This window comes from Pleurodeles waltl, chromosome 9 (genome assembly GCF_031143425.1).
Source record: "Pleurodeles waltl isolate 20211129_DDA chromosome 9, aPleWal1.hap1.20221129, whole genome shotgun sequence".
Lineage (NCBI taxonomy): Eukaryota > Metazoa > Chordata > Amphibia > Caudata > Salamandridae > Pleurodeles > Pleurodeles waltl.
In genome coordinates, this window is record NC_090448.1 from 280,302,360 (window position 1) to 280,374,448 (window position 72,089).

The following is a 72,089-nucleotide window of genomic DNA, read 5'->3' on the forward strand; positions in this document are numbered from 1 at the left end:
GTGCAGCCTTGTTACATATAAGATGGATTCAGAACTCTGCAACCAGACCACTCCTACATTTAAAGCCACAAGACCACATCTCCACTGGCTTGAGAGCCTTACCAGTTGACAGAAGAGCCACCTTCAAGCTGCTTTTTGATCACTCACAAAGCAATATATGGAACAGGATTGCTGTTCATCAGGAATAAAATCACACAATACATTCAACAAAGTAACTTTCACTCGAGATTGGCACCTCGCCTCAAAACCTCACCATACAAGAAAAAAAACATAGGTGGTACATCTTTCTCTGATCAAGCAGCCAAATGATGGAATTCATTACCCTTAAACATGAGATCCACGGATAGCTATCTAATCTTCCGAAAACTACTCAAGATTTAGCTCTTTACTACATAACCACCATACTCAAACACTAATGTACAGCTTAGCCCTGTGCATGTAAACATTTATAATTTGATTACATTCATGTATCTAGATATATGTATTTGTTTGTACAAACATGTATAATAACTATGCATTTTAAAATAAATAGATATTCTTTAGGGCTTCTCAACAAATGTATATATATAAATATATATATATATATATATATGATGTATAAATCCTGTAAATACCACAGTGATTCGCTCACATCTGGAACCTCTGTGTCCTCATTCTAGTCCAGTCTAGAAGAACAACCAGATAACGTCTTGCCAATTGAAGTTTCACTAATAAAACTTCACTTGGTAATATGCTATGTGCCATGGCTGTTCCTCTAGAATGAATGGACCGGGACCATATTGAGGACACAAAGGTTCCAGACATGAGCAAATGATTGTGAAAAAAAATAATATATATATATATGTGTATATATATATATATATATATATATATATATACACATTTATATATATATACAAGATGAGAAGAGGAGTAGAAATATTAAAACATATGACACTGCCACAGGCAAGGCTATGAGGATAAACACATTTATCACTTGCAGGTCTGATTATTGTGTTTATATTTTACAGTGTCCATGTGGGCATCAATATGTTGGCTGCACCAATGGCCAGACCAAAAAGAGAGCTCTTGAACATTACAAAAATGTTGATATACCTTATCCCATTGCCAGGCATTGGGCTAAAGTAGATAACCAGAATGCTGATCTTTTGATGCTTTTTGGTATTGATAGGATTGAAAAGAGTGTACGTGGTGGAGACAGAGAAAGGAAACTCAGAATTAAGAATTGGAGTATATCATTTTGCTTGGTAGCAAATCCCGGGGAGGAATAAACGAGGATGAAGAACTTCATGTGCACATCAGCTGAAGTGGTATTATCAGTTTGGCTGCAGCTATCCCAGTTTTGAGAACTGTTAGAAATGGGGTCTTTGGTTGGAAGTCAGGTTACCCCCTGTCCAAGCCAGGAGCCTCATTCTAGTCAGGGTAAAAGAGAATCGCCCTCAGGTAACCCCTGCTTACCCCCATGGTAGCTTGGCATGAGCAGTAGGCTTAACTTCAAAGTGCTAGGTGTAAAGTATTTGTACCAACACACACAATAACTTAGTGAAAAGCCTACAAAATGACACAACACAGATTTAGAGAAATAGAAAATATTTATCTAAACAAACAAGACCAAAACTACAAAAATCCACAATACACAAGTCAAGTTATCACTAAAAATGCGAAAAGAGTCTCCATGTAATTTTAAACACACACTAACACTGTTAGCGTGAAAATGTACCTTGGGCGCGTCAAAAATAAGCCGCTCAGGTGAATATGCATTAAAAAGGGCTTGCGATGCGTCGATTTGACTCACGAGCGAGATCTTGCATCGTTTCTCCTTTCATCATGTCGGCTTGTGCCATTTCTTCTCTCCCCAGGAGAGCAATGCGTTGATCTGGTCAGCACTCTCAGATCCGGGCAGGCCTTGCTTCATTTTTACATGCCTAGCGGTGTTTGCGTCGGAAATGCAGCCACACGATGATCCGAAAACCACTCAGCGCAGGTTGCGATCTTACCAGCCTCTGTCAGCAATGCTGTGCATCGTTTCTCCAGCCCCAGGCATTGCTCTTCGGGTCGTGTTGCAGGCGAGCGTTGATTTTCTGCCGTGAATCCGACGGCGCGTCGATGTTTCAGCCAAAGATCGGAGTCACTTCGATCTTTTCCCCGCATGGCGGTCGGTGCGTGGATTTCTCCCTCTTAGGCTTCCAGCTTCTCCTTTCAGGGTCCCAGGAACTGGATGGGCGCCACTTGGCAGAGTAGGAGTCTCTCCAGAGACTCCAGGTGCTGGCAGAGAGAAGCCTTTGCTGTCCCTGAGACTTCAAACAACAGGAGGCAAGCTCTAAATCAAGCCTTTGGAGAGTTCTTCACAAGACAGAAGGCAACACAAAGTCCAGTCTTTGTCCTCTAGCACAGGCAGAAGCAGCAACTGCAGGATATCTCCACAAAGCACAGTCACAGGCAGGGCAGCTCTTCTTTCTCAGCTCTTCTCAAGGCAAAGGCTCCTCTTGGTTTACAGAAGTGTTTTAATGACTGTCTGTGGTTTTGGGTGCCCTTCTTATACCCATTTTCTCCTTTGAAGTAGGCCTACTTCAAAACAAAGTCTTTCTTGATTGTGAAATCCTGCCTTGCCCAGGCCAGGCCCCAGACACTCACCAGGGGGTTGGAGACTGCATTATGTGAGGGCAGGCACAGCCCTTTCAGGTGTGAGTGACCACTCCTCCCCTCCCTCCTGGCACAGATGGCTCATCAGGAAATGCAGATTACACCCTAGCTCCATTTGTGCCACTTTCTAGTGTGAAGTCAAACTGACCCAGACAGGGTATCCACAAACAGGCAGAGTCACAGAAATGGTTTAGGCAAGAAAATGCTCACTTTCTAAAAGTAGCATTTTCAAACACACAATCTTAAAACCAACTTTACCAAAAGATGTATTTTCAAATTGTGACCTCAGGGACCCCAAACTCCACATGTCTATGAGCTCCCAAAGGGAATCTACACTTTAATCATATTTAAAGGTAGCTCCCATGTTAACCTGTGAGAGTGACAGGCCTTGCAACAGTGAAAAACGAATTTAGCAGTATTTCACTGTCAGGACATATAAAACACATTACTGTATGTCCTACCTTAACCATACACTGCACCCTGCCCTTGGGGATACCTAGGGCCTACCTTAGGGGTGTCTTACATGTAAGAAAAGGGAAGGTTTAGGCCTGGCAAATGGGTACACTTGCCAAGTCGACTTTGCAGTTTAAAACTGCACACACAGACACTGCAGTGACAGGTCTGAGACATGATTTCAGAACTACTAATGTGGGTGGCACAACCAGTGTTGCAGGCCCACTAGTAGCATTTGGTTTACAGGCTCTGGGCACCCCTAGTCCACTGTACTAGGGACTTACTAGTAAATCAAATATGCCAATCATGGATGAACTAAATACACACATTTTGTATAGGAGCACTTGCACTTTAGCACTGGTTAGCAGTGGTAAAGTGCCCAGAGTAACAAAAACAACAAAATCAGAGTCCAGCACACATCAACAACCTGGGAAACAGAGGCAAAAAAGTTAAGGGGGACCACGCCAAGGATGAAAAGTCTAACAGGAACCTTCTCTCCTCCAATTTCCTTCAATTTCTTCTTTGCCTCTATTTTTCCCCCTCTTTCTCCCTCTTTGTGTTTCTCCTCCACTTTTACATTAATTTGATTTTTGGGCAGTCTTTTGATGCTTCACCCGAGTCTTCAGTTTTGAAGAGATTGTTATGTGGGCTTAATGGGGAACACACTCGGGTTCCAATGGGGAGATGTGGATTTTAATGTAGTTTGTTATACAAACCTATTGTGGTGAAATATATTTTGATATTCTAAGAAAGTTGATTTAGGTCAGAAAGATGACTACTGTTATTTCTGCAATAGTTTCCCTCCAGGCCACTTGAACCTCTTTGACATGATTTGCATGAACGTTATAGCTCAAATCTTTGTTTGTGCTTCTAGTTTAGTATAGTCATGTTCAATTTGTTTGTCTGGCCACTAGGTCTTAATTTGGGGTTGGTGTAGAAAATATTGTTCCCAATATACAACTATATACACTTATGTCTTTGAACAACATGCAATGGTTATCATTTTAGTCCCATATTTATACTTTTTTAGCGCCACATTTGCGTTGTTTTTTTATGCAAAATCGGCACAAATGTTCAAAATACGATTGTATTTTGTAAGTTTGAAGTGCTTTTGCGTAAAACAATGACGCAAATAAGGTGCTAAAAAAGTATAAATATGGGCCTTAGTGTTTATATACCAAACTTTTCATTCATAAGAGAATATAAGCACGTGAGAAGTATGTTTTTTAGAGACCACCGTTAATCCTCTTTTTACTTTGAAATGAAATGAATATTGACGCTAGGTTTGTAATTACATGAATTACTGATTCTGAAGGGAACTTGTGAAAAGTTTATTTTCTATGTTTCTTGGTTTTGTATATTTTCATGGTGAGGTTAGGCACAATTTCACAATTTTCTATCAAGGCCATGACGAACACCCTTTGTGGGTTGAAATGCATAGCCAAATAAATTACTTAAAGATGCTAAGGGACTTTTCTTCATATATATATATATATATATATATATATATATATATATATATATATATATATATATATATATATATATATATATGTATATATATATATATATATATATATATATATATATATATATATGTATATATATATATATATAATCCTATCATGCTTCACATGTTTATGCGTTGTTTTTACATGTTGTCTGATTGGATGCTTATGGGTCTATGTTTTATTTATCTATCAAAATATGTAAATATTATCATAACTATTTTATCTGCAGGTACTTCATTATTAAAATATTGAGGAATATTGAGGAAAACAAAATTAAAAAAGCAAGTTAATAAAAATACACAAATAAATTAACTTTGACTACAGCTATAGTTTCAAGTCAGGGTTTATATAATACAACTTTAAATCTCAATCTATTAGCTTCTTTATACATATATTCCCTTTCTATGTAGTCATGTGCTTTTATATTTATTAATTTACTCCTACTGTAAGAATGAGAAAATAAAAAATATAACTTTCACTCTCTCCAATGTACCACTCTTTCTCATCCTATACCTCTCTCAATATATCCTCTACCTCTACTCTCAGACTTATCCCAAACCTCATTCTATCACGATGATCTCCACAATAACTGTTTCTAAGCTCTTCCCGCCTGTATTCTTCTGGGCTCAACCCAAAACCCAGTTTATTACTATGATTTCCCAAACAACCCTCCCTAAATTCTTCCCTCATGTGTCCCTTCTTTGACTCATCCCAAACCATATTTTACTACTATGATCTCCCAATTAACACTTTATAAACTCTTCCCTCTTCTATCCAACAGTATCCTATTTAATCCAACTAACAGACTCACATGTCTACCACTCATATTAACTCTTATTTCTCTACACTAATCCACCACTAATCCTTTTGGGTTCCGGAGTAGCGTGCTCCTTGCCGAAAAGCACTTCGACCTCTCGTCTGCAGTAGTAAGCGCTATATAAATACAATAACAGTTATAATAATGGAGCTGTAATCATTAAAAATGAGGGAAAGGTCAAACGTTTTAGGAAAAGGTCATCTTTAGGGGAGAGGGACAGGTTTGCTTTTATTTGTTAGTACAGTGTTAGCCACACATACACTGTGTGGCTGAAATTAAGGGGGATGTATTGTGAGTTCTGCTTGCTTACAAGTAATGTGTTTTTTCCCACAATGTACTGGAGCGGTGGGAGTAGTAATTTGCCAAATGATGCTGCAAACCTTAAACAAACTTGAGAAGAGGACACAGCCATGTCCCATGTCCCACAAGTTGTAAAATATCTGGAATATTTATTTATTTATTCATAAGGGCCGCTTTTTTAAACATTGTCAATGTTTTAAAGTCGCCACACTATTATTTTGTTGTAATCACTCTCAGGTCTTTGATTATGTCAGACAAGCAAAACAATGAATGACCTAGGGCTGTCAGTATTCTATTGAAAAGAGGCGAACTGTCATTGTGGGTGCAGGGGCTCGCTCCCAATCCAACACGTGTTTCAAAGCATGATGAATGTCAAGTTGAGGTAAAGATCAATTTGAACGATTCACACTGTGACAGGGTCAGTCACTGAGGCACTTTACATGTGATATTTCACATGTGCTAGAAGCCTCAGCCAAATTTTGCAGGGCTAAAAATCTCACATCCCTGAGGTCTGTGTAAGTGTATCAGTCCAGCAAAGCCCTACAAGAGTCCACCCTCTATTGACGGGGGAGAGTGTCAATGATGGAATCAGCCCTGGATGCTTCAAGTCTAAGCACTGGAGAGCCCAGGGTTGTCTTTCAGTGATGCCTCACATCTAACTCACCCCTAACTAATCATAGAGTGGGGTGGGATCAGCAGGTCTCACTGACCCCACTTCACTCTGTGACAAATTAGGGAAGGCCCTTCTCTCATTTGCTAGCCTTTGCCAAGGTTAGACAATGAGAGGAGGCTGTTACTTGGTTTTCTTCTTGAATCCTCCAGCTCCTCATTGGCTTCTGGCTTCTCCATCCCTCCACCAGCCACTCCTCTCATCACTGCCCAGACATGATAAGTGCCTTATTGAATGTTAGGGTGTGTGTGCTTGAATGAATGCATGTGTACTTGCTTGTGTGTGCTCTGAGTAGATGAGTGCAAGGGTGTGTGTGTATGTGCTTGCGAATGAGTAGGTGTGAGTGTATGTGCTTGTGTGAGTTTGTGAGTGGATGGGTGTGAGTGTGTGCGTGTGTACTTCTGAATGGACGAGTGTCACTGTGTGTGTGGAAGTGATTGTGCGCGTTTGTGCCCGCCCTACTGCAGGTTACTAGTTCCCACCGCTTTTGACTGTGGCACCCATTGATATGCATGTATGAAGATATAAACGCGATCCTAAAATCAGTTACTTGCTTCTATTTTATCTCTCTTCCATCATTTTGGTGTGTTGTCAAGTTTATCGCAAGGTATTTAGGGCCAGATGTAGCAAACGTTTGCGACTCGCAAACGGGCAGAATCGCAATTTGCGACAGTGCAAAATCAGAAATAGGATGCAAAAAGCCCATTTCCGACTCGCAAAAAGCGATGGGACCCGTTTGCGAGTCGCATCCCGTGCGACCCCATTTTGCGACCCGCAAATAGCAAGTCGCAATTTGCGAGTCGCAAACCTTATGCAATTGCAACTCGCAAATTGCGACTAGTCGCAAAAAGCCCAGTTTGCATGTCCCATTTACCACTAACTCAGAGCAGGTGGTAACCATTACCAAAGTATAAAAGGGGACCCAGAAGCCATCTGGGTTACTCAAGATGGCGGAGATATACCTGATAGCAGTGAGGAGGAGAGTCTACGCAGCCCAGCAGAGGAGGAGGAGGGGCCACAGACAGGAGAAGATATATAGAACCAGGCAGACTCTTTTTCAGCAAACTGAAGAGGAGATCTATGACAAATACCGCCTTAGCAGCGCAGCCATCCTAGAATTAATTGATTTACTGAAACCACAGCTAGTACACCAGACACCTACGCATGTGCAAGTACTATGCTCACTGCTCCTCTTGGCCTCAGGGAGCTATCAGGGGGTCATTGCTGTGGCAGGTGAGGTATCCCAAAGTGCAGCTTCAAGGTTCCTCAGGGCCTTCCTAGATGCCTTAGTCACGCACATGTCTCACTTCATATACTTACCAAGGAATGAGGCAGAAATCAACAGCACCAAGCTGGACTTTTACCGCATTGCCCACTTTCCCCATGTCATAGGGTGTGTAGATGGGACACACATTCAAATATGCCCCCCTGCTAATCTGGAACACATTTTCCGCAACAGAAAGAGTACCCACTCACTCAACATACAGGTCGTTTGTGATGCCCATTATGTCATCACGTACATCGTAGCTAAGTTTCCAGGCAGTACCCATGACTCATACATTTTTAGGCATAGTGGGATACATCAACGCCTGGAACGTGGGGAACTCGGAGACGGTTACCTCCTAGGTAGAGCCACAGACACTTGCAGACATACACACAGGTCACTGTGCACGACAATCTGGACTTCCTAACAGTGTACTTTTTGTGCCCAACAGGTGACAGTGCATATGCTCTTAGGCCTTGGATCATGACTCCGTTTTTGACACCCAGAACTGAATCTGAGAGGCAATACAACAGTGCGCATAAGAGGACCAGGAACCTTATAGAGCGCACCTTTGGACTCCTGAAGGCAAGATTCAGATGCCTCCACCGCAGTGGAGGTGCACTCCAATACACCCCCATTACTGCATTCAAAATTGTGGTCGCATGCGCCATCCTCCACAACATAGCCACCCGACGTGGGCTACCTCTCACCCCTGCAGACCCAGATCCTGATGATGAAGAGCAAGAACAACCACATCGCCATCATGGGGATAGGAGTCTAGCTAATCAAGGCAGACTGAGACGGGAACACATTGCAACACAATATTTTGGACGGTACGTGTCAACTCCCACCATACTCACCTATTAACCAAAACCTCAATTTATTAAGTGGAACAAAAATAACTGTTTTATTACTGTAATTGAGAAACTATATACAAGTTGAAATTGTCCATGGGCAGGGAAATGCCAACCAGTCATGTGGCACATTAACACCATGTGCCACATTTATTGGTCCTGGGTGTCATCTATGTTCTCCTGCCCCTCCTGCCAGCCTGGCTGGTCCCTGCTGCGTCCGTGGTGCTGTGCCTACCACTCCTCAGCACCCTGCTGTCAGTGGCAGATACACTGCTCACTGTTGAGCCCTCCTCACTGTCCTGGGGTGTTTCCCCGGTGGCCCTTGACATTTCCTGTGTCTCCATAAGTTCAATTATGTGGGTGAGACGTCCCAGGCCCCTGGCAACATCCCCAGCAAAATGGCCCATCTCTATTTGCAGGCCAACTGTCCTCCTCGACAGGCCTGTTGTATTAATGGCTAGCCTGCCGATCGATGTGGCCATCCTGTCCAGTCGTTGCATTGTCTGGCGATCTCTGCGCCGCCCAGCCTCTGCCTGGCTCAGCAGTCCGCCCGCCAGTTCCCTAATGGCAAGGGCAATGTCCCCAGTGTTCTGGCACATCATGTCCATGCGTCTGTTGAGGTGCTGCATGCTTGCATGGTTGTGTCTAACAAAGCGGTGCAGCACACCACTAATCCTGCCCAATATTCTGTTCTGCAGGCGCTGACCCCGCAGCAGATGTGCCTCACTGCTGGTTGGATGAAGTATCCCGGATCCAGATGGTCTTGCCCTGCGATGCCTGCGCAGCGGTGACTGCCCTGTGCTCCCACCTGTATCCTCCCTGCCTGTTGCTGAGGCAGCTTCTAATGCAGGAATGCTGCTGACTGTGCAGGTGGGGGTGCTGGCGGGTCCTGGGGTGTCCTCCTGGGCCTGGGTGGTTGGGGTGTTAGGGGTGTCTTGCTGGAGACCTGTGGAACATGGGGAACACACTGTCAGTGTCTAGTATCTATTGCACAATTCCTAATAAACATTTGCCTATGAACTGCCTATTTGACTACATTTCCCATAATGCATCATTCAGGCTTTTTCTACCCTGTAATGGAGCTATCTTGGTTGTGCATGCACCTGGTACATGGTGGGTGGGGTATAACATTGATAGGGGTACAGGCTTATCACATGGCACTCACTGGTTGATGTACTGGGCTCTGAGGTGTCCAGGTCCCCAAATCCACACACTGCCTCCTGCTCCAATGTTTCCTCCACCCTTTCTTCCAGGGGTGTGGGTGGTGGCACAGATGATGGTCCCCCTCCAGTGCCTCTCATCTCCCGGAGCCTTTCTGCCACCCTCTGCTTGGTCCGGGAGCGGAGGTCATACCACCTCTTCTTTATGTCCTCAATTGTCCTGTGGCTCACACCCAGGGAATTAATTTTTTCTTGAATGTCCTGCCAGAGTTTCTTTTTGGTGGCCTCAGGAACAGTGAGGGCTGCTCTCCCAAAAAGCACATCATGGTGCTGACAGCATTCCTCTGTCAGCACCTCCAGCTCCCTCTCAGAAAATTTGAGTTTTCTTCTTCGTGGGGTTCCCTCCATGGCTGCTGCTGCTTGTTCAGTCTGAAGACTGACAGTTATAAAAGGGTGTGGTCCAGCCTCCTCCCAGGTGTATTTGTTAACTTCCTGGCTGTGATGTCATCATCATGTGCCAGGAAGTGTTTACAGAGTGTTCTGGTGTGCTTTCTGGAGTGTTCTGCTGCACCTGTAAGCAATTTTGAAGGTAGTCGCAATTTGCGACACCTACTCGCTAATTGCGAGTTCGTTTTTTGCACACTCGCAAACAGCGACCTCACAATCTGCGGACTCGCACACAGCGTTGCGAGTCCGGCTGCGAGTCGCAAAATCGGATCGTTTTTTTTTCTGGCATTCCAAATTGCGACTCGCATTTTGCGAGTCGCATCAACTTGCAAAATGCGAGTCGCAATTTTTATTTTTGCTACATCTGGCCCTTAATGTGATACTCTCCAATTCTGACTCCGATTTGGTACTTTTAATTCCTTTTACGTGAACAAGTTCTCTGTAGAGTCTCACGGACGGTTAGATGGCATAAAACTCAAGAAATGCTGCAAGGTAGGTTTCGTTGTTGAAGGTAGCTGCTCCAAAATGACATATGTGAACATGACGCCCTCGAAGTGCTAAAACCGTATTTTTTCTCACAATCATAAATACGTTGACCTGCATTGAAAGGTGTATTAGTCTATTGTTCTAAAAACCTAATTAGCGAAATATAAAAAGTGTGCCCAATAATGCCCCTGTAAAAAGAAGTCAAGTGTTCCATTCATAAATCTCACAGCACTCTAGTCCCGTATGGAGCTATAGCCGGATACTGTAGGAAAGCTTTTAAAAGTAGGCAGTCTAATTTCACATTAAAGTCTAGTGGTGAGTCCAGCAACCAATGATAGTGAATGTACGGTTACACTAGACTATTATTATTTTTTTCTCCCTTTCTTTTCAACCCTCCTGCTAATATTTCTCAGTCAATAAATGTAATTATTGGTGATTGTGTGCGTGTTAGTCTTCCTCAGTCCTTTCCTCTTAACCTGACACCTTTTCTATTGCACTCTGTTCCTGTGGTCACTGCTTACTTTGAAAATGATAAGATTTGATTAAAGGCCAGTTGTTACATCATATGTAAATATATTTTGGTAGATTACATCATTGTGGTAATCAGATTGTGAATACTTTTACACTGTGACGTTTAACATTAATTGCTCAAAAACTACTGAATGCACTTACACCAACTCACAAAAAGCACTCTGTTCGACCAAGCTCTAGCTTTCTGCCAAATTTGGTGTACAGTTGTTCAGTGGTTTGGTCTATAGCTGTGTCTAAAGTTACTGTTGGAAACATGAATTGGGGAATTGTGTTTTGTGCCCTCCCCGTTTTCTCATCCCAGTTGGACAGACCCCACCCCCCACGAAACTTTCCATTTAGGAGATGAAGTAGAAAAAAAATGGGAATGTTTCATGATTCGTCAAATGGTGCAAAAGATATAAGCAAACCAAAAAATGAATTTCCTATGGAAACACTTTCCTCTATATAAATACCCAGTGGTGACCACTACTGGGTAGTAAACACACAAACGCACACACAGATGCACATAAATCTAAGGTTATGTCACCTAAAATCATTAAACATACCTACCCTGACCCTCAAAGTACTTGGCTAAGATGTAAAAACTCTGATGTAATTACCTATGATGTAATTACCCGCCATATAAAGGGAGAATACTATTTGGTTTATGTGGATGCTCATTTCCAAAGAGATTCAATAAACAAACTCTCTCATTCCTAAGTAGTTGACAAGTTGCAGAAATTGTTCAGAAATAACTGCCTGAGAGAAGGAACTCCTGTAGCTGTGACCACTTGAGAAACTATAAATATGCATGTATTCGCTGGTTCACCTTATGACAGTCCATGAGAGCCTGGTGTACCAGCTTCTGTTCTTGATTAGGAAACGTACATAAATACATCCATAACTAGCACAAAGAGGGCATTGACAGGAAAGGGCAGGTGGTGAAGCACTCGAACACCACAAACGGACCACAGCGTTGACTGCAGTTAAAATGCCTGGGATTTATGTAGCACAGCTGAATTTGGAAACTATTTTATACACGTTTTAAAGTCAGCTGGTGAGTTGTTTCAAAGTTGCTGGAGCTTTTGACCAACAGTTTTTCATTGTTGACTTAAAATGAATTATTGATATAAGCAAAAAGTAAGTGCAATGTACATGTTTTTTTCTCCCACTATGGTGCTACATCTGCATCAGGCCAAATAAGGAAACAGTGGCCAGACTGGGCACTGTTACACCCAGTGCGTTTCTGTATCAGCATTTGCACTGATCTGTCGGCGCAAAATATGTGAAAAAAGATAATTATTGCTCTGATCCGTGAGCGTAACTGGTTTTCACTTGTTTATGAAAATGCTGTGTTTGCACTGCTCGATCGGTGCAAATGCATTACAACGTTTCATTGCTCTGGTGCAAAGTTAGTGTAAGGTGTTCATTATTAGATATAGCCCGCATATCCCGGAGGGAACTCACTGAACGCAGTTGATGGTTTTAGTCTTATGTTTTTTAATTGTGATCTTTGCTGGCATGGCCACTTCTATCAGCACAGAGCTCATTGGGGCAAAGTTTCGTTTGCATGATAATTGTGGTCCCACGACTTTCACCACTCAGAAAACCTATCTCGGGGGTAAATATCCTAATTAGAAATGGTGATACAGTGGCTTTAACATGAAAAAAGCATGCAGCCACTAGAAAGGTAAAGATGCGTGGCTTCAGCAATCATCATCTTCGAATACCAGTATAGTTCTAGGGGGGTTGCCTACCAGAAAATGAGATGAAATAAAAACGTGCACATTAAAAGAATGCAATCCAAGAAACCTGATTTAAAACTCAATCAATCAATCAATCTGTTTTTGTAGAGTGCAGCTACTTATCCATGAGGGTCTCAAGGCGCTGGGGGGAGGTGGGGGGCCTCATCCAAAGAGCCACGTCTTGAGGTTCTTCCTGAAGATGGTGAGCAATGAGCTTTGTCTGAGGTGCAGGGGGAGGTTGTTCCAGCTGTTTGCTGCAATGCAGGTGAAGGATCATCCTCCAGCAGTGGTTTTGCGGATGCGAGGTATGGTGGCCAGGGCCATTGGTGAAGCGGAGTAATCTGGCGGGTGTGGAAGGAGATGCAGTGGTTCAGGTAGTCTGGTCCTGCATTGTTTAAGACCTTGTACGTGTGGGTTAGTAGCCTGAAAGTGATTCGCTTCTCGACCCGTAGCCAGTGGAGGGTCCTCAGGAGTTGGGAGATGGGTTTTCAGTGAGGGTGGTCCAGAATGAGTCTGGTGGTGGCGTTCTGGATGAGCTGTAGTTTTTAGATGTTTCTAGTTGAGGTGCCGATGTAGAGGGTGTTGTGTAGTCGAGCTTGTTTCTAACTAACAGGTGGGTGACTGTCCTGCAACAGTCTGCTGGTATCCATCTGAAGATCTTCTGAAATTTGCGGAGTGTGTGCCAGGAGGAGGTGACTGAGTCTACCTGGCGGGTCATGGATAGGGAGGAGTCGAGGATGATTCCTAGGTTGCGGGGTGCTCAATCGGTGCAGGGGTTCTTTCTTTAGTTCTGATGGGTTGACTGAAGTATTTTTTAGGAGAGAGAGTATTTTGGCATGTTTCCAGTCCTCGGGGAAGGTGTCAGTGTTGATGGAGCAGTTGATTGTGTTCTGGAGCTCGGGCGATGGATGCGCTGGCTCTAATGTGTATGTGGTGCGGCAGGGGTCCGTGGGAGCTCTGGATTGGGTGCTGTTCATGATGCTGACTGTTTCCTCTGTGGTGAGCCTGGACCAGCTGTGGATGGTGTGGGTGGGTTCTGGGGAGGGGTTGGGTCCATCACAGGTTCCGGTGCCAGATAAAACTGAATAAATCCAAAGATATGCTAGCATAAATAGAAGTGATGAAGCACACTACTACATTAGCACAATGATGTCTTGGAAACTCCATAATGTGACATTGTTTCTGTGTTCGATGCAAACAAATACATTGTGCCTGATTCTCAAAGCTAAAAAAGCCTGTTTTTCTATGCATGCCCTGCACCTGGTATGTGCACCTTGCATAACATTTTCCGTTTCACATGTGCCCATTGACAAGCGCACACACACATGCTTCCATAGTACCTTGCACTTCATTGAATGCCCTGCTTGTGTTATAGAAAGTGGGAATATCTGATAGGTGGGACCAAATAAAAGGGGTCACTGCATGAACATGAGTGTCATGCCAGAAATCAAGGAGTCGTTCGAGGACTGTATGCAAATCGCTAGACTTATACAAAAGGGGAAAGGACGTTAGCCAGGAACAATGTTGATTCACAAAGAAGTAGGACAGGTCAGTTGGGGCTCTAGATTGTCAGTTCACTTGTCCTGTGATGAGCACCAAGTGACCAGCTATTTGTTTCCTGGTTTGACACCATGCCTTTAGATTGGCTGTAGGTGTTTGATCCCTTGCATCATGAAAAAAAGCCTCTAGTGATACTGGGATTGTGTTTAGATGTAACATTCTCGCTGTGCAATGTGTCATGGCCTATCTTGCTCCTGCATAGGTGTAGTTGGTGTTATAATACAAAATTGTGATCAACATACCAACATGCCTAAAGAAAATTCCACAATATTGGCCCATGCCTCATTGCCAAGGTAAATTTTATGTGGCATTATGAATAGTAAATCTATATTTACTTCTGCATGACGTATGATTCTCGTACAACCTATCGGTAGATGTGTCTCATATTGGAGGATGTGGCTTCTTTATTAACTAACATTCTGCATCCTGAATGCTTGGGCTAAAGCACAAACAGCCTGATTTAGATCTTGGTGGTATTACCGCCAATCCGCCGCCACAGCGGACCCAAAAACACAGTGAAGTCGACGGTGTTCTGCCCACCACATTTAGATGTACTGCAGCTGAGCCACAGACTGCCACAACGGAGTGCTCTTCTTAAGCGCCCATATTCAGATGTTACAATCCTGCAGGTGGTGTACTGGGAGTGGTTTGCTGACGGAGGAAGCCTGTTGCTGGACCCAATGGACATCATACAGTGGAAGTGACAATGGAGTAGAGGTAAGTCACGCACACACACACTGTACCTTAGCCATATGTGTTCCCCTGCACCGCACCCTACACAACACACCACATACACACAATAACCGATTGCCATTCCAGCACCACATAACATGTGCATGCTGACAACACATTGCCATACATCTATGACACAACATACACACCTATTGACACTGCACCCACACACTACACAAATACAACAACCAACACAAATACACACTCAGCTACACAAACACACTCACGCATGCACAACTGCACAAATCCCAGCAATGTTAAACACAGCACAACAACACACACCCAAACATACACAACAACATTGAAACCACATGCACATGGCCCACATACAGACACAACCACATCACCCACTTCGGCTGCCTCCACCTCGACCAATCTAATCTCACCTACACATACATGTACTGTCTCACATACACAACTGGACTTACAATACCACAGGTACAGGTTTACTAGCAATGTACACACATAGACATGGTGACAAGCCATTGTTATTGTGATGCCAGCATTCATTTGGCAATGAATGCTAACACTACATTAACAACTGTGTATAGGTGTGATATGTGCCCTGTACCAATGTGTACCTATCAATCTCTCACACAAATGTGCTCCTGACATATGCATGTCAGAGGTATTTAAAAAGATACCTGTGGCAAGTATATTTCTGCAGAGGTCCTGAACTCATGTGCAGTGCGCACACAACGTACACAGTACATGCAGTACCCCTACCTTCGAGTCCAGAATGGCAGCATCGTGTGTCCTCCATGGTCCAGTGGCAACAATGACGGCAGGTGATGTCCAGATAGGTCCAGTCCAAAACGGAAGTGGAAATGTGAAAAAAGGTAGGTTTTGTGCCCCTTCCCTCTTAAATCCACCAACTCAGGGGTGGAGGTCGGACCGCCACAGTTGGCTTGGTGGTAAGGGACATCCAAGTCTGCTTAGTGGTAAAGGTGGCTGGAGTCTCATCATAAGCCCCTTTTCCCAATGCTGCCCTTGACTCGGCAGGAGATTCTTGGTGGAATTGGCAGGACTCTGAGTATTTTTCACCTATGGCCCCAGCAACAACTAAATTGGACAGGTGGAACGCCAAGGCGAAGGACCGGTTGTCTGACAGAATACCAGAGGCGGGACAGTTACTGCCAAGATCTAAATAAGGCCCTAAGGGTGTTTCAACTCAACACCGAATAATCAGTATTATCCTGAAGGAGTATTGGATCTGTCAGACCCCTTTCAGAGGGTCACAGGGCACAGGGGCTACTGGGTCCAAATGTGGAAGATGAGGCGTTTTACTTCTAATGTACTGGGGTCTACACTACTGTAGGTCTTGAGAAACTGGGCCAAGTACCTCCTTTGCACTTGACTCTCTGGGTATGTGTTGCCCAAGCAGTCCAAGGCTCCATCGGGAGGGAGATGTGGGTAGAGATTATTTAACATGGGCTCACAACTCACAATGCATGCAGCAATAACTCATTGGCCAGCCAAATAATCACTTTTATAACAAAAGAGAAATATTTCATTTTTCCTGATTGCCACACAAAGGAAGAGTATGGCATTCACTCAAAAAATTGACAGATATTGGGGCTCCAGAGTCTCTTTGGTGATCCCCTGTCCCACTCAATCCTTGAGTTAGCAATCATTGTTAATTTCCAGTCATTATTGCTACCATCCAGGGTATGCCCCACTTGTAGTCTTAGTCTCAAGCATCCACTAAGACTCTGATTTAAAATCAATAGTGTTCCAGTGCACTCAAGCTTAATATAGCAGTAAGTTCCCCCATGGCCGTTAAGCCTGAAACACATTTTATATTCACAAAAGGAGGGGAAGAAGATCTAGCTTCAAGCACAGCCTCCTATGCTAATCATGAATTTATAATGGGTGCTTGAATCTATGAAGTCAAATCTACATGACCCTATGTAATAGTTGCTATCACAAGGAGGTATCAAAAAGATATTGGAGAAGGCGCCTCACCTACAACTTGCTGTGGCATCATACGCATCCTCACCGCACTGGAGTAGGTGAGTACTACCCCAACAGACTCAACCAAAAGGGGAGTTCTTATATAATAATTGTTCTGAACATAAGGAGTGCATGCAATAGACAGGCAGGAAAAAGATAGACCCTGAAGAAGACCGTGGACCCTTTGGGCATGTACATTTTATGGAAACATGCTGGCAAATGTATAGATTAATCATTACACCTCATCCAGAATCCACTTATGACTTTCTTTTAATCATACCAAGGTTACTTGCTAATAAAATGAATTCTTGGGTTTACCCTTAGGTATTGTTATTACTGGATCCCTCCTCATGTCCAGAACAATAATTATATAAAAACTCTCAATTTGGTTGAGTCTGCCGGGGCGTATTCACCTACTCCATTTCAGTGAGGACCCCTATGATGAAGCACGCCATGTTTAGTTGTGGGTGAGGCATCTTCTCCAATATATTTTGGATACCTCAGTGTGACAGAAAATATTAAATAGGGTCATGTAGAATCCACTGACTCAAACACCCATTATGAATTCATCCGAAACCAATGTTACCTGCTCAGGCAGAAGTAAAGTGTTCGGAGTCCTGGAATCCACCACGCCCATCCCTGTTCTTGGTCCTGTTCTTGGTCCCACTTTGGTGATGGTGCTCCCATGGCATCTTCACTCACCCAAGCAGTCCATGTTGCTTCTGTTGATCTACGTGTCATCACTGCTCGCTATCCACAGGCTCTGGCCTGGGCCGCACAGCATAATTATCCATGGGACCACCTTCTCGAATAAAGGGTTGCTACACCACTGCTGGACAAGGCTGTACCCCTTTCTGCACAGCAGTCTTTACCACAGCTATCTTCACTGTGACCTTCTCCTGGTAAATGGGGGTGTTGACTCAGTCATCCACATGGGCAAAGACCCTATTGGTGCAGGAGCCCTTTCTTTCCACCTCACACAGGGGGTCCACTCAACAGGACTCCCCACTGGACCTTGTTACATCCAACACTCTCCTCTCCCTCACAGGGTCACTGGTCTTGGCAAGAAGGCAGGAGTAGGTGCTCTCAGCTCGAGGACAGCTGGTCTTTCACTTCCTGGGTTATGTCCCCTCAACCAGCAGAGAGACTATCAGGCCTTGGAACCCAGTCCTAGCCACAGACAGAATTCTTTCAGAGGTTCCCCTCATCACACAGCAAGACACCTAACAACTCTGCAACAACCAATCCAACTTATTCCACAGCAAAATCCCAAACATCTACAGCAACTTTGCACACCAACCCAACCCCAGAGAACTTGTTCCTAAGCTATCCACCAGCAACCAAGATGGCCACCTGACTGAAAGGACAGACCTCACCAGAAACAATGCAGCAGAAGTCATGCAGACCATCCAATCAGGGGCCCCAGTAGGCCACTTCCCCCCACAACATCTACAACCAGGGAACATCATCAGTCAGCATCACCCTGACTCACATCATTAACACCTCCATCACATCTACCACTATTCTGGATGTATGGGAACTAACAGAAATCAATGCTTTCCTCAAGAAAGCCCACAGCTGACCTGAATCAACTGAGCAACTTCCAACCCATCTCCCTGCTCCCCCATTCAGCCAAAGTGTTTGAGAAGGCCATTGATGACCAAATCACAACCCATCTTCAGCTTCACCATCTGCTGGACAACACTCAATGAGGACTAACGATATTGGCATACAAGGATCAGCTCTCAAATGGATCTGTTCTTTCTTCACAGGAATAATGCAAAGTGTCATGCTGCCACCCTTCACATCAGAGACTGTGAGAAAATGAAATGGGTTGTTGGTGAACTGGAGTATGATTCCTGGTCAAGCAACAGCCACAGTCCATCACAGGCTGAACCACAAAAAGCCAGTAATTTAACCTGTGCTTAACCCTGGGTAGCTTGGCACTAAAAGCAGACAGGCTAAACTTAGAGGTAATGTGCTAAGTATTTGTGCAGTACACAAACAGCAACACAGTGAGAACACAACACAATAAAATACCAAACCGATCTAGAACAATAGAGAAAGTTTTAATAAATCACCTGACACCAAAACTATAAAAATCTTATTAGTAGAACCAGAGTTGTAATTTTTTTAGGTTTGAGGTTCAAAATATCAAATCCTCAGTTATAGAAAATGAAAGGCCACCTGGGCACCTTTAGCACTACAACCAAGGTTCCGGGAGTGGATGGAGACCTCTTGGGGGAACAAGACTCACTCAGGCTGGGTCCAGGTGCAGGTTTAAGATGTGTGAGCCTGTTATGTCCCTGTGGCTCAGAACAGGAGACTAGCTAAACTAGCCCTTGGAGTCACTTCTGATGTCCTGGGTGCAGGTGGTGATCTAGGGCTGGCCTCCGAAGTTTCAAGACAGGCTCCAGGCAGCAAAGCAATCCTTCAAGGTGCAGTAGCAGTCTGGCAGAGTGCAGGTCACAGCAGCAGGCAGTCCTCTGAGATTCCTTCTGCAGGTCCAGTAGTGAACCGTGGAGCAGGTTTGAGAGCCCTACTTGTATATCCTGGTGCCCTTCTCCTGGAAGTTTGGTGAAGTTTCCCGAAAGGTTCTATGAAGATCCAGGAATTTCCTGTCACCCCTGCCCTGGCTTCAACTGCCTGCACTGACGATACAGGGTAATTAAGCCTATTGTGTAGTGTCAGAGCCCAGCCTATTCAGTTGCAAGTGGGGCTGTGCTTAGCTCCACTCCCCATCATCAGTTGATGGCCCATTCAGGCTCTGCCAGTCCCCGTATTCTGTGACTGTCTGGGGTGGATTCAGAAAGTCCTAACTTTCAGTTAAACCCTGTTATGTGACCTAAGGCAGGTTACAGACTGAGAGGACAAAGGGCAGGAAAATGCCAACTTTCTAAAAGTGGCATTTTCAAACTTGTAATAATAAATCCAGCTCTACATTCAAGAGTTTTTTTTTTTTTTTAACAAGTTCATAGATACCAAGCATGAAATATCAACCGCCTCTGGTTTAGGAATTACAACTTATTAATTTTAATAAGAATCCACAATGTTACCCCCATGGAAGGGTAGGCTTCTCAGTAGTGAGAAAACGAATTTAGGAGTTTTTCACTGCTTGGACATGTAAATTCAAAAGTATATTTTCTACCTTTTAATTCCACAGCACCCTGCCCAGTGGGCTACCTATGGCCTAACGTAGGGGTGACTTATAGGTCATAAAAAGGAGTTTAAGGCTTGGCAAGGGGTTTTAAAAGCCAAGTCAACATGGCAGTGGGACACTGCCTTGAGGCTGCAATGGAAGCCCTGTGACAAGTTTTAAAGTCCTACTTAAGTGGGTGGCACAATAAGTGCTGCAGGCCCACTGGTAGCATTTAATTTACAGGTCCTGGGTATATGGTGTACCATTCTACAAGTGACTTACATGTAAATTAAATATGCCAATCAGGTATATGCCAGTCAAATCATGTTTAGGAAGGGAGCACAAGCATTTTAGCACTGATTTGCAGTGGTAACATACACAGAATCCTAAGGCCCTCCAGCAAAAATCCACCAAAAAGTAGGAGGAGGAAGGCAAAAAGTTTGGGGGTGACCCTGTTGAGAGGGCCTTTTCCAACGGAGACTATGAGATCGATATGTGCAGTCCCACAGGGAGCTTCCCTCAGTCTCACCCTTTTCAGCATCATGACACTACTCACCAACATCATCTGATCACAAGACATCACTGTCATAACTTACACCGCTTGACACCCAACTCATACTCTCCCTGACTGACAAGACAACCACCATCAGGACCAATTTCACCAACTGCATGACCATGGCAGCAGTCTGGCTGCAAGCCAAATGCCTGCAGCTCAACTCCGACAAGACAGACATACTGGTTTTCAGCAACAAGACCTCCCCATGGGACTCCACCTGGTGGCCGTCAGAGCTAGGACCACACCCACAGACCATGCATGAAATCTAGGGACCATCCTAGATGACGAGCTCCACATGACTGCTCAGGTCAACACAATGTGCGCCTCCTGCTTCCACATCCTACGTATAAAATTGAAGATCTTCAAATGGTTGCTTCAGAACACCAGACAGACCGTCACACAAGCACTCATTAGGAGAAACACTCTATGCCGGAATCTCCAAACAACTCTTACACAGACTCCAGAACATGTAGAATACCGCTGCAAGACTCATACCTGACCCCTCACACCTTACCCTCATCACATTGCACCTCAAGAAGCTTCACTGGTTCCCCATTCACAAGCACAGCCAACTTCTCACACACACAAAGTCCTACACAACACAGGACCAGACTACCTGAACAGCCCCATACACTTTCACCAACCCACCAGACACCTGCGCTCTGTCTCACTCGCACACGTTCCCTGCATCCACAAAGTCAAAACTGGAGGCCACGTATTCTCCTAAATCACACCCAAGACATGCAATGACCTCCCTCCAAACATCAGAGCATCCTCCTCACCTCTTGAGTTCTGCAAGAAGCTGACGAACTGGCTGTTCATATAAGCACCTTGGGGACCATACACCTACACTCCTGCCAAACACCTGGATAAACTCCTGGGTGATTAGTGTAGTATACAAATCAATATAATATGACATAACTTTACATACCAGGTACACAAACACCCAGCACATGCATTTATCATGCAAACTCTGTACTCTTCATATATTGTAAAATTCACAGGTGCAAACACACCCAGCACATGCATTTCTCCTTAATGCACTGCACATCAATACATCGTTCAGGTACTGTACTACTCTCAGTCACATGCACCTGTAGCACATGCATACACCATGCATGCACTACTCAGTCCTGCATTGTCTCTGTATGGTACCCTCCCCAGACACACATACCCGCAGTGCAAATACACCGTTGGTGCTGCACAGCACTTTACAGCAATCAAATGTACGCCAAGGGTGCGTTAAGCACACAGCTGTGGAATTTTAAAAAGTAGCTGAGAGTGTAGGCCTCACTCCAGTGACAATGGTTAAAAAGTAACTGTTCACTCCTATTGATCATTGCATGGAATGCTGCCACACCTACAGTCATCCTGCTTAACTCATGGCGAAGGCAATAGCCTTCCACCACTATAAGGTTATCACTTTGGGCACCTTTCCCAGTCCATAAAGATCGCAATCTGTGAGACAGGCCTATGTCATTGTGCACGTGCATGTTTGCAAATGACAACAAAAATCAGCATTAGGGATACAGACTTCAGTATAGTTGAGCCCTCAAAGTAGGGGTCCACATTAATTACCATGCAGAAGACTTTTCAGTCCTAACAGGATGCAAGATAGTAACTACCACAATATTGTCAACGTAAGTATAAACAGATAAATGTTGATGATGTATTTGAAGATGTGGAGTTAAAAGTGGTAAATCTACACTTCATCATATATGCTTACTATGGCGGTATAGTGGGAGACAATTTCCTGGACTCAATATTGTTACACACAACATGTTCTACATGGAGTTACATTCATTTTTCTAAACGCTTTTTTCCAGTTAATTCTTGGTTGTTTTACAACTTGCGTGATGTGTAATGGAATACTAACATGGCTTGATCATCCGTGACTGAGGTGCAACCCTTGAGAAGCTAATTTGTTTAGCAGCTTTATGGAAATGGGTATGTTTATGGCGAGGGAGAGGAGTGTGTTGAATGAGAGTTCTCTATGTGACAACAACATGCCAGAACTTTAATCCACATTAATTGGCGTCCTTCGTTTTTGTGCAAATGTTTATGTGGTTGCATCAGCATACTGCATTGCTCTGTTATTAGTTTGTTGTAGTGCTTCACTTCTTGTCTTTGGTCATGATGGTTTGCCAATACCTGTTTGAAATGGGGTTCCTGGTTGGCTAAGCCACGCAGAACCCACCCACTCTAGTCAGGGCAAGGTAGTTACATACCCAAGATAACCTCTGCTTACCCCCTTGGTAGCTTGGCACCAGCAGTCAAGCCCATCCTAGAGGCAATGTGTAAAGCGGTTGCACAACACACACAACACACGTGAAACAATAAATACACCAAAAAGGAAACACAACACCAAGTTATACTGTATTGCACAAAACATCACTAGACCAAACACATGTTAGTAATACCCTGCTACACAAGCAGTTGTCAGGACATCACACAGTTATTAATACTCTGCAGAAGCCATCAGTAGTCACATAAAACACATAGGTTACTGGTTATCCTGCAACATAAGCAGTAGTCAGATTGTCATTACCACCGAGAACACACGTCAGAATGAACATATCATCATAAATGCCAAGACATCATCCTGAAGGTACATAGAATGAAACATTACTAAAGAAACGCCCCTGGCAGAGTCATCACATTAACATGGAGACCACAACCTCCTCATGAATCCCAATCCCTAAATGGCATAGGTCACACACTCGGAAAATACACATAGCCTTGAAACACCCTCACTGGCAAATCATGTCTGCGGAGGGCGACCAAGTTTGTACATGTCCGAGCCTAGGAGCTCCTGCGCTCGAACTAGGGGGAATGCGGTCCTCTGATGAGTGCTCGTAACAACCAGGGACTCATGCGCTCCTACAGCAACAAAAGTTAGCACCAGAGAAAAGGGGTTGGACAGGCACGGGGTCCTCCATTGAGGGTCACCACCCCGGCCGCCCAGCTAGAATCCTGCTCCAATGGAGGCTGAGAACTAAATAGAGGGTCTTACCCCTGATCGCCAGGTTCCTGCACCTGGAGGCACCCCACTCCTCATACAGGGCACCTCATCTCCTTAACTCTCACTGGGTGGGGGCCTCCGATGAGGTTTCCGTCTCATCCAGCGAGGTACCACAAAGTGCGTGGCTCCCTGTCATCTCAAGAGACTGCGTGTTGCACACTGAGGCCAAGTGCCTCAGTAGGCCGAGCCTCCTGGCCTGAGGCCCTAAGCGGCCCTGCTTTCAGCTCTCAGGTCCTCACACACGGGTCTCGGGGACGAGTCTGGGGCCCTCTAGGGCTCTGGGAAGCTCTGCGGTATCCAGACCGCAAGCCAACCTCTCTCCTCTTGCTCCTGTGCCCGCAGTGGTGAACACACCTAAGAAGGTGCCTGCCGGTGCCCCTGGGACACCCCACAGTGCTCCTGGCCCCGGGGGACACGACACGGAGCATGCTCACTTGCGCTTCAGGGAAATCAGTAAAGTGCAGCGCTTTGCGCAAATTAATACCTCCAGCACTTCCATCGGGCTGGGAAAAATGGAGTAACAAAAGCGACCTCCTTGCGCTAAATGAAAACAAAAATAAGTGGTAAAGCACTCAGTTACACTATGAGGAACAAAAGGCCACAGGAGGCACACCACCCAGCCCCTGGAGACAGCAAAATGGCGCACAGGACGGCAGGGCTCAAACACCAGACCAACGTAAAGGGTTGCAGACAGTGGCAGTTCCTCTTAGTGACCCAGCAGGTCACCGGTCAGCACAACAGTAGCAGTCAAAAGGTGATTCCTGGTGAGTCCCTCTAGCAGCATACTGTGTCCTGTTCAGTAGTCCATTAGTGTCTCTCTTACATCGGGAAAACCCCCTGTACTTATACTCAGTTTTGCACAAATATTACAACGGGTAGAAAAGGTTCCAACCAGTCCTAACTGGTTCTAGGAGTGTCTCCTCTCTCCTCCACCACCAAAGGCTCAGACATCAGTGGGGGGTAAACAAGCCATTTGTGTGAGGCTAGAGCACAGCCTTTACAAATGCAGAGGTGCCCCACAAAGACAGTGAAGTTCTTTAAGAATTGGGGATATAAGGTCATATCTTTTGTTCTTTGTGATGAGTTTAGCTATGGAGCGAAAGATGGTTGAGAGGACCGAAGGCTGATATGACAAGACCAGCTAGAATGTCATTGCCAGAAACCTCAAAAGACCAGATTGTGACTTGATTGGTGGAGAGATGATATTTGATTTTCTTGAGATGTTGAGTCAGCTGATTGCACCATTTTGTTCACCTTCACTGTTAAAGAAAGTGAGGAGTCTGTGTGAAACGAGGGAACTTGGCTCTATTGCTCTGTGTTGGTTTGTACCACAGCTTAGAGAAATCATGACTGGGTCAATATTGGTGGGACGTGTGGGAGATCGGGAGAGATTCCATTTCCAATAGGTTCTGTTTTAAGAGGTGAGAGCCCACTTAGTCATGTATTATTTTCACACATTTTTGTAGGGTGTGTACATCCTGCACCAAAGATAATTTTGAGTACAAACTGATGCCAACAGTGTACAGATGTAGCTTTACGGCAGTGTTGTTAAGCAATTGCTCAAGTGATTTTGCATACAGATTTCATATAGAAAATAGTGTGGGGCTTTGAGGTTCACCTTAGGTCATTCTTCAAATTGCTGATGAAAAGTTTCACAATTTTGAAAGCTAAGACTGGCCAGTCAAGAAGGAGCAAGACCAGCTTTGAACTCGGCCATCAAGGTAGATTGTTATCTCCACGTTCTCAAGGAAGAGATTGTGTTTCACAGTTCAAAAATCCTGAAATCATAAAAAAGAGATGTACTATTAGACTTAAATAGTCAACATCAGCAAAAATTACTATTTACATTTCAGCATGTTACTAATTTTCCAAATGAATGCTCATAATTTAAGACTGATGAAGATATAGGGCCTGATTTAAATATTGGCAGGTGAGTTACTCTGTCACAAGAGTGGCAGATATTCCGTCCTAGGAAATATAAATCCCATAGGATATGATGAGATTTAGATTTCTGCGTATGGGATATCTGTCACCGTTGTGATGGAATAACTCGCCCGCCAATATCTAAATCAGGCCCATAGTCTCTAACTCTATAATGTACCTTGATTCCAAACATCTGACAGCATGTTCCCTCTAACCACCTCTAGTTTTGTGTAATATTCCATATATCACAACAAATCTCAGGAAGATAGCATTGCTATTGTGACTATATTGAACATATCTGGCTACCAGATTTTTATAGTTTTTGTGTGGCAACCCTGAGGAGTTCTAAAATGATTTTTCTTTGCTGGATGTATAGTACTGCCAATAGACTGCATCCATAGAGGCATACCTGCACATGCAGAGTATCGTCACAATGACAATTAAAATATTGTGTATTTGGATATGTTTTATTTGAAGGAGGTACATGACACAAATTCACATTGAAACTAATTTTACATGCTTTGCTTTTGTTACATGTAAATAAACAAAGATTTGTGTTTTTATGGCTGTAATAGTCGTAATTCAATCAATCAATAAGTCATTTTTAGAGCATGCTACTCACTCATATGGTCTCAAGGCACTGTGGGGTATGTTGTTAGGGTTCAGTCAAAGAGCCAGGTTTTGAAGTCCTTCCTGAATTGAGGTAGTGATGGCGACTGTCTGAGGCGGAGAGGTAAGATGTTCCAACATTTTGCCGCAATGTAGGTGAATGATCTTCCTCCAGCCGAGGACTTCTTTATGAGTGGTACAGTGGTGAGCAACTGCGGGGAGGAGTGGAGAGGTCTGGCAAGGGAGTACCAAGTGATGCAGTGGTTGATGTAGCTGGGTCCAAGGTTGTGGAGGGCCTTGTAGGACTGTAGTAGGAGTTTGAAATTGATCTTCTTCTCGACGGGGAGCCAGTGGAGGTCTCTCAGGTGCTCTGTGATGTGTTCTCGGAAGGAGATGTTCAGGATGAGTCTGGCGGCAGCAATCTGGATTTGTTGTAGCTTGCTCAGGTTTTTTTGGGTGGTTTCACCATAGAGGATGTTGCCATAGTCAAGTCTGCTTGTGATCAGGGTGTGTGTCATGGTTTTGTGACAGTCGCTAGTGATCCATCCGAAGATCTTCCGTAGGAGTCTGAGGGTGTGGAAGCAGGTGGAGGTGACGGTATTGACCTGTCTTGTCATGGCGATCACTCAGTCGAGGACCTATGCCCAGGTTTTGTGCATGGTCTCTTGGGGAGGAGGGCTGCCAAGTGTTAAGGGCCTCCAGGAGTGGTCCCAGGCTGAGGAGGATGGTCACAGGATGAGGATCTCTGTTTTTTCGGAGTTCAGCTTAAGGCAGCACTCCTTCATCCAGGGGGCAACTCCTTTCATCCCGTCTTTGAAGTTCTTCTTGGCCGTTGAGGGCTTTTCAGCCAGGGAGATGATCAGCTGGGTGTCATCAGCGTAGGAGACGATGTTCAGACTGTAGTTCTTGACAACTGGGGCAAGCAGGTTCATGTAGATGTTGAGCGGCATGGGGCTCAACAGGGAACCTTGGGGTACTCCACAGCTGATTTCTGTAGGGCCTGACAGGTATGGCAGGAACCTGACTCTCTGCATTCTGCCTGTCAGGAAGAAGTGTATCCATCGAAGGACCTTGCCAAGTATTCCTGCTGTGTGGAGTCTGGAGCATGGGGTGCAGTGGGACACTGTATCAAAGGTGAATGATAGATCTAGTAGGATGAGGGCTGCTATTTGGCCACAGTTGAGGAGAGAGCAGATGTCATCTATGCCAGCGAGCAAGGTGGTCTTGGTGATGTAATTCATTCTGTATCCTGATTGGGAGATGTCCAGGATATTGTTGTCCTCGATGTGTTGGTGGAGCTGAATGTTGATTGCTTTTTCGGCTACCTTGGCTGGGAAAGGCAGCAGCTAGATGGGGTGGTATTTCTTGAGATCTGTTGGGTCAACTTTGGGTTTCTTCAATAGCAGGCAGATCTTAGTGTGCTTCCAGTCCTTGGGGAAGGTGGCTGACTCTAGAGAACACTTGGTGTTCTTGCGGAGGTCAGGTGTGATCAAGGCACTGGCCTTGTTGAAAATGTAGTGTGGGCAGGGGTCAGTGAGGGCTCCAGAGTGGATGTTGCTCATGATGGAGCGAGTCTCATCCCTCATGATGGGGGTCCAAGTGTCCAGGATTAGTGGGGGTTCGGTGGATCCTGGTTGGGGGTTGTTGGTGAGTTCGGAGAGTCTTGGAGTCCGAAGCTGTCATAGATATCCTTGATTTTCCGATGGAAGAAGGCAGCTAGTCTGACGCTGAGCTCCTGGGATAGAGGGATGTTAGTGGTCTCAGCTTGTGGTTTGGTGGATTCCTTGATAATGTGGAAAAGTTCCTTTGTGTTGTGGGATGGTGTTGATGCGGTCTTGCAGGGTTGCTTCCCTGCTGGATCGGATGAGGCCATGGTGGGATCTTGTGGCGGCTTTGAAGGGTGCAAGGTCCTCTGGGGATCTGCTGTTCCTCCACTTCTTCTCCGGCCTCCTGCAGGTGTGCTTTGATTCCTGGAGTGCTGGGGTGAACCAGCTGTCTTTCTTGGTGGTATGTTTCACTGTACTCATTCGGAGAGGAGCTAGGGTGTTGACACAGTTGGTGATCCATTTGTGGAGGTTGCGTGCTGAGGTATTAGCATCTGTTGTGTCGGGTGTGGCGAGTTGTTTAGGGTGTTGACAAGTTGCTCCTCTGTGGTTTGGTTCCATTTCCTGTGGGGTGGGTGAGTGGTGTTGGTGTGCGCTGTAGGTGTAGAGATGGAAAAATGAATGCAGTAGTGGTTGGTCCAGTGTAACAGTGATGAATCGTTGATGGTGGCGTTGTATCTGGTGGAGAAGATGGGGATGAGTGTGTGTCCGTCGATGTGCATTTGTGAGATGACCAGTTGCTTGACCCCGATAGTGTACAGGTTCTCAAGTAGTGATGAGGTGTTGTGGTCATTGTGGTCTTCTATGTGGAAGTTGAGGTCTCCAAGGAGTATGTAGTTGGTGATGGCAAGTACGTGGGGACTATGAGGTCGGCAATGAAGTGGTCTGTAGATGAGGGTGCCGCGGGTAGTTATTTCATTTTACATTAATCTATCACTTAACAGTCTACTACATCTGTAAATTATGCTGGACTTAGTACTGATGGTTCTACCTAAAGTCATTTCGGAGAGTAAGAGTTGTCAATGTCTCTCCATTTACTTACTGACGTCAGCTGATTTTAAACTGAAAGTCTTAATAAACTCTTTTACAACCAGGTCTATGATTGTACTTTCACTGATTGGGTTATGTGTGAACTGGAAATGTTTGTCTTGCTCCTCTATGTTTATTTATTTACATATGTAGTCATTTTATAAATGTTGAAATATTATTACTCTAATTTTATTTAATTGTTATATGTTAATTTAATGTTGGTATTTATTTTTATATCAATTGTGGTATATTTTTTTAATTGTTTACATTTATTTATCTTTGCATTTTCTTTAATATATATGTATAGATTTTATATTTTTTAAAGATTTAGGCGGTCATTATGAACATGGTGGGAAAGACCGCCGACCACTGTGTCAGCGGTGAACAGAATCCCGCCGTTGGTGGTGAATGGAAACCCGCCATATAATGAATGAAAAACCGAACCCCGCCCAAAATTCCCAGACCACCACTCTCGCCATGACTGTTGCTGGGAATCCCGGCCCACCCCGTCACCGCCAAGCACACCCACATCCCGCCCTCCAAATAATGATGCAAAAATCACCTCAGCGGACAGTGGAGGCCAGATGACCATTGGTGGCTGCGACCACCACAGGCGGCAAGTAGACCCAACAGCAACAAGTGCTCACATTGGATAGGCGTATCACCCACACACCTGACACACATCCAGAACCCCATAAAACACCCGCAGACACACCCCACAATCCTTTGCAACGAAACCAGGACCACAGGACGGAGAGCACCAGAGCCAGACAGCGAACAGCAGCATACAGGAGACGCACATCGACCCACAGAGGAGCACCCTTACCCTGTCCCCAGTCCCGACACAATCTACCACCCTCACCATGTCCCCTCCCCAAAAATCCACGCCTCACCGAAAGGGAGCTAAGGACCATGGTGGACGAGATCCTGAAGGTGGAGCCACAAATATTCGGGCTGAGGTGCAGCACACACCCATCGTGCAGAACTTGGAGCTGTGGCAGACCATTGTCAACAGGGTGCATGCAGTGGGACACCATCCACGTACCAGGGACGACATCCGGAAGAGGTAGAACGACCTGCGGGAGAAGGTCATGGCCATGGCATCTCGGCACCACATCGCAGTGCAGTAGACAGGGGCCGCCACCAACACCACCCGACTACTCCGACTGGGAGAAGGTCCTTGCCATCCTGCACCCAGAGGGACTCACTGGACTCACTGTAGGAATGGACTCAGGTAAGTCATCTACAATTACCCCATATATAACACATCTGCAATGCATGCACCACCCCACCCCACCCACACCCACCTGGACCTACACCCCACCCAGCCATTACCCACCACATCCACCACCCGGCATTACCTACAACCCACTAACAGGCCCACATCACTCCCACTGTGCATAGCCACCCAACCCTGCATGTACCCACTATGGAACTATACCCCCACCACAATGCAACCCCGCCACTGCCAATAAATGCTAAGTCAACCTCACAAAGGCACCCTGGAAGGCCACTGAAATTACCACCAGCACAAAATAGCACAGTCCTGTACACCTCAAACCTACATACATATGTAACAGACATGTGTATGTCCCCCAACAGGCACCACCACCCATGCAACCCTAATGGACGGGACAAGGAGTGCCACAGCCCTCCAGGGAGACAGAGCCACCTCACAAGACCTTGGCGAAGGATCCCTGGACACTGATGAGCAGGCGGGCCCCTCACACAGTCCTGAATTCCACCATGCAGCAGCCCCACCCAGGAAACCACTGTCACCCCTAACATCCAGTCAAGACCAGCAGGCCAGGGGAGGCGTACCCACACCAGTGTACCCAGGGCACAGACTGGTGGAAAACAGCTACAGAAGCCACAGTTTCCCACTCCCAACATGCAGGAAGGTGAGGGCCCCAGTACAAGTGGCATGTCCAGACCTGTGCAGGGGACACAGGCACAGGGGGCTAGGGCAAGTTCAAGTGTCCCAGTGGGCAGGGGTGAGGCCACAGGATGGATGCAGCAGCCCAGGACATTATTGCAGAGGTATTGGGGGCCTACCAACAAACCCAAGACAGGTTGGCACAGATTGTGTCCACCCTGGAGGAAAGTCAGAGGATGCAGTAGCAACAACACCAACAGGCCATGGAGCAGTGGAAAGAGCACAATGCCACAATGGCCACCACTGCTGGAGCACTGCTGCAGTTGGTTATAAAACAGACACCCACACCGGACAAGAGGCCCCCACAGCAGCCCTGGACAACCAGCATCTGATGACCCAAGCAGCAGAAACATCCCAGGAAATACTCTCCCAGGAAACCCAAGGGCCAACTATGCCTCCACAAGAAGCTCCACAGCATGTGCCCAAACGTAGTCCTAGGCCAAGATATGGCGCTGGAAACCCAGCTAAGAACAAGACCCCCTCCAACAATTGACTCTGCTACAAATGCAAAGCAACCATCCCACCCATTCACCAACAAAACCTAGCTGAGGGCAATATGAAGTACTATTCGACAAAATGGACCCATCTAAACCATCCAACAAGGCTACCACCAAGTTGGTTTTGAGGACACCCAACCCTTACGACTCCCATCACTGTATATAGCACAATTCACTCAATTCTACCAATAAAACACATTTCACACCTGTAACACTGTCCCCTGCCTTAAATTGTGAACAAAGTAGAGTATGGATGCAACTGGCAGAGAACAACTTTATTGTCAATTTGTGCTTGATGGTGGCACTGTGTGCCCAAATGGTGGCAAGGAGGGAATGCATATATTTTCTGTCAGTACCATGCAGAAGTGGTCCATGTATCGCCTATCATGACCAATCCCCCTTATCTGACAGAGCACACTGACAGTATTAGTCACTAACCCCAATGACAGGCTTAAGTCCCACACAGTTATTGGAAGTAGAGTTGTATCAGTTGTTTCTTGGAATGGACACCTTCCCCTTCCTCATCCTCACCATCACTCTCCTCACCTCTCTGGGGTAGCTGATCAAGACCTATAGCACTCTCCACCCCAAAAGGGGGATAGAATGTCTCACTGCCACGTTGTACAGCATGCAGCAGGCCACCACTATTCTACACACCTTATCAGGCCCATAGGCCAGGGAACGCCCAGATATATGTAGAAACCGTAATCTAGCCTTCAGGAAACCTATAGTACGCTCTACTACCCTCCTAGTACGTCCATGGACCTCTTTGTATTTCCTCTCTGCATCCATCCTGGGATTCCTCACTGGTGTCAGGAGCGAACGCAAGTTTGGATAGCCAGAATCACCTACAAAATGGTTCAATACAGACTCGTCATTGTTATGTCCCTTAGTCAGACAGGCTGGTTTTCTGCAATGTGTCAGTTATTGACAGGCAAACTTACCTATGATCCACCCTCTGTCCTCTTATAGTTGTTCCATCTCTGTGGCACACTACTGTTCCTCAACTCAAATGAATCATGGACTGAACCTGGAAACATGGTATTCACATGTGAAATGTACTGGTCTGCAGTACACACCAATTGGATGTTCATGGAGTGAAAGTTCTTCCTGTTTCTGTACACCTGTTCACTCACTCTTGGGGGAATGATGGGTATGTGTGTGCCATCGATGGCACCTATGACATGGGGAATGTTTGCAAAGGCTTGAAGTCAGACTTGATGGCAGGGAGGTCAGTACTTTTGGGAAACTGCACATAAGATTGCAGATGTTGTACAAATGCATTCAGAAATCTTGTCAGTACCTGGCTGAATATTGGCTGTGAGAAACCAGCATCCATGCCCACTGTCACTTGAAATGAGCCTGTGGCCAGGAAATCAAGTGCGGAGAGCACCCGGACCTCAGTTGGAATGGCATGCTGATTACGATTTCCCGGAGTTAGTGCAGGATCCAGTAATGCGCAAAGGTCCTGAATAGTTGCACGTGTGAGTCTGTAAGTGATTATGATCTGACGCTCCACCATGGTCCCCATATCCACAAGTGGTCTGTACACCGATGGTGCCCTTCCTCCCCACAAGGGTCAGTACCTACGAGGGGTTACAAAAAGGAGTGATGAAGACACATACATAGGCACACTTCTCAACATTTCTGCACTGCATTGTTCATTGTGGTGTCTCTACAATAACTGCTACCTGACAGATATACATGTACATCACTAGGAGGGATCAGAGTAATTTATGTGTGCTACTATACGGAATGGATAGAGGCCTAGGTGCTTCATGTGGCTAGTAGGCCCTGCATTGTGAGTAGTAGGAAATTCAAGATGTGTGGGTGATGGCAAAATGTCTGCCCACTGTAGATTTGCCCCTTCGTTGTGGAAGTGACCTCATACCGCTAGCGGTTGATGTCACAGAGTAATGCAGTGTTGACCGCTGTTCACACCCTCACTGGCTAACATGGATGCCAATGGGGAATCCTGGCATATCATGATCGCCGCCGGCGGTGACGGTGCATACCGCCGTGGAACGTACATGCGTTCGTCATCGTTTGATCACTTGACTCCCTGATCTCGTGCGGACAGGTACTCCACTCTGTGTACTGCTGTGGCCTGCCTCTGGCTATGGATGTGCCACTTGGTGCAGGTGAAAGGGTCCCGGCCTTCACCCAGGAAGAACTGGAGAAGCTACTGGTGGGGGTCCTGCCCCTGTACGGCAAACTGTACGGACGGTCAGAGGTACAGGTGGGTCTGGGTTTGGAGGGCACTGTGTGTGTAATGGAGGGTGTGGATTGGACACATGTGTGCTCCTCTGAGCCTGCATGGGCCATGGTGCATGGAATGGTGTGTACGACTGTCCTGTATGTCTGAGAGTACTGTCAGTCCAATAATGGACAATTTGCCAGCTGTTCCTGTCGTGCAAGTGTCTGACCTCTGTGTTCCATTTCTTTGTCGCCCTTCTAGGTCAGCGCCAACCAGAAGAGGGCACATTGGCATGCCATCGCCAAGGAGGTGCGGACCCTGGGGGTCTTCAACCGGCAGACCACCCACTGTCGAAAGAGGTGGGAGGACCTGCGGTGCTGGGTGTGAAAGATCAGTGAGGCCCAGCTGGGGAAGTCCTCCCAACGTGGAAGGGGTGCCCATCAGGCACTGACCCCCCTCATGTGATGGATCCTGGCAGTGACGTACCCAGATCTGGATTGGCGCTTGAAGGCTGCACCGCAGTCACAAGGGGGCGAGTACTCATTGACCATAATTCAGTCTGGAAGGATGATTGGGTGTGCAATAGGGCTCATACTGCTTAGAGCAGGGAATTTGACTGGTGTCCATCTACTGTATGTTCCCCAAAGGGTGTAGGGGTATCCCTGTCAGGTTTCACCTACCTTAGCTCCAAAAGTATTTCAGGGGATGGGTGTAGAGCAGTATTTTGGTCAATAGTTAGGGGCATGGCCATGGGCATAGTGTACGGTGCTGCCTGTTGGGTGTGTTTGCTGGGTGGGTGTATGTCTGGCCATTATGTATCAGCATTCAGCTATTTACAAGTATCTCTCCTGTTTTGTCTCCCAATCCCTGTTCTCTTGTGTTGGTTTGATACAGCATCAACATCATGCGAGGGAGCTGAGGCATTGGCAAGTGGGGAGGCAGCTGCCTACGGATCCTCCGAGGCAGAGACAGCGGACGCCCAGGGGACCAGTGGGTGGAAGAGTGAGGGGACTTCCACGGGGGAGGCTACTACCACAGGAGGTGGTGACTCTGAGACCTCTTCCAATGGGGTTCCCCCGGCAGTGGCGGACCCTAGTGCGCACACCACTACCGTGAGATCTTCCTCCATCCCCATACCATCACCGCCCTCCCCTCTGCTCTGCACCGAGTTGCCCGTGCCCACCCACCCAGAAAGGTGGGTGTCTCCTTCACCCCAGGCACCTCCTCCCCTGCCCCAGTCAGCCCTACTGCCCTCACAGAGGAGGCTATTGACCTCCTGAGAACCATCTCTGTAGGGCAGATAACCATCATAAATGCCATCCAGGGGCTAGCATCAGAGGTGCAGCAGACCAATGCCTGTCTGGATGGCATTCACGGTGCCGTGTCTGCCCTACAGAGTTCTTTTCAGGCTCTAGCCTCCTCTCGGACGGCAGCCAGTTTCCCAGGCCATTCCATCCACCCTCCAACCTCCTCTACCCCTTCAGCACCCCACTCCCTTCACCCATCCAAAGCACACAATCAAACCCGCTGACAAGCACATCAACACAGAAGAAGCACACTTCAAAACACAAGCACCACACCTCCCACCACAATCATTCACACAGCCAACAGACACCTACACACAACCACTTCCACTTTCCCCAATGTGCTCACCTCTTCCGCCTCCCTGTCTGTCCCCTCTACATCAACACCCTCGTGCACTGCACCTTCACTTACTGTTACTGCTCCTCTTCCTGCACTCACCACAATAGCAGGCATCCATACATGCACCCCATACACCACACCTGCACTCACCACCTCTACTGTAGTTGACACATGCAGCACACTCACCAGACTTGCAGACACCCACCCAACATACATCCACACTAGCTGTCTGTCTTCTGCCACTGTGTCCACTCCCTACCTCCCAAGACACACAAACGCACCAAGACACCCACCCATCAGACATCCACCACACAACAGCATACTGAACAGTCATCTGCACCCACTACATGCACACCTGCACCCCATACCTCCACTCCCACGCACTCATCCACGCCCACCCCAATTGCTCCCAAGAAACGTTTCCTCTCCCGTGCTGACCTCTTCCAACCCACTGGCCCACCCCGTCTTGTCCCCAAACGTGCCCACCTCCTAGCCCTTTCCGCTCCTTCCACATCACAGCCCACCCCGGTCCACCCTACCCATTCCCATGCCCCTTCCCCAGAGAAGAAGACGGCCCGGTCAGAACCTAGGCCATCCAGCTCCACCAGAGCCAAACAGCCCCCACCCCGTTTAAAGGAGAAGCCCACCCCCTCCACCCTCCAAAAGAAAGTCAGAGGCCCCACCACTCCCTGCCCCCCTTCCGTGAGGTACCTGGATCCCCATATGGTGCCCCGTTCCGTAGAGTCCCCAGCACTTGTGGGAGTCAGGTGTGGCCCGTTGTGGCCCATGACAATCGGGTTTTTTACGGACTGTCCATTGGCCCTGTTTGCACTGTTTGGCTCAGTGAGCTTCTTATTAAAGTTTCTGTGTGGCCTGTGTTTGGGCTGCATGCAGTTACACCCTGGTGTTTGTTTTGATTTTTTATGGGGTGGGGCTATTGTATATACTATGGTCAAGTTGCATTAGCCTTCGGTCGGGTACGTACCTCTTGGTGTGGGGTGTATGACTTTTGCTGCTGGGAAGGGTTGGGTGGGCGTTGCCTGATGTGTGGAGTGGGTGGGTATGTAACTGTGCCCTTTCCTCCCTTCTGTCGAAGGTTGCAGTACTTACTGTTGTTGTCTTCGTCGGCGGTCTCAGTCGTGTAGGTACATGGCAAGGAGCGGGGCTGCCATGATCTGCAGCTCTCTATCCATGGCTGCCGCTGCACGTTCTGTCGAACTTCGTTACGTTGTTCCTTATCTTTCGTTCATTTCCACCTGGCTTTGTGTGGCTGTGTTTCTCGCCCCAGAAATGGCGGCAGAATGGTGGTTCCGAATTTGATGGGCCGGTTGGGCCTTTCCGTTGGCCTGTGGGCGGACTCTGCCGTCGGCGGCGGGACACCTCTGTGGGCGGTGGGTGGTTCACGGGATGCGTGTGTTTCATTTGGATCATTATTTGGCGGTCTGGACCGCTCCTCTGTTGGCGGTTTCTACCACCACCACCGGCATAGCGGAACGGACCGCCATGTTCGTAACGAGGGCCTAAGTTTTCAAAGATAATAAATGTTAAATATGTTTAATAATAGACTTCCCAATGTAATAGCATTTTTTTCACATTATTTTGTAGTCAATACTTTTGTACTGTTCATTGTACGTACACAGATTCAGTATTTTCGTCTTTGTTAGTTTTATCCCAATATTTTTTTATCAAGAAGTTTTTGACCTTGATATTATATTATAGAAAGTCTGATGGCTCTAGAAACTGGGAAAGTGTTTGATGAGGTCAGCTACGTGTTCGTTGAGGCAAAACGTTTGACAGAGCACCCCCCAATCGGTGGGGCGCGGTGTTTAGCATCTGGGCCCTTGACTCAGTCAGGCGATGTGACAGCCGGGGGCGACTTCCCATCCCCTCGCCTTGCGAGATGCAGGGTAGAGGGTGGCGGAAGTCCAAAGTCACTCTGGAAGCATCTCACCCATGCCCACTGCCGTCGCAATGGCCAGGGATATTTAGGTGACCATACCCCTGGCCTCTGCTTTTTCGGAGCAGAGCATTGCAGTGATGGTGGCCATAATGACCTTGAGGGATCCTGAACTTCAACCTTTGAATATTTCTGCATGGCGGCACACACAGTTGGCGCTGTGAGCCTGCGCATCCTTCGAGTGGGACATCTGCGGGCCTTGAATTGTCCTCGCTAAAGTACAGCACCCTCGGGCCCTGAATCACCCTCGCTGTAGTGCAGTACCCGCCATCTTCTGTCCCACAAATTGGGCTCTTTTTATTGGCAATCCCATCTTCCTTGCCCATTATCGAGCTCTGCTTTATTTTATTTGGTGCATACCAACTATTGTCCATTTTGTTATTTATTTGTTGCATAACAACTATTGTACAACAGGCTCCATTTTGTCACTCCAGAACCTTGCCGCGCTATTGAGATTGCGTTGGCTAGGGGACCTTTTGCTTGGCTCCCAACAATCACTCCTCTCATGACCTCCCTTCACTCTCACAGCTTAGAGAGGTATGGCACCAGCTCAGTTATCAGCCTCCCATGCTTGGTCAGCCCTGCCCACTTTCCTGGCCTTGTGTGGCTGACCAGGGCTTACAGCACAGTGCATTTACCAGAATTGAAGATCCAGCCATGGGGGTCATGAATGCAGACCAGGTTTTATTCTATTTGAACTGTTTTTCTTGTCAATGCGTGTTAATTGAGTGTGCCATTAACTCTTTGTTACTAGCTTGTTGTGCCGTCCCAGGTTCCATTCGCTCCTCTTCATTATAGGATTGTTGGGTTGTTACACTAAGCTGTTTAGGCACTGACACTCTCACCTCGGTGGGGCATTAGATTGTGCCTTGTCATTCTTACACTGTGTTGGTGATTCCCGTTATTTGTTTCCCCCCATTGCGATTAAGGGAGTCCGAGTGGCTAAAAGAAAGGGTAGAGATCTGAAATTGACACAGCTGCTGAAGCTGGTTTAGGTTAAACTGGGTGACGAGAAGCTGCTCAGAAATCTCATGGTAAGAGTCAGATTGAGAGGAAGAGGAAGACTGAGTGATAGCAGAGCGCCCACGTGGTCCCATGTTCCACCCCGGGTGACCTTTTTGCCGGTCAAGCGAAGGGCGAAAAAACAGAAATGAGTCCCCTCTGATAATTTAGGTGAGATTGTACCTACTCCCCCACCAGTTACACCTAATGCTCCCTCACCTTCTACTCCTGCAGCCCATTCTGCCCCCTAACGCAACAGCGGGGTGGGGAGGGAATGTACGGCCAAGTTGGTCACCTAATACAGTGTTTTTCCACGGTTCCCCCAGCTGGCACATAACCTCGACTGCAGAATGCGACAAAGTCAAAAGGGGCCTATGCTGCTTTGGTGGACATTAGGCAGGTAATCATGGCCTTATACTCAGGATCAACTGGCGTAGCAGTGAGCAACTACAAGCCAAAACATTGCCTCATCCTGTAATAGCCCACAGCAGTCCACCCCGCCATCCATAATGACCCCTGAATAGGAGCAGCCGACATCTCTTTCGGAGGGGCAATCAACAAACTCACTGGACACCACCACCCAAGCTCTAATTTCAGTGGCCCATCTGCTGTCCAAGCTGGCTGCCCCTATGGGAGCAGAAGCCCCACCTCCGCTCCCACCGACTACCCCCTGGGTCCCATCCAATGACATTATGAGCACCATTGCGGACTGTAAGAAACAGGTGGAGGCCATTGATGTGACACACCTTAATGAGAAGGCTGGATCACATGAGATTGGATTGCAAAGGAGCTCAAAGGACAGAGTCCGGTAACAAAGCTGACCAGGGTGGGGAGAAAGTGAGTTCTTGCTTCGACTTCGGCTTGTGGGGGACAGGACACTTTACTATCTAGACAAGGGAAGTTAACTCCAGATATGCCTACTGATGTGAAGGAAAATATAGGGAAAGGGGAGTTTGTTGATATATTTTCTATGGTAAGAGCTAACAGAAGAGAATGTGAATGAAAGGATAAAGAAGGTAAAGATGCATCAGCAAAGGACAAGAAACCCAAGGTTGAGGAAACTATAACTAATTGGTTATTCAGGTTTAATGTGTATATGCCTGTGATACTGGAGAAGAAGCCAGAGCTTGCAACCTCCATGATATTTTATTTGAATAAGATGTTAAAAGCACACCATATGTATGGGGGAACAGCTTGATTGGATTACGATTATGATTTTAGGTGGGGAAATGTAGAGGATTTGGATATAGGCTTGGACCAGACAGAGGTTACTGTGTGGCTGGAGAACGTTAATAACAAGACCCCATTGAAGCTGCTATTTCACCAGCAACAGGCAGGGGATAAGAAGGGCTCGTTTTGGGCCTTCAATAGGAAAGTTTGCACATGCCCAGCAGAATCCTGCAAATAAACACATCTTCTCTTTTTGTGGCCATCTGTCCCACTGGAGCTCAAGTGTAACAAAAAATCAAGAGTCAAAGGGAAAAGGGAGGGCAACTCGAGGCAGCTATCCTCGAGTTGCCCTCCCCGGTCCAAATTACCAGGCTGATTCCATGGTTGAACTTGTACCCGACCAAGGACACAGAAAGTTGTTGTATATAGATTTTTCCTCAGATTTTAGGATTCCCACACTCAGAATGGCTTCCATTCCCCATTGTAGCATTCACTATCAGCTCTCATGCATCAATATGTGGTTTCCAAGAAGATAGCAAAAGAGAGAGTTTTGGGTTGGGTGGCCTGCCCCTTTTCCTCTCCACCACTTCAGAACTTTGTGTGTTCTCCCTTGGGAGTGCTCCCCAAAAAGAACCAGGGTAGTTTAAGTTGATTCATAGCCGCTCGATCCCTAGGGGTTCATTGGTGAATGATGTCCCCATTGACCCGCAGTTATGCTTGGTGCGGTATGCATCAATAGACCAAGCACTAGCAATGCTGCTCATACTTGGCTGGGGGGCCCTGTTCTCAAAGATGGATATAAAATATACATTTCTGTTACTCCCAGTGCACCCCAAAGATTACCACCTCTTGGGATTCCAATTTGCAGGCTCCTATTATTTTCCTAAATGTATGCCTTTGGGGATGTAGTGTTTCTAACACTTATTCTGAACAGTTTAGCTCCCTGTTACAATTGATATTTACCACATGCACAGGCCACAAGGAGGTGATTCATTATCTAGATGACCCTCTGGTATTGGGACCTCCAGATTCAGGTTCTGTGGTGTGCTCCTGGTCTTTGAATGCATCGTCTTCCCTTTTCAGGGACTTAGGGTTCCAATAGGCAAGACTGTAATTTCTTCCACGTGCCTTACCTTCCTCAGCATTGAAATTGATACAATGTCCAGGGAATGCTGCCTCCCACTGAAGAAGGTTCAGGCCTTCAAACAGATGACTGCCTCTTTGAAAAAAGAAACCCTCCATCACCTTCAAGTTCAAGTTGGTCAGCTGAACTTTGCCCTGTTTATCATCTCCATGGCTCGCCCCTTTTTGCGGTCCATTTTAAGGGCAGTGGCCAGCCTCAAAGATAAACATCACTATGCATGGTTGTCTAGTGAGGTTACGGAAGGAAGATTAGGGATAAGGTTCACCTTTTTACAGCAATTGAATGGCTTGATTATATGGCATTTGTGTCCAGTTTCTAACTGTGCCCTAGGTCTCTTCATAGACACGGCATACAGCGCTGTGTTTGGAGCAATTCTAGGCACTGAATGGTATAGGGGGACTGGCCGGCAGCCTGGCATGATAGGGGTATCACTAAGAATATTGCTTCCTTAGAGCTATTCTCCATTGTGGTACCAGTGCTCATATTCCTGACATCATGTCAATAGTAGATGCCAACAACAGGGAGGGGCTTCTTGCAAGTTTGTCTTGAGACTGCTGAAGCATTTGGTCATACTGTGCTTAAAGTCTAACATTTTGTTTCAAGCTAAGCATTTTCCAGGTATTCATAATAATACTGCTGAAAACATATTGCTTCAAGACGCAAGAATTTTGGGATTGCCATCCACATGCAGCAGAACAGATGAGAGTTTCCATCTGTGGAGTCCCACCTTACCGGAGTTAGTGGTGGCCTTGCTTGCAAAACATATGTAGATGTCTTACGAAAACTGCTTTGCACAGAATAGGTCTTTCCTGCATGCATGTGAAGTCTCAGGCATGTTTTCGGCTAATGCCAGATATCTTTTTCTGGGTAACCTCAGAGAACAAGGCAAACCGGTATCTTGTGCACAGGTCCATCCCGCAGCCATAAGGTTTTTTGCCACATTGAAGGGCGCTGGAGACATGCGTAACTCCTTTATCATTAAGAAAGTGTTAGAGGGATGGGCTAGACTCCAAAGCTATGACTAAAGATTGCAGGCATCCCCTCAATGCACATGTCCTGAGCCTCCTCCTGCCCAGCTTGCCAACGGTGTGCATTTCTCCCTGTGAAACAACTTCATTTGCTGCAGCATTCACAGTGGCCTTTTATGGCACCTATAGGGTGAGCAAGCTGGTTTGGTCCACCAGAACTGACTTTGCTGGAGGCCTAGAGTGGAGGGACGTTCAGTTAAGCAACAACTGGCTACTGATTTGGTTGACAAAGCCCAAAACTTATCAGGAGCAAAAAGGGGCACCCATTGAACGCAGAGCAGCCCCGGGTTCCCATCTGTGTCCTGTAGCTCGCTTGGGGTCTGTGTTGCTGGTCATGGTTATTGCACACAACAGGGACCACGGGTACGGTGCAGGCAGCAAGCGCATAGTCGGAGAGCGCCACTGGTTCCAAAGTTGCTCTGGAGTCGATGTGCTTAGTTTCTTCTTAGTTGCACCAGAGCTTACTTCCAAGGGCCCAGGAACTGGATATGGCAGCACTTGGCAAGTCAGGACTCTCAGCAAGAGAGCCCAAGTGCTAGAGGGTGAAGTCTTTAATGGACCCTGAGAATTCTTAACAAGAGACAAGCTCAGTTCAGGCCTTTGGAGAACCTTGGAAAGCAGGATGTAGAAAGAAAAGTCCAGTCCTTCCACTCCCAGGACAGAAGCAGCCAGCATCAGGCCAACACAACAAAGCAACATAGGAGCAGCCCTCCCACAGGATACTGCATCTTTTCTTTCTGGCAGAATGTCCTCAGTCCAGAAGTGTTTCCCCTCTGTGGTGCCAGATGAGTAACAGGGCGTTAGCCAATTCTATTATGATGCATTGGTGTCTCCCACCACGTCCGCTGAAACAAAAGATCCTGAAAGTGATGAGTCGTGTTGGGCATGTAATGCCAAAGAACGCACATTGAAACACATAAAGTGGCTTGTGCATATGGAAAGAGCCCATTCTAAAAGGGTTGTAGATTATTATTTTGCATTGAAGGGAAAACAGCTGAAGTCATGAGGTAATGAACACCAGGTTGGATTATACTACATGCTGGGAGCTGCTTAGAAGCTTAGTGTTACAAGTTGACAAAAGATGGAGGCTTGTTTGTGGGGCAATGGATTTAGGGGCATATTTACCACATTTCATGGCTCATTCCTGTCCTTTCCTTATGTTGGCACCTTTTGGCTGCCCATCGCCAATACTGCTGTGCAGGGGTGCCTGTATTGAAGGCGGGATTGTTTTTGTATAGGAAAGGGCGGCTTCCTGCTCAAAAAGAATCCTCAGAGGCATTTTCCTCTTCTACAGCAATCTTAGAAAGAGAAAGCAACAAGGAGAATTAAAGATATTCTTCCCCTGGGGAGGTTTACAACCTGGATCAACAAAGGAGGCTCTTGACAAAGTATGGGCCCACTCATATCCCACTGAATTATCTGGATATTCTATGAGATAATTCTCCTAGGCTGAGAGCATTTCAGACATTTGAATGCCAGGTGTATTATTCCAAAGCCAATGAAAGATATTTGTTACAAGAAGAAAAGTACAAATACCCTTAGTAAAGCATAGAGGAGTGACATGACTACAGTATATCTGGACGGGGAGGAGAGAAAGAGATGGGAGGGGTTACTACACTGAGGTTCATGCTAGATGCTTGAGGCCTCATTCACAAAGGTACACATACACATTTGTGTAAATTGACTCACCTCTCTTTTTATGTGCAGAACTCTCCACCCCAACTATAGAGTATCAGCACTCTTAAACTTACTATTAAATGGAATACTGAACAAGCGTAAACGTACACAAATGTGTAAGATTACCTTTGTGAATCAAGCCCGAACTGTTGAATTAATTGAATCCATCTAGAGGAAGCAGTAATATACAAGAAGGCCAGACAAGGCACAACCCAGATGTGAACTCTTTAAAATATGAGAGAATGTTGTACTAAAATAAATTCTCGAATTATCACCATTTGTTTAAAAATCTTACTGAAAGCTAAAAATATGCTAAACTAACAATATTAAATTATAAATCAATTTGAACATATATTACTAGCAGGTGTCGTGCTGGTGACCAGTGAGTTTGGTCATTGGAAACTCAGGGAATCAATGTTGAGAACCATTTCAAGCCAAAACGCTTGCATTAGGGTTGTGTTTCTAACTAATTTTACTAATGGTCAAAAGGTGTAGAGGTTACTAACAGGCATACCACTATATTTGTATAGTGCATCATTCCTAAAACTGGAGCTGTATTGTCCTGTGTGATTGTGCAATGATGTCAACTCGTAAACTGCAATGCTTAGCAGAGTACAGCAGAGTTCATAAACTTAAAATACTGAAACTGTTTGCAAATACCTTGTGGTCATACAAAATTCTAAATAAATCCGTTATCTTGTATAAACATGAATCACTATTTCATGTTTAGTGCTGAGCGACAGTGACAATGACTTCAGAACAGAACAAACATTATGAGCTGCCAGGAAATGGCCTGATATTTGCCAATCCTTAAAGTTATTGATTTTGGTGGCACCAATAAATCCGAGTGTTGGGAAAATCCTTCCTTTATAAGATATACCTGAGAGCCTATTAAGAATTTGAAACTACAAACATGTCCCCATTAATTCCTTATTTCCCCTGGATTTTCACAATTAGATTTTGTCTGTTTTTTGGAGCCCAAATGTTTGCATGAAAACAAAGAGCTCCAAGGTATTCCAGGAATATGATAATTCAGATGGGGGTCTCTAACCTCTGTTACCAGGCGGAGTGTGAATGTATTATTACGATTTATTTGGGTCAGTATAATTCCCTTTGTAACTAGAAGAATCACTGAGACTTGGCTGGTGGGGTTTGAGCGTTTTATTGCCAATATCTCTTCATCTATTTTCTAATATGATAGGTATCTGTCTCTTCCTTGTGGTGTCCTCTGGTTAGTTCATCACTTGTTCACTTGTCCTTCTTTCCGTGTTGTAGGTGGGCGTTACTTCGGGCCTGGTCTCCAGTTTGCCTCAGAATAAACTACGTAGAACTGTCACGATCCGCCCTTCAGTTACTGTCCTGGTTGGAAGGAATTGGAGGGCGACTTTGATTCTTGCATGTTCTGGTCAAGCCGAGATAGGGGTGACACATTCTGGTAGCCATTGTGCTGCTGACAAGAGAATGCCTAGGGAGTCCATGCCCTCAAGGTGGAGTCCCAGAGGAAAAGCCCAAAGGGAAAAAACCTCTTTCATAGGAACTCACAGAAGCAGGAAAAAGGAGAGCATCAGGAAACCAGGACTTCAGAGACTGGAACCTCCAAAGCTGCAGGGAAAAACAAGCAGGGAAATACTCCACTGGGATAGCAAGGAGGAGCGAGGACTACCACCAATATGAACTGTTGCAACACGAGGAGGGAATGAATCTGGCTCCTTATATACCAATGGACAGGAGTGACATAAAGGAAAGAAGAAAAATGCCATCTTGGATTGGGAATGCATCCTATGAATAACTGGAGAAAACACTATCTTAAAAAAGGAAAAAGAAAATAAATCAGTGCATGCAGGGAGGTGAACAGCATTTTCGGAGGAAGAGAACATGGCTCAAAACAATAAAAAGAAGACAAGAACCCCAAGTACAGAAAGAAGGCAAATACTAATATAGGGGAGCTGCTTGGAGCATTTGCGGCGCAACACCATGCCGCACGTCGAACGCGGACCCGGGCCTCCCAACCTCGCCACGAGCCACAAAAAGAAAGGCAAGGTCGAACAGGTGGCCTGCGGTGAGTCCGATAGCCCGTGAACCGGACTGTGGACCTCATCAAGGGCTGAAAATGAGACGCCAACTTGGTGAAGATTTGTGCTCCTCTTAACACTTCAGGGATGCCTTTGATAAGGAGCAGAGGATACCTGTATTTTGTGGTAAGTTTATTCAGCCCGCGAAAGTACATGCAGGGGCGTAAATCCTTTGTCTTCTTCAGTACAAAAAAAAAGAAGGAGGAGCCCCAGCAGGTGAGGAGGAGGGAATAATAAACAACCTCTGAACATTTTCCTTAAGATATTCTTCAAGTGTCTCTTTTTCGGGTTTAGAAAGCGAGTACATTTGCCCCAAGGGAACTACCACTCTGGGCTCCAAAGGAATGGCACAATCATATTCTCTATGCGGTGGTAAAAACGGCTTCTCTGATTTTTGAAAAACATCTGTAAACTCCAGGTAATGACTCGGTACTCCTTGCAAAAAATTGAAAGAACACCCCACTTCCTTATTTATTAAGGACATGCTCTTATATGACCAATTGGTTTCTGAAGGATAGCAAGTATATTGGCAAAACAGTGACAATAAGGAAATCGTTCTAGTTTCCCAATTACTATAGGATTATGCAGTGCCAACCAGGCCATATCTAATATTATCATGCGATTGGGTGAAGTGATCAGATCAAAAGATGATATACTCTTGATGTTTCCCAAACTTCAGACATAAGACTGGGGTTGTATCAGCGCCTGGTCCTGAAGCAAGAGGAGAGCCGTCTACCATATGGAACTGCTCTGGTGTTTCCTTTGGTATTCAGGGAATTTCCTTTTCCTTAGCCCATTTCTCATCGACCTATACTCCTTTATCACCATAGTCTAGCAAGGCTAATACTCTTTCTTCTCTTCCATCCGTTAGCTGCAACACGATGGACAAAAGGAAAAGAGATGTTCTGTTTTCTTTGAAGGAACATATATAAGGTATTTCTGAACATCCTGTCCCCTCCCTTTTTATAGAGGACAGGAGTTGGCATTTCCTGTTAGCTTAGCAGGGCGAGTAGGACAAGCATGAATCAGATGACCAGGATTGCCACAGTAAAGACACAGTCCTTTCAGTCGTCTGTGTTCAGGTTCTATCTCAGTTAACGGTTCTCGAGCCACATTCTCTCTACTTATCTGTTGCATTTCCTGAGCCATTTGTGGTACAGTATGGATTAATGACTCAGCTGTCTCTACTACGTTGTCCAATCGATATTCCATAGTTTTTTAACAAAAACAGGGTTTTCGGCATTGCAAACTGTTACGATCTGCCCTTCTCTTACAGTCCTGGTTGGAAGGAATTGGAGGGCGACTTTGATTCTTGCAAGTTCTGGTCTGGCCGAGATAGGGGCAAACCATTCCTGTATCCACAGTGAAGCTGAGAAGTAAATGCCTCGGCAGTTCATGCCCTCCAGAAGGAGTCCCAGAGGAAAAACCCAAAGGGGGAAAAATACCTCTTTCACAGGAACTCCCAGAAGCAGGACAGAGGAGAGGGTCAGGAAACCAGGACTTCAGGGACCAGAACCTCCAAAGCTGCAGGGAAAAACAAGCAGGAAAATACTCCGCAGAAACAGCAAGCAGGAGTGAGGTCTACCACCAACAGTAAGTGATGCAATGCAAGGAGGAAAGGCATCTGGCTCTTTATATACTAATGGACAGGAAGTGACATACAGGAAAGAGGGAAAACACAATTTTGGATTGGGAATGCATCATAGGAATAACTGGAGAAAACACCATCTAAAAAAAGGAAATAGAAAAGAAACCAGTGCATGCAAGGAGGTGAATAGCAGTCTGGGAGGGAGAGAACATGGCCCAAAAGAAGAAAAAGAAGTCAATAACCCCAAGTACTGAAAGAAGGTAAGCATTAATATAGGGGGGGCTGCGGGGAGCATTTGCAGCACAACACCAATGTGCATGTTGATCACTGTGAGGTCCAAAACCTGACCCCGGGCCGTCCAACTTCACCGCGAGCCACAAAAAGAACGCAGTGGGCAAGCAGGCGACCCATGGTAAGTCTGACAGCCCGGGAAACGGAACCCAGACCTCACCGGGCACCTGCATCGTAACGAGAACAGTCAGTAAATCATATGCTTGTGGTCATTCGTGTTCACGTGCTTGGTTCATGCACTTTATCCCCCAAGCCTCTAGCACCGCACGATCCCCTCCCCTTCCTTATCCTTTGTCTCCCCCTCTTCCCAAAAACCACCCTCTGTGATCCTGTACAGGGTTCAGTACCTTGTCTCTCCTGAAACGTGGTCGGAGGGTGCTCTCATCTTTATCTCTTTCACTCATTTGAAGTTTGTCTCCTCGTCGGCCCCGGGACCCGCTTCCACTGCTTTTTTTGTGCCGCTCTTCTCCTTGCTTCCTTCTCTCAGTATCTTTGCTGTCCATCCGTCTCTCTCTTTCACAACTCGTGTCTTCCGGGTTTGCCTCGCCGCCTCTTTAGTCCTCCTGTCTTGATCCTCAGTTCCAGCCAATCAGGACTGACAACATCATGCTTTGGAAAGACTGAGCTGCTAATCTCTCATCCTGTCGTACCCCAGTGGTCTCTTCCATTGTGTATAATGGACGTCTCTCTGGGCGATGATTCAGACCCTCCCATTGAGCCTGTTACACCAGCCCCATCAGAGATAGGAGGTCACTCATAATGAAAGCCTAAGTGTAAACCTGGGATAACTGAGGTGCTATCGTGTAGTAATGAGTATTCTAACAGCAATATCCAATATGGGCAAGACCAATAGTCAAGAGATAAATGATGTTATAAATAGCTAAGGTATCAGAATCACTATAGTCTAAAGAGGTTATTAATCCAAAAAATCTGGATAAATATTCTCTACATTAATACTGATTATCCACCCTTTGAATGGATCTCTTGTACCTTTTGATGTCTAAATGTCACTTAATGAGCTACAAATGGATTATGAAAATCCATGTGAATCTAACAAGGTCAAATCAGGAAGCAAATACATGTAATGTAGCAGAAATTTTATAACTACTTTGACGTCACAGTAATCACCTATACGGGACAATCTTTGTATTTTGTTATTTGAAAAACAAAGAGATAAACTGTAAAGTGGTGCATTGAAAGCCCATATTAATGTGTATTCACTGTAGAATAGAGATACAGACTGATGTGATATAGCCCTAAAACTTCATGTATAAGCAATTAATGAAATTCCACATGTTTCTTTATCATGTTATTACATTTTCTACCCTAAAACAACAATGATTTTCTGAAAAGAAATGCTTTAAATGTTAAATGTAAAAGTAGCAAATTTAGTTCTGCACTGTAGTCAATGGAACCTGTTAACAGAGTTATTACATTTACAAATCTACAGTATCATGAACACTGACAAAACCTATCAATGATTCATTGATATCTTAAATGTTATATGTGCCTTGTTTGATATAAATGTATGTACCATTTTAATTCATTTTAATTAGTCTAAGTGAGGCCTGTTTAATCATTCTTGCTAATGTGATGTTTCTTTAAAATTTTATTCTCTTGAAATGTTAGTTTAGAAATAGATGCCCTATTGTTTTACACATAGGGGGTCATTATGACCCTGGTGGTCACTAGACCGCCAGGGTAAAGGCTGCGGTCGGACGCCCGCAGTTGTGGCGGTCCGATACCACATTATGTCCGTGGCGGGGTCGCCACGGTCCAACCGCCGACACTGCCAGGCTGCCGCCAGCCTGCAGCCTAGCGGTCCCGGTGGTCCCGGCGGTTGTAATCCACCAGGGCAGCGGTGCAAGCAGCGCTGCCCTGGAGATTACGAGTCCCCATCTACCAGTCTGTCCATGGCGGTAAACACTGCTGGCAGAATGGGGGATATGGGGGGCTCCTGGGGCCCCCATGCACAGCCCCATCACGCATTCTTCTGCTAGAATTACGGGCAGTGGAATGCTCGACGGTGCTGCTGAACCCGTTGCACCGCCATATGGAGTCGGCTGCAATGTTAAGGTCCTGTTTCCCGCTGGCCCAGTGGGGAAACCATAATAGGGCCGGTGGGGTTCAGGCCGCCTGTGTGGCATTTTGGCAGTATGGCATTGGCGGGCGGGCTCTGCCGCCAGCCAATGTCATAATGAGGCCCATTGTGAGAAAGTAGCCTTGAGCCCAGTACATTGAGGAATTGCGGAAACTGACTACACACATTTATCTCTACCCATGCTGGTGAGCTAAGATAGATGCCTTTCCTATGTTGGTACTTGTTGGAAAAGGCCCTTTCTGCAGGTTTCCCCCTGTCTTTTTGGCTTCTGACCTCCTGGTATGATCTTGTGCTGAATTTAGTTTTTGCTGGCTTTAGGACTCTGGGCACTTTACCACTGCTGACCAGTGCTAAAATGAAAGTGATCTCTGTCCATGGTCTTGGTGATTGGTTTCTCCATGGTTGGCATATCTGATTTACCAGAAAGTCCCTAGTACAGTTATTGTGCCACCCACATGAGTAGCCTTGTAAACATCTCAGCCCTGCCATTGTAGTGTCTATGTATGTGCAGTTTTAACTGCCAGTTTGACCTGGCAAGTGCACCCACTTGTCAGGCCCAAACCTACCCTTTTACTACATGTACGTCACCCCTAATGTAGGCCCAAGGCAGCCCCATGGGCAGGGTGCAGTGTATTTAAAAAGTGACATGTAGTGCTGTGTTTTGCATCCTGATAGTGAAATACTATTGCAAAGCCTATCTCTCCCATAGGTTAATATGAGGAGTGCCTTGAAATATCTTTTACGTGTAATTTCCCATTGGGAGCAGATAGAGATGTAGAGTTGAGGTCTCTAAACTCACAATGTAAAAATACATATTTTGGTGAAATTAGTTTTTAAATTGAAAGTTTGAAAATGCCACTTTTAGAAAGTAGGCATTTTCTCGCTTACCATTCTGTGCCTCTACCTGCTGTGGAGTACACCTCTGGGTCAGGATGACAGTTGGGCTGGTTGTGAATTCACTCTAGACACTCACACAAAGGGAGGTGAGGTGTGTCCTGCTTATCCTGATGTGTCTTCCTGGGCTGGAGTAGAGGGAGGGGCTGACACTTGCACCTGAATAAGGATGTGCCTGTCCTTACACAAACAAGTCTCCAACCCCCTGGAGTATGTCTGAGGCCAGGGCAAGAAAGGCAGGGACTTGTGCACTACAAAGACTTTCCTTTGAAGTTTACCTACTTCAAAGGCAGAAATTAGTATAAGTATTATGCCTCCAAGACCAAAAATACAAACACTTCTGGACTGAGGACATTCAGCCAGGAAGAAGAGCTGAATGCTGTAGGAGGAACTGCACCTCTGCCTGTTACTTTGTTGTGCTGGCCTGCTGTTTGCTACTTCTGTCCTGGGAGTGAAAGCACTGGACTTTGGTTCCTACATCCTGCTTTTCAAGGTTCTCCAAGGGTTTGAAACTGAGTTGCCTCCTTTTAAGAAATCTCAGGGACATCAAAGATTTCACCGGCCAGTGCCTGGACTCTTTTGCTGAGAGTCCTGACTTGCAAATTGGTGCCAAATCCAGTCGCCGGACTCTTGGAAGTGATAACTGGTGCCCTGAGAAAGAAAATCCACACATCGGGTTAGAGCAGCTGAAAAATCGTCGCATCGCCTGAGGATTTACTTCAGTGCCTGCCTTGTGGTGGAAGGATTGATGCAGTGCCTGTAGGACTGACTCAGCACCTATTGGACTGACACAGTGCCTGTACCACCGTGTCTCTATCATCACAGTGTGCCTCGATTTTCCCACACATCGTCCCTGGGCATCATTTTCACATTGACCCTACACTACAGCAAGAAACTGAGGATGCGTGACCGGAAACTGACCATCCCCTCTCCTGAGGGAAGAGAACTGATGCATCACCTCCCCGGCCAGTAAGGAACTGACACATCACCTCTCCTGCAAGGAGTGGATCAACACATCATCTCCCCTGTCAGTAAGGAACCAACGCATCACCTCCCCAGTGCACAAAGGAACAGACGCATCCCTTTGTTTTCCGGTGCCTCACCTCCTTTGCAGCTCGCATCGTCTTTGTTTTTGAAGCATCCCAGGTACTGTGTGTTACAAAGAGACAACCATTGACTCCTCTGTATTAAGATTCTTTGCAACCCTTTAGAAGTTATATTTTTGCTTGTGTATGTTGTATTTTTGTCGTTTTCATCTTGTTTTATTTAGATAAATATTGGCTATTTTTCTAAACTGGGGTGGCACACTTTTGTAGTATTTTCACTGTGTTACTGTGTGTGTGTGTGTGTGTGTGTACAAATACTTTACACATTGCCTCTAAGATAAGCCTGACTGCTTGTGATAAGCTGCCAAGGGGGTGAGCAGGGGTTATCTTAGCTGTGTGGCTCCTTTACCCTGACCTGAGTGAGGGTCCCTACTTGGACAGAGTGCAAACAACTGCCAAGTAGAGACTCCATTTCCAACAGTAATGAGCAAATCATCTTGCACTTTGGACTTTAATGTATCATTCCCCTGCTCTGCTGGATTAGTACCAGTATCCTTGCCTTTCCCTTTAGGAGCAGATCCCTTGGACTCCAAGAGTTACAGACCTCTCCATCCTTACCCTTTAATTACAACGCTGTGCTGAGGCTTAGAAATGTTTTCCCGACCACAAAAAGAAGACTCTTAGCCTAGCTTCTTAAATGCTGACACCTTCCCTTTTTATCAATATTTTGCCAACTTTGGATATTCACTTTGTGCCCCAGATGTCATTTTTTCCAATACTTTGTGTTCCTTTTCTTTTTCCTTTTTGTCCTCATGTGTTTTAGCCCAGCACATGTTAACCTGTTACTTACTAATCTGTAGGATTTTCCCTTGTCCTAGGTAGCTAGGCTTAGATCATTTTTAAAATGACTTTATGATTAAAAGAACTGAACAGCGCTAGTTTTCTAGCCATCAGATTATCCTTTTGACGTTTTGTATTTTCATTGTGGTTAATTTATTGTCTGCAGTGTGAGGTACTTGTCGTGAGATGTTGTCGACAGTGGCAATAGTTTTCCTTGTGTGAATGTGGGAGGTTGGTATTAAGGGATCCCTGAATGCACCTTTAAGAACTGTATCAACCAGAGAGAGATTTGCTGAATGAGTCTCATTCACTGTGTAATTGTGAATTCATAGTCGGAAAGTGTAGCTACTGCTTTGAACTGTTTGGTTACCCTATCCTGTGGTGAGCAGACAGTTTTTTTTGTTTTTTGCCCGCAATGTTTTGCATTAGGTCTGCCTGAAGGGTGTGAGAAAAGTTGTAAAGGAGGGTGAGCTGCTGCGAGGAGTGAAATTGACGTCATTGTGTGTTGTGCTGGCATTGGTCGGTTGGTGTGAAGCTGCAATGGTATTGGTGGACTATGTCACAGAGTGTTACGTTGCTATTGGTTGGGAACATCGAAAAGAGAATTGTGGGAGCAGAATTACTTTCTGATTCAAACAAAATGTTTATTGTGAATTAATCAATTTGATTGAAAATGAAGTTCTTTAAACCATTGAAAAGTCTGATGAAAGAAGATGTTTTCTTCCCGGTTAGAGAAAGACTAGAGACCCCACCCAAAGGTACTCCAAGTCATTATGTTTTGTCTGAAATAGGTCTTCATGCATGTTTGTGACTTGAACAATAGCATAAGATTACTGAGAAAGAAGGTGCATTATCATTTCCTCACTATGGAACATTTAATCTAAGAATCATTGAGAACATGAGGTGAATACATTATGAGGTGAAACTACCTCCAAGACCCGGACAATTTGAGCACTTAATCATTTGGAATATATGGTTCATCGGAAACAGAGAGATAGGTAGGAGAGTAGAATGAAAAAAGCATTGAGGACTGTTGCAGAAGTAAGATGGAATAGTCAACAAAAAGCTTGGAGAGCAGACATAATTGAGGGAGTTAGGTTGTATCCACCTTTTAATAATGAAGAAGGAAAAAGCACAAAACCAAAGAATAAGAGAAAGACAGAAAAACAGAACAGACAAGAGATAGTGAAAAGAAAGCTTGCTTTCTCACTTATGAGAGTGATTCTATTAATGATTTTATACTTCAGCTATAGTTCAATCGTCTGCCTCCATACAATTCTGAGCAGATAGGGGTGACAGGTGAAGCAGTGAGAAATGTGACCTTTGATGTGCCTTCTGCACCATTTGAACAGAGCCCAAATCAGATAGTGCCAGATCTGAATGTAAGTTCAGTAGGACAGATCCTTAGTGCAAATCAAACAGTTTAGAGTTTTACCATGAATCAGTTAACACAAAGTTCTAACATGAATTAGCCAGCACAGAATTCTATTTTGAGTCAGTCTGCGCTAAATTTCAGTTCACATCAGTCTGCTCCAGGCATGACTGGGAACAATCTGCACACGTTCTCTTCCAAGACCATCGGCGACTATATGCGTTTCAGACCTGACTTCATTGACAAGTCAGACAGGATTTACTCCTGATGTGAGGTTTCTCCGGAGATCCACACCAAATTTTGTGCCCAGATAAGAATCTTCTATGCGAACTGACTGTAGTTACTCGGATAGGAGGTTGTTCTTTAACACTCCAGAAGACAAGTTTATGAGGCTTTACTGCTCAGCAATGAAATCATTGGCTGAATAATTTGAGAGTTGCAGTGCAAGAGCAGAAAACACCCTAGAGAGGGATAGACCATTGGATGTACCCATATAAAAACTTGAATTTAATGAGATGATACTGGGAACATTAGACACAGTTCACTTAGATCTTTACATTGACGACAAACTGCGGCTCTTGTGCAAAGACATTATAAAATGCACAGGTCAAGCCTATGCCAGACTAGCTAAACTAGCCCAGAGATATGATGTTGCTTTGGAGAAATCAAAACCTTTGAAGAGAAATTACAGAGAAGACTTTAGTGACAAAGATATATTGAACATGAATGAGATTGCATATGAGATAATTAATTTGTTGCATACAGAAATTAGGAGCTTTAGACAAGTGGGAAGGAAGATGGGCAAAGAAAGGAGATCAGAAGAAAGCAAGAATAGATTTGCCTCCGGCATGAGCAGGACAAGTTGAGGGAAATGTGAAGATACTTCCCATGGGAGAAATTCCTTGTGGTGGATATGTTCATGTACCTTGGAGCAGGAGTGATATTTTGTCCTTCACAAATGATTACCCACAATTGAGAGAGGAACCAGTGGAGTGGTATAAGCAGACAGAACAATTTGTAAAACGTTCAAAATGCCTGTGGGTAGATTTGAACACAATGTTTGACATTGTGGTTCTGAGTTTATGGACTGAGTGTAAGGTTGCTGTGGATTGGCCTGATAGTGAACCCCCAAGAGATCCAGTGACAAATGCTCCATCTGAAGAAGTGATGAAAAAGTATCAGTAAGTAATTGGCTTTTTGAAAAAGAAGGTGTTCCCTAAAGACATGGATTGGCTGGGGATTGACAGGATGACTTAAGAACCTAAGGAGTTGATACATTCCTAATATGAGAGTTAGTTGCAGAGTTTAAAGCATTTCAGTGGTACTGAGACAAGAGAGGTGAAAGATATTGGTCATGTTATGTTCGGATTTGTTCAGGGATTAAATCCAGAGACAGTTAGCATGATTCAGCAGCATTCAATTTGTTGGCAGAACAAACCAATTGATGAGATCTTCCGATATGCAAAGTACTGTGGCGATGAATTGGAATTAAAGCAGAAAAGGTTGAAAGAGAAGCTAATGGTGATGCACTTGAAAGTTGCACTGAAAGCTAGTCACAATCATCAGTTTGTAAGGAATACTTGAAGTATGCAAGGAGTGCAATAACAGGGAGGTAATGCTTATCAGCAGCAAGGTAGAGGACATGGTTTTCCTGTAGATCTCAGTGGAATTGTTGATGTGCAGACTTTGAAGAGAACTAATTTGTGTCACAGTTGTGGCCAGTTGGGTCACTGGAGGAGGGAGTGTCCCCTTAAAGGTGCAAATAATCTGATGCAGAATAATTGAGTTGTACAAACACAAGTCAATACTGAGGTTCAAATGCAGAGAGTTCAGAGACCCCGAATGCAAAATTCAAATGTGCCCCAGAGACAGCAAATGCAAGATCCACAAGCCCGATATCACAACAACAGAGAAATGTTTCTAGACATAATTTGAATCATTACAAACCTGGGTGCGAATAGTTTACATCACAGTTACTTTTAATTGATTTAAGTGATGATGTTTTTCATACATCCTTCAGTTGAGATGACCAAAGGAAGAAAAGGATTGTATGCTAGATACATCCTTAGATGTTAGTCAGCCTGGTTGATATGTGGATGGTAATGTAAATGATCACCATGTGCCATTTGTAGTTGACACAGGTGCTACATGTTCTACTGTAAGAGCAGCAGAAGTATCAAACTTGCCACTTTCAGGGAAAAAAAAATTCAGGCTGGACACCACGCGGTATTAAGATTCAGACAAATGATGACAATGCAGCAATAAAATTGTGAATCAAACCCTGAGTGTCACATTGTACCCAATGTTGGCATGTAATGACTTGTCTGAAGATTTAAAATATACTGTGTCCCCTGAAGTTTGGGACTTTTCAGGTAAAGAGATAGGACTCATTAAAAGAATTGAGCCTATCAAGATAACAGTGAAACTGAATGCTGTGTATCTTAGAATTCCCCCATATAACATGACACCTGAAACAATTGCAGGAATTTTCCCAATGATCCATTCGTTGATAGAACAGGGAACCTTAAGAGGGAAAATGGGAAGTCCATGTAACTCTCTCATTATAGGATTGTGGAAGCCAAGTGGAAAACGCAGCATTGACCTGAGAAGAGTGAATGAGACAGTTGTTCCATGTTGTTCATGGTACCAAAACAAGCAGTGATTTTATTTAAATTTCTGTGTAAAGCAGAGTGGTTCACCATGATTGATTTGTGCCAAGCGTTATTCTCTATAATGCTGCATGAGGAGAGGCAGTTTCTCTTCATGTTTTGGTTTGGCAGTCATGTTTTGACACGGTGCTCAGTCCCGTAAGGGTATACTGAGAGTCGTACCATCTTTAACCAGATCTTGCATAGCTAACGTTTGAAGCACATTTATTTACTTGTCCAATGTGTCTGAAAGTAGCCTGCTGACTTTAGTGATGGCTGATAATGTTTTAATTAAGGCATCACCCCATACAGCTTCTGTATCCTTGGAGGTATTTGGTGACTCCCAAGAGTTTCAGATTTTGGATCACTCAGTTTTCCCTTTTTCTCCCTCACCGTTGGATAGTCCTGTTGATCATATTCTGATACTGCAAACATGAGATCATCCTCCTCCACCTCTGGAGCCGCGTCTCTCTGGGGAAATTTGCCATCTGGTTGATGTCTGCTTTAGCATTGCCTGGTCCTGGAGAACTCATTTCTCTGATCTTTTATTAACATTGTACCTTCTTAATTCCAGAGTAAACTAATTTGTGTAAAATGTAGATTGTTGCACGCAGCAGAAAATAAACTTATTGCATTAAAAAGCACATCTGTTTTATTTTGCTTTTTTTGTATATCTTCATAAAGTTTACGAATTTTCTTCAGTTTTGGCTTTAGTCTGCAACCAAATATTGTTCTTCGGAAATACCACTTTGTATTATGAAACTGCTCTGTGCAGCGCTGTAGGACCGTGCACATATATAATACATGAGAGACTGCAATCCCTTTATAAAAGCTAGTCTAATTTTGTCTCATTGTAGGAAACTTGTGAAATCCCTAGTTGCCTGTAATTAAGAAATGATGTAACCACTCAACAGTGATAATTTATTAGAGTTGAGATCTGACGTTACATTTCCTGCTGCCAGAGCCAGCAGCTGAGGGGAAAGGCAGGTCACAAAGCATCATTAAAGATTAACTTTTCAAAACAAAAATGGAACCTGAATTTTCCTTCTTCTGCTCTGTTTTTCTATTTGGACAGTGAAAAGCAGAAAGGAGATAGTTATGGCAAGATGTTTATTGTTCCAATGCTTTAGGTAAAAATAGGAAAGATAGAATATCTCTGCATGTTTCTACACATTCTGAGATTTTTTTAAATCTGACTGGTATTAATCTGGTGCTAATGCATATGTGGAGCAAATGTCTAATTGCTTTTTTGGCGTCTTTAATTTTGCACTACAATGTATGTTTACAAACATCCTACATGTTTCATATGGAAGGGAACCACATCAAGGATTTAATTAGTTTGCTGGAAGAGTTGTTGTGTGCACCATGTATTATAAGGAATAAAGTATCCCCTGCTGTATATTATAAGGACATTTCAAGTCACCAAAATGCTCAGTGACCTTATAAAGGAACAAGGCCAAAGGATATTGAAAATCACCTCGGAGGTCCATGACCTTTTACAAGGAGTCTCATTACTAGATAAAGGAACTTGGTATTCAGATTCTTTCCTCTATATGCTTACTGAACTCTGTGATGACTTGCAATATCCTTATAATGTATGATGAGGTACTTTTTCCCATATTTAACTTCAATGTCTCCAGGAGACTCGTATGATTCAAACCATAAACCCTTAAAAAAGAAATACCTGTGCTTTTTCACTTATAGTATCTACTTGAAATACATGCTGCTTTGATAACTTGCAAGTGTAGTATGACTATGCATAATAATAATGAAAGAAAACATTTTGATGACAAAGAATGAGTCATAATTTCTACTATGGTTGAATGACATTTAAATATGCAAGTATGTTGTTGCAGGCCAATACCTTTCCCAAACTACCAATGTTGTATAAAGGCCTCCTGGACAAATGTTTAAACTCATTAGTATCTGTTGAATACCTCAATATAGCAATTAAAAACTACGGCCTGATTTAGAACTCAGCGGACTGGTTACTCTGTCACAACAGTGATAGATATTCCATCCGCCGAAATCTCAATCCCATTATCTTTAATGGGATTTAGATTTCGATGGGCGGGATATCCGGAGTAACCCATTTGCTGAATTCTAAATCAGGCCCTAACTAGTGACCATTAAGGTGTGCGGTGTCTGCCACTTTGTTACACTATGTTTCAAGTCATGTTTTTACGCTCTAAGCTGGTAACCCAGTTTTTGTTGAAACCTACAAATTATTAAACAGATACCAGAGCCACAGAATGTCATCATTCCAGTCTCCCTGATTATAATGTAGCCAAATGAACTTTTTTTAAATGATGTATTCTGATATGGTAAATTAGGAAACATTACCCTTTTTATGAACTTGTCTTTGTTCAAAGAGTGCTGTTAATATGTACAAAATAGTCAAGCAGTGTGCACTGTACATCAACCTCTTTTGCAAATGGTGATGGGGTGTGTACTTATATTTAGGCCTAAGAGTCAGCAATTATTTTTATTCAGTTTATGTTTCAAATTTACATAGTTTACCACTACTAGATACTGATTGTGCTGTTTCATTTTTGAAAAATGAATAGTCACTTTATGTATGTCTTAATGAAAGGGTGCATTTTGAAATAAGGTTCATATAATAAAAGAGATTCTACAATTCCTGTGCAGAAACCCATTTCTAATTAGGTGACCTTTGACACACCCAGTCACCTTTCAGAAAGAAATGACATAGTTTGGTTTTGACATCACAGTGCCTGCTTCCGTAGTCAGCAGCTGAGAGGAAAGGCAGGTCAGGGTACATGATCTAATCAAACCAGCTCCTTAAAGAATAAACGAAAACCTTGCTTTTCTTTCTTCTTTTGTCTAGCCATACATGAAAAGCAGAAAGAAGATATTTCTGGGAACATGTTTATTTTTTGCAGTCCTTAGGTAATTATAGAAATGTTTCTACGTATTAATAGCTTCTGACCCTTTTTGTGTGTGATTTTGCAGAGATTCTATTTTTGTTCTTCATGTTTGCAAACATGCTCTATCTTTCATACAGAAAAGTTATGCACCAAGGATCTAAGGGGTTTAAGTGGTTTACGGGAAAAGTGATGGTGTAACCTTGTATTTTAAGGGATGCCCCCTGCCTTACAATATAAAAATGTTGCAAGTCACCTCAGAATTCCATAACAGTATAAAGGACCTCAGCTTTCTGAGTCTTTCCTGTAAATGTTCATGGAAGTCCTCAGTGAGTTGCAGTAACCGTATAATGTATGGCAATGGGTCTTTATCCCATTATAAGCCCTCATTACAACCCTGGCGGTCGGTGATAAAGCGGCAGTAATACCGCCAACAGGCCGGCGGTAAAAAAAATGGAATTACGACCATGGCAGAAACCGCCAACACAGACAGCCACTTTAACACACCGACCACCACGGCGGTAGAAACAAACACCGCGGCGGTAACCGCCAACAGCCAGACGGAAGACAATGTACCGCCCTCACTATTACAAGGCACTAATCCGCCAGCTTTTCTGGGGCGGTACCAATGCCATCAAAAGCATGATGGAAACATTCTTTGGAAGGGAAACCACTCACCTCTCGACACCCAACGGGGAACCAGGATTCCATAGAGCCCGAGTTACAGGTGTTACCAATGTTGGTGTATCTTCTCATCTACCAGGAGTATGAAGGACGGCAGCGACGACCATGGTGAGTACTGCACCTAGCACACAGGGGAGGGGAGGAGGTAAAAGAGAGTGACACCCACACGCAACATCCCCACCCACAACAACACACACACACACATATCCAATCACATCACAGGTACACTGTGTCACCCCCTGGAAGAACGCAAGGACCAAACTAAATGAGTTTAACTAGTGTAAATACGACCAATCAGATCGGCCAAGAGCACAGTAAATAATCAGTATATACAAATATATACAGCAAGTACACAAGTCCATACACTGTCCCATTAAATGTCCGTGGACCAGTGGTCCCAAAAAGCATGGGCGAAGCCCACACATGACACCTACCTCAAAACAGAGAGAACACTGCAGTGGCATCAGGTCGAAAAAAAACAAGCATCCCAGGGGGAAGGGGGGGGCACCTCAGCCGGATGATGGGACGACGCCACTGCTGCTCGAGGGGGCTCCATGCCCACTGCCTGGTCCTGGGGAGTGCAAAGCCACACTCTCTCAAGTGTGTGCTGTGCCCACTGCTTGCTCCTGGGGAGTACAAAGCCACAGTCTCTCAAGGGGCTGGCTTGCCCACTGCTTGCTCCTGGGGAGTGCAAAGCCACAGTCTCTCAAGTGGGTGGTTTACCCACTGCTTGCTCCTGGGGAGTACAAAGCCACAGTCTCTCAAGTCGGTGACATGTTCCATTGGTTCTGGAGGGGGCTTGGTGCCCAGAGTGTTTCATCCTACCAAGGACTGTGTTGGTGGATGCTTTTCTCCACTGGTTCTGGAGCGGGCTTGGTGGCCAGAGTGCTTCATCCTGCCAAGGACTGTGTTGGTGGATGCTCTTCTCCAGTAGTTCTGGAAGGGGCTTGGTGCCCAGTGATGCTGCACTGTGTGGCAGTTCCCATTCCCTCACCTGGGTGTCTGAGCCACGAGATTTTCAGGGAACAGGTAGCATGATACTCCATGGAGGCAGAGCCATACTCCACCTTGTGGCGACTTAGGCTGCAAACTGATGGTGGTGCCAGTGCTGGTGCCTCATGTAATTTGTGCAGGGTCTAGGACGTCTCCTGCAGCCTCGGACGACTGCCCACTGGGGATGTTGCTGATGTCTGCTGTAGTGGCACTGGCTGGGCACGTCGCAGGGCAGGTGGCGGTGGCAGCGGCGGTGTTTGCGGCAGAGATGCTGGCGGTGCTGCCCGTGGTGCAATTGTCTGTAATACTGGAGGGAGACACCAGGCCATCTCCTGCAGCCTCGGGCGGCTGCCCCCTGGGGAAGATGCTGGTGACTGTAATTGTGGCAGCTGCCGTGCAGGTGGTGGTGCAGATGGCGGTGCAAGTGGCGGTGCAGGTGACGGTCGTTGCGGCAGTGCTCACTGTGGTACAGGTTGCTGGCCTGTCATGAGAAATGGGGGTCACCAGTCCTTCACCAGGAGGCTCCGTGCCCTGAGGTGACTTTCCTTTGCCTTTGTGTCTCTTCCCCACCTTGGTAGTCGCTGCTGGGACCTTTGCACTGTCCTCTTTGGTTCTGAATGAGGCTTTGCTGGGCGGGTGGTGAGACTTTTCCCTTCTGCATGCTGGCCCCTTCTTTACCTTGGCTGTTGGCGGATTCGGGTGGTCCTGAGCTTCAGTAGGTGGCACACTGGCAGCCCTGATGGGTGCACCCTTCGATCCTCCCTGACTTGCATGGACCACAGTGGACGACGACTTGGTGGCTGAGGTGCTGGTCTCGGCTCTAGACATCCTGGCCCTAGGGAAAGGACGGGGGGAGGTGTAGGGAAGAGGTCAATGTTAGCCAGGAAACATTTTTTAGACACACTGGGACGGGAAGATGGAGGGGGTTTGGGAGTGGAGGAAGAGATAGTGGTTGTAGGAGGTGTACGTCTGCTAAGTTTGGGTGAAGGTGCATGGGTTAAAGGCTTTTGTGAGGTGGATGGCTGTTGAGTGGGTGTGTGCTGGCATTTGTGTACCTTGGGAGGAGGGCTCACAGACACACTGGGAGAGGACACAGGGGAAGTGTGAATAGTAGTGGGGGTGGTGATTGCACGTGAGCGGTGTATAGTGATGGGCGTGCTGGTGATGGAGGTAGTGGCTGAGGATGTAGTGCATGCAGGTGTGAGTGGAGACAAGACTGGGAGGGAGGGGGAGGATGTGGAGGAGGGGGACACAGTGGAGGCAGTGGATGTTGGTGTGTCTGCATGGGTATGGTGCTTGTGTGAGTGCCTGTGGGATGTGTGGTGCTTATGTTTGCCTGAGCCGCTTTTGTGTGTTGATGTGTGTGCATGCTGGTCTGAAGGTGTGCTTGGGATGGGCTGAGGTAGAGGAGATTGGGTCTGGGTAGTGGAAGTTGGAGGGGGAGGCTGGACACAGGGACAAAGGCTGCCATCAGTGCAGAGGCCAGAGCCTGAAATGCTCTCTGTTGGGCCTCCATGCCAGAATGAATGCCCTCCAGGTATGCATTTGTTTGTTACAAATGCCTCTCGACACCCTGGATGGCAATCATAATGGTTGACTGCCCAACAGTGAGGGATCTCAGGAGGTCAATAGCCTTCTCATTGAGGGTAGCAGGGCTGACTGGGGAAGGGCGTGAGGTGCCTGGGGCAAAGGAGATGCCCACCCCCCTGGGTGAGAGGGCACGGGAAACACACTGAGGGGCTGCTGGGAGGGCGGTGCTTTTAGGGGGGGTGGCGGCTGTACCTGTTGTTGCGGTGGGCACAGAGGTGCCCGCCACCGCAACGGAGCTCCCATCAGAGGAAGAGTCTCTGTCGCTGGTGTCCACTCCTGTCCACGTCATGGAGCTCCCCTCGCCCTCCGTCCCTCTGGTGGCTTCAGACTCCGTACATTCACCCTCCTGGGCTATGTGGGATGCAGCTCCCTCCGTCTCCGATGCCTCTGCTCCTCCGCCAGATGATGTTAATGCACACAAGGACAGGGTAATGAAACAAAAAGGGGGGGTAAGACAGCAGAGACCCATGGTCAATGCTAGCAACACCACTACTGTTGGTGGACACAACACATAGGGAACAGCCCTATGGACTAGGCCATGCACTAGCAGTTAGTAGAAAAAATCCTGCCCATGGGAGACTATGCCCAATCCCATTTGCTGCATACCTGGAACCCACAGGAGGCTGACTAGTTGTAGATGGCTACTACCACTATTGGGGTTGGAGTGCCACAGAGCCTGCTTAACAAGGGACCTACCCTACCAAGTTCACCCTGGCATAGGGGAACCCACAGCCCACATCCCCCACCCAGACACCTTGTAAAGCGCGCAGAGTCAGCTGAATGAGACTGTACTCACCCCTTTGTGGCTGCTGTGATGCCCTCAACCACCCATCCAACTCCGGATATGCCACCACCAGGATCCAGAACATCAGGGGGGTCATGGTACAATGGCCACCCCTTCCACGTTGGGAGGCGATCCCCAGCTGGGCCTCCGCTGTCTTCTTGCTCCAGCGGCGCAGGTCCTCCCATCTCTTGCGGCAGTGGGTGCTCCATCTATGATAGACCCCCAGGGTACGCACTTTCTTGGCAATGGCACGCCAAATACCCTTCTTCTGGTGGGCACTGACCTAGAGGAAAGGTACAGGATGAAAGGAAAATACTCACCCGTCCGGTTCGTCATACTCATTGCCTACCACTTCCCACCTATGCCCTCACACACATACACTCACCATCCTCTCATGCAGGCCTCAGCCCCACCCCATGTATCTTCCATCCAAACCACTCCATACATTCATGGCCCACACATCATGCTCACAGTGCACTCACCTGTTTGTCTGGAGGACCGTAGAGTAGTGTGTACTGGGGGAGGACCCCATCAGCTAGTGTCTCGAACTCCTCGGAAGTGAAGGCAGGGGCCCTTTCCCCAGACGCTCGAGCCGTTGTCGCTTCCAGACACAGGTCACAGCAGCACTTGCAGTGTATGTCCTCTCCTGTTGAAGGTCAGGTATCAAGTGAGTGAACAGATAGAAAATGGCGGTCGCGTTCACAGTGGTGTGCACCGTCACCGCTGACGTACATCGCCATTGGCTCCTGGAACCCATAGAGCCCAATGATAACCAATGCTGAATTGCGCAGCGGTCTTCGACCGCCTACTGCGACGCTGCACAACGCCAGCGCAGTTACCTCATTTCCCCTTGTCCCTCCTTACAGGTCAGGCAGCCGATATTTCAGGGTGGCACATGGCATGGCACCGAACTGTGTCACAGCACATTTGGGCAGAAATACAGACAACGCCACACACGGATTTACTCACATTACTGTAGAAACACTTGTGCAACCTATGTCGTACATGGCCCTCTGCTCACCATTCTCCTCCATAGGGCACATCTGCTGGGGCAGATGATGAGATGGCGTCATCCTCCAGTGTACAGATCGCTGGTGGACCTATCGACAATTGAAGACAGACACATCCTTATCACCTACAGACTTGATCGTGCCACAATCCAAGAACTGTGTGCCCAATTGGAGGACAGACCTGATGTCAGCTATCCGCCATCCCACAGGTATCCCCCCTCTAGTGCAGGTCCTGTCAGTGTTTCATTTCCTGGCAAGTGGTTCTTTTCAAACAACAGCATCGGGGATGTCTCAGCCAATGTTATCTAACGTGTTGACCAGAGTGTTATCTGCCCTGCTGAAACACATGCGCAGCTATATTGTTTTTCCCCAGGTGGATGATTTGCCCACAGTGAAAGCTGACTTCTATGCCCTGGGACATATCCCCAACATCATTGGTGCCATTGATGGTACACATGTGGCATTTGTCCCCCCGCAGGAATGAACAGTTGTACAGAAATAAAAAAAGCTACCAATCAATGAATGTGCAGATGGTGTGTTTGGCAGACCAGTACATCTCTCATGTGAATGCCAAGTATCCTGGATCTGTGCATGACGCTTACATTTTGAGGAATAGCAGCATCCCTTATGTGATAGGCCAACTCCAGAGGCACCGGGTGTGGCTCATAGGTGAGCCCAAGATCACCACACAGTATGAATCGGTGTCTGGGTATGGGGTAGTCCCTAAGGGTTGGTGTGTGACTAACAGATATCCCTCGACATTTGCAGGTGACTCTGGTTACTCCAGCCTCTCATGGTTACTGACCCCAGTGAGGAATGCCAGGACTAGGGCAGAGGAACGCTACAATGATGCACATGGGTGAACTAGGCGTATTATTGAGCGGACTTTCGGCCTCCTGAAGGCCAGATTCCGGTGCCTCCATCTTACAGGCGGCTCACTATACTACTCACCGAAGAAGGTGTGTCAGATCATCGTGGCATGCTGTATGTTGCACAACCTGGCTTTGCGATGCCAGATGCCTTTTCTGCAGGTGGATGGGCCTGATGATGGTCTTGTGGCCGCTGTGTAGCCTGTGGACAGTGAGGAAGAGGAGGCAGAGGAAGAAGATATTGACAACCGAAACAACATCATCAATCAATCAAAGCATTTATATAGCGCACTACTCACCCGAAGAGTCTCAAGGCGCTAGGGGAGGGGGGGTCCGCTACTGCTCGAACAGCCAGGTCTTGAGCTGCTTCCTGAAGGCACGGTGGTCCTGGGTCAGGCGGAGGTGGGTCGGGAGGGAGTTCCAAGTCTTGGCGGCCAGGTAGGAGAAGGACCTTCCTCCTGTGGTGGCTCTTCGGATGCGGGGGACGGCGGCGAGGGCGTGGTCGGTTGATCGAAGCTGGCGTGTGGGAGCGTAGAAGTTGAGGCGGCTGTTGAGGTATCCTGGGCCTTGGTTGTGTAGGGCTTTGTGTGCGTGGGTGAGGAGACGGAAGGTGATTCTCTTGTTGACCGGGAGCCAGTGCAGACCTCTCAGGTGTCCGGAGATGTGGCTCTGATGGGGGATGTCCAGGATGAGTCGTGCTGAGGCGTTCTGAATCCGCTGGAGTCTTTTCTGGAGTTTGGCGGTGGTTCCGGCGTAGAGGGAGTTGCCGTAGTCCAGACGGCTGGTGACAAGGTCCTGGGTGACCGTCTTTCTGGTCTCGGTGGGGATCCACCGGAAGATCTTATGTAGCATGCGCAGGATGTTGAAGCACGACGAGGAGACGGCGTTGACTTGTCTGGTCATGGAGAGGGAGGAGTCCAGGATGAAGCCCAGGTTGCGTGCCTGGTCTGTTGGTTTGGGTGCGCTGCCCAGGGCGGGGGGCCACCAGGAGTCATCCCAGGCGGAGGGTGAAGATCCCAGGATGAGGACTTCCGTCTTGTCCGAGTTCAGTTTCAGGCGGCTGTTCGTCATCCACTTGGCTACGTCTGTCATCCCTTCGTGTAGGTTGGCTCTGGCGGTGGCGGGGTCATTGGTGAGGGAGAGGATCAGCTGGGTGTCGTCGGCGTAGGAGATGATGTTGAGGTTGTGTTGGCGTGCGATGGCTGCGAGGGGGCTCATGTAGACGTTGAAGAGGGTAGGGCTGAGCGAGGAGCCTTGAGGAACGCCGCAGATGACTTCAGTGGCTTCTGATCTGAACGGGGGAGGCGGACTCTCTGTGTCCTGCCGGCGAGGAACGAGATGATCCATTCCAGTGCCTTCTCCTGGATTCCGACGTTGCTGAGGCGCTGCACTAGGGTGCGGTGGCAGACAGTGTCGAAGGCCGCGGAGAGGTCAAGGAGGATGAGGGCCGCTGTTTCTCCGTTGTCGAGCAGGGCTCGGATTTCATCAGTGGCTGCGATCAGGGCGGTCTCGGTGCTGTGGTTGGCCCGGAAGCCGGACTGCGAGGGGTCGAGGGATCCGTTCGTCTCGAGGAAGGCGGCCAGCTGTTTGTTGACGTTCTTCTCAATGACTTTTGCGGGAAACGGGAGCAGCGAGATGGGGCGGTAGTTCTTGAGGTCGGTGGGGTCGGCTGATGGCTTCTTTAGTAGAGCGCTGAGTTCGGCGTGTTTCCAGCTCTCCGGGAAGGTAGCGGTGTCGAAGGAGGTGTTGATGATGTCCCGCAGGTGGGGTGCGATGACAGCGTCGGCCTTGTTGAAGATGTGGTGAGGGCAGGGGTCAGTCGGAGATCCAGAGTGGATGGAGTTCATCGTGCGGACGGTGTCTTCGGTGCTGATCGGGGTCCAGGCGCAGAGGGTGGTGGAGGGGAGCGGTGCTGTACTTCCAGTGATACACAGGTAAGAGACTGGCACTGCTCAGCTCATATCTGACTACTGTAGGACATTGTATAAGTAAGCCTTCTAACCTCTGTGTATGGATCCTGATGGTTCACTTTGGCTTTCCTTTTCACAGATCTGGGTACCTCATTCTGCCTTCTGCTATGTTTACTGCTGCCCAACAACTGTCATACATTGGTATGTGCAAATTAACACTTACATTGATATTTGTCGAAGAAATTCTAACAATACATTTGTGAAAGTACAGACTAACTCCAGATTGTTTTGTGATTCAAGGGTGTTTATTTAAGTGCTAATAAGTAGAGGGGGATGTGCAATGGGCTGGGGTGATGGTGGCGGAATGTCCAGGATAGAGTCCAGTCTATTTGTATCACAGATGCATTGTTCAAGGGGACATAGGAAGGGGAGTAATGGCAGTTCAAGGTGGACAGGGTGACAAAGGGGACACAAGGGTGACAATCAGGTGAGTCCTATTTCCTGGCAGGGGTCTTGGCAATGTTCTCTGTCTTGTGCCTGGATTGCAGGGACCGTTTGCGGGGTGGTTTTCCTTCTGCAGGGGGTGGGGTGCTGGTGGCCTGTGGGTCCTGTGGCGGGACCTCTTTTCCACTAGCGCCGGCAGACGTGGAAGACTGTTCATCGTTCAGGCTGGTGTCAGGGGCACGTGGTATGCCACTGTCTCCCTCATGGTGTTGGACATGTCTGCCAGCATCCCTGCAATGGTGACCAGGGTGGTGTTAATGGACTTCAAGTCCTCCCTGATCCCCAGGTACTGTTCCTCCTGCAGCCTCTGGGTCTCATGAAACTTGGCCAGTGCCGTGCCCATGGTCTCCTGGGAATGGTGGTATGCTCCCATGATGTTTAAGAGTGCCTCGTGGAGAGTGGGTTCCTTGGGCCTGTCCTCCCCTGTTGCACAGCAGTCCTCCCAGCTTCCCTGTTATCCTGTGCCTCTGTCCCCTGAACCGTGTGCCCACTGCCACTGACCCCAGGTCCCTGAGCATCCTGTGTTAGTGGGGTTGCCTGGGGTCCCTGTAGTGGTGAACACACTGCTGACTGACGTGACCTGGGGACAGTGGCATGGGCCCGCTGGGTGGGTGCTTTGGTGGCGTTTCCTGAGGGAGGAGGTTCTTTGGTGGCTTGGGACTGTGGCAGGGGAACCGACTGTCCAGAGGTCCCTGATGAGCCGGGCTGGTCATCTTGATCCAGGTGTGCAGAGCTGCTGTCGTCACTCTGGGCCTCTTCTGTAGGGGGACTGGATATGGCTGGCACCTCCTGCCCGGTGACGTTGTGTAGGGGTCCTGTTGAGGAGGAAATGCATTGTTATTGTATCTGTGTGTGCCATCTTGTGCAACGGGTGTGTTTCCCTCTACTACTGTTCTTGCAATTGTGCCTTGGCCCTTGTGTGAGTGGTGATTGTGTGCCATGGGTGTGTCTCTCCCTTGGACAAGCTTTGGTGATGGGTGTCCATGCAGGTCTGTGATGGATGTCCATGCATTGTTGTCACATGCAGGGCTTGGTATTGGGATGGGTGGGTTGTGATAGTGGGCTATATGTGAGGTGTTGGGGTGATGGGTGTGAGGGTAGCGGTTGGGGTTTGTGATGGCATGCAGGTAGGGTGGTGGGGATATAATAGTAGAGATATGACTTACCAGAGTCCAGCCTCCTGCTACTCCTGCGAGGCCCTCAGGATGCATGATCGCCAAGTTTTGCTCCTCCCATGTTTTAGTTGTGGGGGAGGAGGTGGGGGACCACCACCAGTCCTCTGTACGGCTACCTGGTGTCTGGATACCACGGAACGTACCTTCCTCCGTAGGTCATTCCACCTCTTCCTGATGTCATCCCGTGTTCTTGGATGCTGTCCCACTGCGTTGACCCTGTCAACAATTCTCCGCCATAGCTCCATCTTCCTAGCAATGGACGTCTGCTGCACCTGTGATCCGAATAGCTGTGGCTCTACCCGGATGATATCCTCCACCATGACCCTGATCTCCTCCTCAGAAAACCTGGGTTGTCTTTGAGGTGCCATGATGTGGTGTGAGTGATGTGTGAGGTGATGTTAGATGTGATGTGTGGGGTGATGTTTTGGGGTGTGTGGTGTTTTGTGCGTGGATGGTGTATGAGTGATGGTGTTGTGTGCCTCTGGATGCTGGTGTTGTCTTAGCTTTTCTCTCTCTCTGCTTCTTCCAAAGATGTAGTTGTAAGGGGTTGTGGGTAATGTGGGTGGGTGTTTTATAGTGGTGTGAGTGTGTGGGTGTGGTGTGTGTATGTGGATCAGGTGTGTGTATTTTGGATTGTCCAATGTGATATAGTTTTGTAAGTGTGTGTGTATTTTGAGCGCAGCGGTGTGTACCGCCAATGGTTTACCATGGTTGAAAGACGGCTGTGTTGATTCCTGGGTCGTAATAGTGTGGGTGTATTCCTATTGGCGTAATGGTGTGGGTTTTATTACCACCAGCTTACCACTGACCTTTGGTGTGGCAGACTTGTGTGGGTGTCTGTATTGTGGAGGATTTCTAAGTCTGGGTCATAATACCCGTAGCGGATTTCCGCTGCGGACACAGTATGTTGGCAGCCGTCAGCACGGCGGTCAGTGGACTTTACCACCAGGGTTGTAATGAGGGCCATAGTGTTTATCAGAACATTGTGCTGGCAAGAGAGTGGTATATTGTGTTGTGATGAAACATTATGATATGAAGAATATGTATTCCATGTTATTTTGAGAGTCAGAAATAGTTTACGCACATTTTATATTTTTTGTTAATCTGTGATTAGTATTTAGTATTCATATCATACTGAAATGTGTGGCCCCGAGGCCACTTTGTGAAAAGAGATGTCTCTGGTGACATTGCCTACACTTGCCTAAAAAGGTATTGCACTTATGCCCTGCATTCAGCAGCCCTCCTTATAGTGCTTTCTGGACATGATCTTCAATAATGTCCGATGGAAAAATAGATAGGTTTCAGATCTCAATTATATTGTCCCTTCAAATGAAGTTTATTGAGGGAAAATTTTACGATTTAGTATTATAGAAGCTATTGTCTAATCTGAGTAAAAAAAAAACATGACTTTCTCAGACGTGTCTCTGCTGACACAGGACCGCAGTGGTGGTTTCTTTTAAAACTGAAGCCAGAAGGAAGAAGAAGGATGGCAGGACTGTTTGATGGGCACCTGTGCATGCAGATTTGGCTTCCAGACCGAGATCTGCTGAGTACTCATTGTGCGGTCGTTGCCTCCATGCAGGTTCACACAGAGTGTGTATTAGAAACTGGGTCTCTAGTTGTCAGAGGTATGCACCTTTTTCAAGTATGGACCACAATCCCAGTCGTAGTAAGGTGGATACACACTCTAAATTAATCTTTGCTCACCCTCTGGTAGCTTGGCACAGAGCAGTAAGGCTGAACTTAAGATGCAATGTGTAAAGTGTTTGTGCAACACACTTAAAATACAATAACTCAATGAAAATAGCAAAAAAGTCTCCACACAAGTTTAGAAAATAGCGATTATTTATCTGAGTGAAACAAGACCAAACCAAAAACAATCCCATAAGTAGAAGTCGAGATATGAATTTGTAAACATTTATGGCCTGATTTATATATATATTGGTGGACAGGTTACTTCGTCACAATGGTGATGGATATCCAGTTCACAGAAATCGAAATCCTGTAAAATATAATGGGATTTAGATGTTGGCGGACGGAATATCCATCACTGTTGTGCCAATTTCCAAATCAGGCCATATCCAGGCTCTCCTTATAAGTCACTAGCGGTCAAAAGGTTACTTGAGATCATGAGGGACCAGTGCAAAGTCAAAATCCAGATCTACCGTGATGGATGATAAGCCAGCCACAGAACCCATGCAGGGGCTGCTGAGACAGTAGCTTTGGAGGAGCAAAGCGTCAATGACGAGGGCACAATGTGTCAGTTTTCCTACCGCACTTAGGGCACATCATTGTAGGCGGGATCCAGGAAAGTGGATGCAGTGTGTTGGTAGTGGCCATTGCAGAGCGTCATCTTTGGGCCGCACAACCTGTGAATCAGATGTCATCTGGCAGCCACTGCATAGCCAGCAGGGATGCAATGTGTTGATTGTTCTGCGGCACTCAGGCTATACTTCACTTTTTGGAGACTGTGGCTGCAAAACCCATTTCTAAGGCCTAGGCCTGGTGAGGGGCACCTCAGGCAATGGTAGGACACACATAGTCCAGCAGCACCAGGAGAGTTGCAACCAGTCGTTGATGTCCCTGAGACTGCAGAAGAAGAAAGGGCCAAGCCAGCAAGTCTTTGGAGACACTATTCTTCAGCAGGATGAGTCCAGTCCTTGTCCTCAGCAGGTTAGAGTTCAACAGAAAGCAAGGCAGCTCAGCAATGCAGAGAAGCAGTTCTTTGGAACAGTCAGTCGAGGTAGAGTGGGACTCCTTCAGCACAGCGGTCTTTACTCCACCAGAGTTCTTCCCAAGTCCAGTAGTGACCTGATTTCAGTGGATCAGAGACTCAGTACCTTTACCCAGTAGTACCTTTGATGTGGGGGATGACTTCAAAGAAGCTCTCTGAAGTGCACAGGTCTCTCCTTTCAGCCTGTCTCCAGGCTATCAGTGTGGGATAATCAGCCCATTGTATCGGCTCAGGTCACTACCCTCTGAAGTTTGATCCCTTCTCAACCTCCTCAGCGAGAAGACGCATCAGTATGCAGATGACTGCAGATGCTGTTGAGTATCCTGCATTGTGGGTGTCTTAAGGGAATGCTTAATTGTATCTGTCACCCAGCCTAGGCCAGACATGTATTGGAGACAGACTGTAGGCACACAGGGCAGTGAGGGCAGAGAAATGTCCTCTTTCTAAAAGTGGCATTTCTAATATAGTAATAATAATAACTCTGACTTTACCAGTAAAGAGGATTTATCATTTCAATGATATTAAACATAATGCAGCTTCTCGTTCATGATCAGGAATTACAGCTTAAAAGTATATTAAGGAATTCCCCATGCTGGCCTATGAAAGGAGCAGGCTGCACAATAATGAGTTTTTCATACCAGGACATGTAAAACTTAAACATACATGTCCTGCCTTTTGCTTACATGGCACCCTGCCCTACGGACTATCTAGGTACTATCTTAGGGCTGACTTATATGTAAGAAAAAGGAAGTTTAAGGCTTTACAAAAGGTTTTAAATGCCAAGTAGAAGTGGCAGTGAAACTTCAGTGGCAGGCCTGAGACATGTTTACAGGGCTACTTACGTGGGTGTCCCAATTAGT